The sequence below is a fragment of the Cibotium barometz genome, chromosome 40 (assembly GCF_041138505.1).
Source record: "Cibotium barometz isolate CiBa-2024 chromosome 40, ASM4113850v1, whole genome shotgun sequence".
Classification (NCBI taxonomy): domain Eukaryota; kingdom Viridiplantae; phylum Streptophyta; class Polypodiopsida; order Cyatheales; family Cibotiaceae; genus Cibotium; species Cibotium barometz.
The window spans coordinates 9,893,961-9,966,049 of record NC_141085.1 but is presented as its reverse complement, the minus strand read 5'-3'; the positions used below and the strand labels follow the sequence as shown (position 1 = coordinate 9,966,049).

At 40.6% G+C, this 72,089-nt stretch overlaps 3 protein-coding genes across 4 annotated transcripts; all 3 read right to left on the bottom strand.

The window, feature by feature from the left end:
- Nucleotides 1-16,262: 16,262 nt before the first annotated feature.
- LOC147615177 (uncharacterized) lies at nucleotides 16,263-26,174 on the bottom strand. The gene is made up of 8 exons (XM_086778885.1): nucleotides 26,025-26,174; nucleotides 25,693-25,768; nucleotides 24,913-25,142; nucleotides 18,580-20,523; nucleotides 18,402-18,489; nucleotides 17,658-18,307; nucleotides 17,353-17,451; nucleotides 16,263-17,187 (listed from the first exon to the last, which is right to left on the bottom strand). Exons 1-8 carry the CDS (start codon nucleotides 26,172-26,174, stop codon nucleotides 16,996-16,998), a joined length of 3,429 nt encoding a protein of 1,142 aa, XP_086635011.1. The 3' UTR covers nucleotides 16,263-16,995.
- A 7,734-nt stretch (nucleotides 26,175-33,908) lies between these two features.
- LOC147615176 (tetraspanin-8-like) lies at nucleotides 33,909-43,966 on the bottom strand. Its single transcript, XM_086778884.1, has 2 exons — nucleotides 42,974-43,966; nucleotides 33,909-34,415 (listed from the first exon to the last, which is right to left on the bottom strand). The coding sequence occupies exons 1-2, from the start codon at nucleotides 43,535-43,537 to the stop codon at nucleotides 33,909-33,911; spliced, it is 1,071 nt and encodes a 356-aa protein (XP_086635010.1). The 5' UTR covers nucleotides 43,538-43,966.
- Nucleotides 43,967-45,304: 1,338 nt separating this feature from the next.
- Nucleotides 45,305-56,179, bottom strand: LOC147615175 (receptor-like serine/threonine-protein kinase ALE2). 2 transcript variants are annotated; one of them, XR_015262761.1, is made up of 8 exons: nucleotides 55,519-56,179; nucleotides 49,340-50,116; nucleotides 48,827-49,198; nucleotides 48,244-48,510; nucleotides 47,651-48,040; nucleotides 46,938-47,181; nucleotides 45,731-46,820; nucleotides 45,305-45,650 (listed from the first exon to the last, which is right to left on the bottom strand). XR_015262761.1 is itself a non-coding variant. In XM_086779192.1 (7 exons), exons 1-7 carry the CDS (start codon nucleotides 55,598-55,600, stop codon nucleotides 46,316-46,318), a joined length of 2,637 nt encoding a protein of 878 aa, XP_086635318.1. In that variant the 5' UTR covers nucleotides 55,601-56,179; the 3' UTR covers nucleotides 45,305-46,315. The 2 variants fall into 2 exon arrangements, 1 of the variants encoding a protein (XP_086635318.1); XM_086779192.1 differs by having other exon boundaries at nucleotides 45,305-46,820.
- Between the last annotated feature and the right edge of the window lie 15,910 nt (nucleotides 56,180-72,089).

Below are 72,089 nucleotides of genomic sequence, written 5' to 3'. Positions count from 1 at the left end.
CCCCAGGCGGGTCATCAGTGTCCACCGCCTCACTAGATGAGCTCAATATCTCAACACTCCCCCTCGAGCTTAACTCCATCTCATGTACACCAAGCGAAGCCCTAAATCTGCGCGGAGCTTCTCTGTACCCAACGCTTTGGTGAAGATGTCAGCGACCTGATCCTGTGTGCTGACATAAACAAGGTCAATGTCTCCTGCCAAACCTTCTCTCTAACAAAATGGTAATGGACCTCTATATGCTTCGTGTGCGAGCATGAAAAATTGAGTTCCTGGCCAATTGTATACTGCTAATGTTGTCACAGAAAATGACAACTTGTCTATCCCACTGATAGACCCAAATCTGCAAGTAGCTTTCTCAACCAAGCTACCTCACACGCTGCCATAGCAACACCTCTGTACTCGGCCTCTGTACTGGATAGAGCAACCGTAGGCTGCTTCTTGCTACTCCAAGTCACAGCAGCACTCCCCAAAGAAAACATGAAGCCACTAGTAGATCTTCTATCTGAGATACTACCAGCCCAATCAGCATCTGTGTACCCATGTACACATATCTCTGTCCCAATTTCATATAAAATAGTCCACAATGCAAAGAAGACCTCACATACCTCAGTATGCGTCTCAATGCATCCAAATGCGGCTTTCGAGGAACCTGCATGTAATCAATATTAACATATTGGCATGAGATCAACATAGATACATAGAGTATGTTTCAACTAAACCTTATTGAGAATCTTAATGTTATATTTAGTTAGATCAAGCTTCCTACTATGCGCCTATACATAGTAGGGTCCTCCAAATTCTCTCCTGAATCTGCACTCAACTTGTCATACCATACAATGGCACTGAGATAGGCTTACAACCTGTCATACCATACTTGGACAACATGTCCAAGCCATACTGTCTCTGCAGCAGTAATCCAATACCATGTGGTGACCTAAGCACCTCAATGCCCAAGAAATATCTGAGCTCCCCCAGATCCTTCATCTCAAACTTCTGTCTAAGCAAGATCTTTACATCAAAGATCTCTGCATCATGGTCCCCCATAATGATCAGGTCATCTACATAGATGACAACAAGCACAACCCCTCTATCACTGTGTCTCACATACAGCGAGAAATCTGCATTGGCTACATGAAAGCCAATAGTGACAAGATATTCAGAAATCTTGTCAGACCATGCTCTTGGTGCTTGTTTTAAGCCATACAAGGCTTTCTTCAACTTGCAAACATGCTCGGGGTGACTCACATCCTCATAACCAGGTGGCTGCAACATATACACCTCTTTCTGTAAATCCCCATGCAAGAATGCATTCTTTACATCCATCTGATGTAAAGACCATTGCTTTGACGCAGCCACTACTATCACAACTCTCACTGTTGCCATTTTGGCAAAACTGGGCTGAAAGTTTTCTCATAATCAATGCCATATGTCTGCGCATATCCTTTGGCTACCAATCTAGCCTTGTACCTGCTTATGCTTCCATCACTGTTATGTTTTACTTTGTACACCCACTTTTGTACACCCACTTGCATCCAATCGCTTTCTTGCCTTCAGGCAATTGCACTAAATCCCAAGTCTCATTTCCATATAGTGCATCCATCTCCTCATCCATAGCTTTCTCCCAACACACATTTCCAACAGCCTCATCAATGCATGTGGGCTCTACAATGTGGGCTCTACAACCTGCACAACTTTTTCCATGTATGCATAGTGATATGCCACATAACCATCATAGGTGAACCTCTGCACAGGATTCTTCACTCTCCCAGATCTTTGCAGCTTTGCATTCATGGCTTCCATAGCCTTCTTTACACTAGGTGTTCTCATAGCCTCCAATATCCTCATCAATTCTCATCTCTGAGCCACTAGACTCTCCATCAACATGAGAATGCCCTGCAGAAATGTCAGGCATACTAAGGGGCTCAATCACTTTCTCTTTGCCTTTATGTGATGTACTAATCACATTCGCAGGACTGGTATTATGACGCAGCTTGCCACTCCATGGTCTATGAACTAGACCACAAGATGAGGACTCTCTTGGTCCACTCAAAGACTATGATTGCTGACTTGCATTCTGTGCAACCACATTTCCACTCACATCAGCCCCAATAGCTTCTTTTTTAACAGCATACCAGTTGCTCATCTCATTAAAAAAACATCCCTACTTACCCTCAACTCACGTGTAGCAGGGTTATAACACTTGTATCCCTTTTGCTCAAGGGAATATCCAATAAACACACATTTTTTAGCTTTTGGATCCAGCTTAGTTCTCAGCTCATCTGGCACATGCACATATGCAATGCATCCAAAGACTTTCAGATGAGACAAATCAGGTTTTCTGCCAGTAAACCTCTCCTCTGGAGTTACATCATGTATGGCTGCAGTTGGAGTCCTATTCATGATGTAAAAAGCTGTAGAAACAGCCTCAGCCCAATTGCTATGCGGCATATTCTTCTCTCCCATCAATGCTCGCGCAATCTTAGCAATGTGCCTATTTTTTCGCTCAATAACTCCATTTTGCTGCAGAGTGTATCTATATGTAAACTGTCTCCGAATACCATTCTTCTTCAAAAATTGAGAGAACTCATTGGAGAAGTACTCTCCCCCTCCATCTGACCTTAGGCACTTTACATATTTCCATGTTTGCTTTTTAACCATAACTCTGAAATTCTAAAAATGAGTAACACCTCACCCTTCTCCTTCATCAAGTATACCCACACTTTCCTTGTGTGGTCAATCAATAAATGTCACATAATACCTGCATCCACCTATAGACATGGTCTTCGTAGGACCCCATACATCTGAATGCACAACATCTAGTGCATTTCTGCTCACATTTCTGTCACGTGGAAATACATGCTTTGTTTGCTTTCCAAATTGGCATGCTTCACATATTTTCTGCATACCTTTAACTTTAAACTTTGGCAGCCCTGTCACAATTCCTTTAGTCTGCATAGACTTCATTCTCTACACATTCACATGTCCAATTCTTTTATACCAAATGTCTATGTCTGCAACAATTCCTGAACCATTTGCAAATATCGCAGCACTCACTTCATGCATGTTTACATTCAATGTAAACATTCTGCCCACTCTGTTGCCTTTTGCAACCAACCTGCACTTGTCTTTAAAGTCTTTAACATAATAACCAATCAGGGTTAAACCGAACCTGCAAACCCTGCTCAATCATCTGGCCAACTAAAGCCAGATTCTTTGTTATGTTCGGAACATGAAGTACATCTACAAGGTACTTCACTTTGCCATCCTGCATAGACAATGGCACATCTCCAACATGGGCAATTGGATGAGCAGTGTCATCCCTTGTTTCCACAAAACCTCGTCTTTCAAGGTTTTTCATCTCCTTGAACCACTCCCCATGACTTGTCATGTGGTTCGAAGCACCTGAATCAACGTACCATACATCATCTTTATGTGCTGCTTTAACATTTTCAGACATGGCATTAAAGACATGCTGCATAACAAACAACCTTTCATTATCCTCATTGTTTCTGCTCGAGGATGTATAGTTGTTTTATTGCAATTTTCCATTTTGCATATCAGCCTACTTCTTATAACAATCTGCCTACACATGTCAAGGCTTACCATAATAAAAGCATCCACGTGTATCATTATACTGCCTTTGTCGATTTCCATGACCTCTTTGACTCCCCCTGCCTCTGAATTGGCCTCTTCCACCTGCGTGTTGTTGTTGTTGTGAATTCTGGGACTGTTGTTGTTGCTGCTACTGGCCATAATTCTGATTACCTATTCGGCCACCTCCTTGGCCGCGTCCACGGCCTCCTCTACCTCGTCCTCTTCCTGAACTTGTGTAGAAGGCCTCTTGCTCTAAATTGTTTTTGTTTTGTGAAGGCTGTTGGTCTTCACCCAAGCTCTTCTCTTCTATAATCAACATAGACACCAAATCTGTGAAATTGGGAATGTTTTCTCGATTCTGAATAGACATCTTGAACGCCTTGTATTGTGGTCCGAGACCACGTAGACAGACTTCCACCTTATCATCATCATCTACTGAAACGCCAATAGATGCAAGGGATTCCACAATACCCTTGATCTTCAATGCATAGTCATTCACAGACATACTCTTTTTCTCCACAGTATGAAGTTCATTCTTCAACTGTATCTTTCGTGCCTTGGTATTCGTTTCATAGAGTTTTACCAAGGTGTCCCACGCTTCCTTGGGGGACTTGGCATCCTGTATGTGCCCAAGCATAGTGTCTTGTATACTGATAGAGAGCCAATACATAACTTTTCTGGCTCCTTGGTTCCAATCCTTGAAGTCTTTCACATCTGCAGCAGTCGGATTGATCTTCGGTATCTCCGGTGCCTCTTCATGCTCACCTTCTATGTAGTCCCAATAACCCTTTCCCATCAGGAAATTCGTCAACCTGAACCTCCAAGCATGGAAGTTGTTCTTATCAAGCTTCTCAGCAACAATCTGGTTTATGCCATCATTTGACATCTTGCTAAGACACACAAATTTATCAGAAACAGCACTTTGGTTTGTCCTGCACAAACTGCTATATTTTTTGTAGCGGTACCGTACTACACTCAAATGTTACAAACGAGTGACCTCAATGTGCATACATACACCCAATGGTAACTGCTGTTGACCTCCTTGCAGCACACACAATGTCTACACAACCAATCTGTCTTCCTGTAGTTCTTAAAACAGAGTTCTGCACTCAAATGTCACAAACGAGTGACCTCAATGTGCATACATACACCCAATGGCAACTGCTGTTGACCTCCTTGTCTGCACAACCAATCTGTCTTTCTGTAGTTCTTAAAACAGAGTTCTGCAGAGAATCGATGACTTACCCTGCAGTGCTCGAAATCGCCTGCTTTCTGAAAAACGGAGGTCCTAACGTGCCCGAAATGCATTTTCGACCTGAAAAATTGAGTCCAATAGGACAATATAGTTGCCCTATAGCTTTACTCTCGCGAAGAAAGCTCCTCAATCAGAGATCGTTTGCCAGTGCCTCCCGTAGACTCTACTGAAAGGGTGTAGTCGCCAACACAAATAGGGAAGAGTAGTTGAAGCTCTTACCCTCGTACCGCTTCCTATGCTTCTCTTGCTTGTTACAGCTCAGCCCTTAGCATGAACCAGGCTCTAATATCATGAAAAGATGCAGGGGAGAAGAGAGCTTGAGCTCTTGCAAGCCCACATACACTCACAAAACCCTAAAAGAGAACACACAAGGTGAGAGGCTGAAAATCTTCTTCTTCTTCACTCAACACGATATACAAAGATAAGAGTACACACAATATGAAAAGGTACTCAACCTTCTTCTTCAACACTCAACACACGATATACAAAGATAAGAGTACACACAATATGAAAAGGTACTCAACCAAATATATACTAGGGTTCTCTATAGTGTGAACCCAACTAAATGAGCTGGCGCTATAACTATGCCAGTCTCTAGAATGGCTGTCACACACAGCCTGTCATCCCACTGGCCGCATATCACCCATGATCTCACCAACCATGCCAGTGGTGTAAGTGTGGGGCCTATCCCCCAGGCAGGTCATCAGTGTCCACCGCCTCACTAGATGAGCTCGATATCTCAACACAACACCCCTCAGTAGCTCTAAGAGCTACAGATCTTCGATTGAGGAGCTTCGCAGGCTTCGAGGTACATATGTGGTTGAGAACTGTCTCCTGGTTATTATTGTGCAACAATGCATTTTGGTAGTGCAGACAGTGTTTGCACATGTATTGTTGACATAGGGTGTATGTACATGTACTTTGGTCAGATCTGGTGACCTACTGGTTGTGCTAAAGTACCGCTATAGTAGTCACAGAAGATACTGCTCTGTACAGATTGCATATAGAAATTGTCTGTTGTAGTTTTTTTATTATTGCAGAAAAACATGTTTGATGGAATTAATCAGATTGTCAGTGAAAAGCTAGACAAGAACAACTTTCCTTCCTGGAAGTTCAGAATGACCAATTTCCTTATAGAAGTTTATAGGCATAAGACCAGATGTGTCTCACTTTAAAGTGTTTGGGTGTATTTCATATGTGAATGTTCCTGATAAAGTGAGAACAAAGTTGGATCCAAAGGTAGAGAAATGCATCTTTATTGGTTATGCTATGGAGCATAAAGGTTATAGATGTTATATCCCTACCACTCGTGAGATGCGAGTAAGAAAAGATGTTGTCTTTGATGAGATTAGTAGCTGGTATGCACCAGCAACAGTGAAAGCAACACAAGATGCAAATGTAAGAAGTGTTGATGCTGCACCACATGTAGAGCAGCAATCACAGGTGCTTAGTGGACCTGGAGAGTCCTCTAGCAATGGATCCAATGTTAGCCCATGGTCAGGCAGGTTGATGACAAATGTAGGTACACATGTATCATGCAAAGGGAAGGAAAAGATAGATCAACCTTTTGTTCGTGATCTGTTATTAGTAGCAGGTCACTCATATGTGGATGGTGACTCTAGCGGCTCTGAGCAGAGCCTTGATGAGAGCTTGGCATTCCATCTATGGTTAGGGCTTGGTGTAAGGAGAACGAGGGCTATTTTAAGGACACCTACTAGCAGTGATCCAAGTGTATGTAGGTCTACGAGGGTTAGGTACCCTGTTGTGAGAGGTTGAGATATGATGGATATATAGCCCATCATTATGCTTACATGGTTAAAGCAATACAGGAATTAGAGCCCACTTGTTTTGAGAAGGCACTTGGAAATAAGAAATGGGAATATGCCATGAATGAGGAGATGGCAGCATTGGATACAAATGCAACATGGGAGTTAGTGCCTTTGCCTAAGGAAAAGAAGGCAATTGGATGTAAGTGGGTGCATAAATTCAAGCATAGCGTTGATGGTTCAGTGAGCAAGTATAAGGCAAGATTGGTGGCCAAAGGCTATGCGCAAACTTATGGCATTGACTATGAAGAGACATTTAGCCCCGTTGAATGGCAACCGTGAGAGCTGTCATTGCTATGGCTGCAGCAAAGGGTTGGTCTTTACATCAGCTAGATCTAAAGAATGCCTTCTTGCATGGTGATTTGCAAGAAGAAGTTTACGTGATGCAACCACCAGGTTATGAGAGTGATGCACACCCAGATTTTGTGTGCAGGTTATGCAAAGCCTTGTATGGCTTGAAGCAAGCACCCAGATCATGGTCAAACAAGATCAGGGAGTATCTTGTTACCATTGGATTTCAAATATCCAATGTAGATTTTTCACTTTATGTGAGAAAGACAAATAGAGGGATCATGCTATTAGTCATCTATGCGGATGACTTGATTATCGGGTGATAGTGATCTTGACATACATGATGTCGGGAAGCTTTTGAAGCAAAAGTTTGAGATGCTTTAAAAGGAAAAACTACTTTAATATTTCTTGACAAACTTGAGAGTTAACTCCAAAAATAAGATATGGTAAATATAGCTTTTATGGTACGCCTATAGGAAAGGGGATTAGTTGATTAAAGGGTGGTAAACTCCATCTCTCTCTGAAATAAATAAATGCCCCACTCTTCATCCGAGACACTAATTACGTATATCTCCAAGCCTTCGTGGACAACTCTCACCATAAAGGTATCACTGTCAGATCAAAGTATAACAAATAGATTATATAATTATTTATACATATTTATACCATGTCTCTCTGATCTAATAATTACATTTATACTTACCCATCCCTATATACATCAATCATAATCCCTCCTACGTGACGCACAGTAACAGGAGCTGACCATAGAGGTGTCTCTGTACAGACAGACATCAGTATAGAATGTCATGTTTCATACTTTATAATCAAGAAAATTTATGCAATAGAGAATAACTAATCTTCTATCCTTGATAAAGGCATGTCTAATGTAAAGATAACCTTAGACATGTCTGTTAAAACATGAATAAAAAAGATAAGTACTTTTACCATGGGCAAATATGTATAAGAAAGAAATCACAACAAAATTAATCAAAATGCAAAACTTAAATAAGAAAATTGACTTGTCACTCTGAAGTCGTCACGGTCTCCTTATAAACAATGTTTTTTATCGTAGGTGTATAACTTTGGAGGTCATCAAATGAAGACTCTACATTAGCATTATCCTCAAGCAACACCTTCACACCATGAGGAGACCGTGCTCGTGACAACGCAACGTATAATTGCCCATGACTAAACACTGGAGTCACCAAATACAACCTTAAGACATTTAGGGTTTTGCCTTGTGATTTGTTTACTGACATACCAAATGCCAGTCGCATTGGAAATTGTCTCTGTCTCATGGTGAATGGTAGTTGGGCCTCCATGCATATAAAGGTAATCTCTGTGGAAGAAATGCTCTTTCACCAACTTTAGTACCAGTGTGATGATTTTAGTCTCCAAGAATTTAGATTAAAAGGCCTTACATATCATATGTGTACTGTTTTACAGAGTCCATGTCTTGGACCAATTTATGAAGCAAAATAACATGAGCTTTTAACTTTGAAACCAAGCAGTGAGGTGGATATCCACCACGAAGGTTGAATTTCGTGACATATAGGAATGAATTTTCACTACTTCCAAGAATTGAATCTGCACTGAAATATTTCTTAGGCTCACCAGGCATTGCATCCAAAGTTGTCTTATTCACAATATCCACTTGACTATTTATCGGAAGATGAATGGCACGCTCACTAAAGTATGAAGCATCTATCATAGTGATTGCAAATTCAGAGTATACCCAATGTACCAAGTTGCTAAGGGTCAATCTTTGCAAGACCATATTACTTGGTAGTGCCACCATCGGATTCTCATTCACTACAATCCACTCCATTTTCAATATTCATGACCCGTTGTTTAAACTCATTGCATCCATTAGTATTGCTTGATTGAATATGCATATTTTCAGTCAACTTTAGAACTTTGATAGATTTCCATAAAAAGGAACAACACAATGCTATATTAATAACATCCTCACGTCTCCCCTTCATAATAATAGGCAAGATTTGCCTAAAATCTCCCCCCAATAAAACAAACTTTCCACCAAATGGCTTATCTGAGAACAATACATCTTGTAAGGTCCTATCCAATGCTTCAAAAGCATAAAGATGAAATATTGGAGCCTCGTCCAAAATAATGAGCTTAGAAACTCTCAAAACCCTACAAGTTGTCCATGTACAGGGATTTTGTAAGTTGAAGAATTGTTTAGCTCCAGAGGTATCTTGAATCTAGAATGTGCAATACGTTCTTTGACAATGTAGTGGCCATAGCAACATGCCCTTCTCCACATAATCACGTAAGCAAGCAATTATACAAATATATCTTGCCCGATCCCCTCACATCATCTAGAAAAAAAATGTCACCTGCGTCTATGGCAACTACATGCATTACAACTTCGAAAGTAATACGTCGACTATCTGTTAATGTTGACTCCATAGCACTTGACAGGTTAAATTGTTTGACAATATCAACCTGTCTCTCTTTCAAAAGCAATCTATTTCCACCCAAGACTTCCAAATCAGTTCTATTTAGTTCAGGCATTCCTTCAAAATCTGCTAATGCCCGTCTCTGAGCACAAAGAATTTCTTCTAAATGCAACAACGCATGAGTTTCAGTCGACTGTTCAATACCGGTAAACTGACCCCTACTTCTTAATAATTGGTATAGAAAATCTTCTACCATTGCTTCTCGAAATCTCTCCCACAATATTCCTCAACAAGAAGACTCACAAAACAACAATATAATACCAAAAGACATCTCAACTGCAAGGCATTTTGCATCAATGATGCTTCCTCCATACATGCAACCCATTTAGAATCATATTCCAGTATCCCTCTGGCAATGCAAGCTGCCTTGAAGGAAGGATAGACGTAACCATTAAGGAACGCAAATCTTCGAATGACTTAGATCCTTTGCATATTGTACGAAGTAGGCAAATATAGTATGTCTCACCTGCCTCAAGGAGCCACAAAGTACATGCGCCCTATAGTATTTCCAACCTTTCTTTTGGTCCATTTCTTCAATACAGAGTTCCAAACCCATTGTTGAGGGAAATCAATATACAATGTATCATTTGCTTCAAGATGTTGAATGCAAGTAAACCATTTAGTCAAAGTAGTCTTGCCTACATTTTTCCTCTGAAAAGCATATGTAATATTAGCATCATCTCTGAACATTACAGTATAACCACCATCTAAGTGTACCTGCAACTCTTGCACATCAAGCTTCTCATTGTGCAAATCATACTCAAATAGTCTGCAGAGACATAATGTGCATCTAGATATCTCTCAATGTCATCGACTACACAAGCAGCATTAACATCACCACCTTGTATAGTGCTAAATCTTATTGTTGCTCTGTCATGCCCCTTGTATATGTACTTGTAAAGATATTTCACTGTTGCTATTGTCGAGCATATTTTCACATTTATATGAGCATTATATGTGACTGAAAGATAAGGGTTATATGTCACAACCCATCTGTTATCAACATTACACGTTTTCACTGCCACAGTTCTTCCATCATTATGACGCATGTACATAGGGTAACCACTCTCATCCACAATAGTCTCTTGTACAAAAGCATGTGGATAGTCCCTTGTGCATTTCCCTTTATCCATACAAACTGCATTTGGATTGAATGGCCCACAAGGCCCATGGATATTGCAATGCAACACGACATCATGCAAAGCAGGAAACATGTGCTTGTCAGGCCATTTGGCACACACTATCCTGTCATAGTCTTGGACAATCTTAGGTTTATGGGCACTATCCAAGATCAATAACGTGTGTGAATGAGGCAGTCCTCTTTTTTGGAACTCAATGACACTCACATCTCCAATCACCTTACCAAAGAGCTCCTTCTTTATGATATTTTTCATCATATATGAATGTTTTTGGTGAAATACTCTAGTAGAGTCAAATCAGACTGGTCACATGCACTTTGCCCTGAAAGTAAAGCACTAATACCTCTAGCCACTTTGGATTACATGTGAAAGTAATGAATAAATTAGGCTTTCCCCTTTGAATGAACAATTGCCATGGCATCCTTATAAAGATGATACATTTGTCGTGGCCCACGAGTAAAATTGGAGGGTGACACTATTTTGCTTTCCACTATCCTTCCTGCAATACTACTTCTGCTTCCTTCTACATAAAGCATGTCTGCTAAACCACTATAAACCTCTAAACGCAAACTTTTCTGACTATGGCATAACCACGATAATCGTGATTCTTTAACACTGCAAATAGGCATCAACCATAAACTGTTGTAACAACCCTTCCACCACGTAGCAAGCATGCATTTGTAACTGGACGAATTTGCAACCGGTAAGCATAGTATTGTCGTTGAGTCACACATTGACCACTTCTCAATGCACTCACTAGTACATCAGCATAAGGGATTTTCAAGTGTCATACATCCTCCCCTCGTGGAAATAACAGAGCATACAAAAGAGGCATATAGTACCTATGCACATTAGAGATTGTTTGCATGTTCCTTTCTCGAGTATGCAACAAAATATCACAACGACCAAGATTATCATCATCACCTTGATCAATCATGATTCCAGTAATCTCGGAAGCTGTTGGCATCGAGTACTGTCTAGATGTGTACTTCGTCTCACATATAGTCGTTTTCAATTCCAAACCCAGATTGTCACTCAGCATTCTTTCGACAAAATGAAAAGCTTGTGCAAATGGATTAGAACTGTGCATCATGGATTGAAGTGCTTTCAAGGCTATGGATTCCAATCCATTCATGACACCTAGTCGATTTTCCAATTCATGCTCAGTATATCAAACACATACAACTATGCAAATCGTGGCTTAGGATTGTACATATCATTGGAGACCAAGAACCCAATCCGATGATATGCACTTCCATGCACATAGATACTACTATTGCGAAAGAGAGACTCATCTATTCGTGCACCCAATGATGCAAAAGCTAACACACTATTGTATGACTTAAGTCCAAATGTTTACTCGAAAATTTTTACTTGTAGTATCTCTACTAATCAAAAGAGACCTTAATGGCTCAGGTGGTTCAACAAATAAAGGAAGAGACACACGTCCATGTTTACAACAATATTTGCCAAGAACTGGTCCACGACTCATCTTCTTTGCACCTTCCCATAATTGTGCTCCACAAAACCCACACTCATGTGTTATCCCTCCTAAATGAGTGGCTTAAAGTGCATGAATACACCAAAGGCCAAGTAGCTACATGTATACCTTGTACTAGTGGGAGTTCATGGAGGATAGACAACATCCTTCCCTTTATTTTATCAAATACATAGGAGGGGATTTCTCTAACACTCTCCCTTCTTATTGTATTAGCAAATGACACTTCTCTCTCCTCATGGGTAGAAAAGGAAGACATTGTAATTGCATTATCCTTCTAGTCGCATTATAAGAGATCCTATTTCTAACAATGAAGCCACGGTACCTTCTTGTGAGTCTCAAACTATCACAGCCAATGACATTCCTAAATAAACTCCACTTGCCATTTCCCTTGTTATTTCTTTCAAAATAGTCCTATTCTAAGCAATCTCACGACATACACTTCTAGTAATCTTGGTAAATATCATTTGATCTTAACCCAGGGCAATTCGAGAGCTAAGATTGTCCTTTCTTATTGTATTAGCAAATGATACTTCTCTCTCTTCACGGAAAGAAAAGAAAGCCATTGTAGTTGCATCACCCTCATTTGCAAATTCTAATGCACTCTCATCCTCTACTACCACTGCTGTCTGACCGTCTACCAATACACTTTCAGCCTTTACCATTACTGTTTGACCATCTATTGCTACTCTTAGACAATCTACCACACCTCTCTCATCCAATATACTGGTATCTTTATTAGCTCCATTCTGTGGTGCAACTACTCTCTCACCACCTGCCAAAGAAGATAATATTCTTGGATCCCTCACTCCAACCCTTCTGACCACACCCTCATCACCTACATCAAGGCACACCACTACTGCCTCATTATTTGCCATAACACCCTGATTAGCCACCACTGCAGGACCCTTGTTAAAAGAAATTATGTTCATAGCCCATGTCGTGGATATTGCAAGACCCTCGTTAGCTCCATCAAATGTTACTCTTCTAATTGCATTATAAGAAACCTTATTTCTAGGGGATTTCCAGCAATGAACCGTCGATACCTTCTCTCGTAAGATTCAAACTTTTAGCCACCAATGACATCTCGAAATACAATCCATTTGTCATTTTCCTTATTATTTCTTTCAAACGAGTCCTATTTATAGAAATCTCTCAACAAACACTTCTAGCACTCTTGTTAGATATCCTTTCATCTCCACCCAGGACAATTCAAGACCTCTTAGTGCTAGATCGGGACAAATGTGTCAAAGTTGCTTTCGCTGCTTGTTTCTGTGCAAAAAAGGTATCATTTTCTGCAACAATCCTATGAGACTCTTACATCAATGCATCACCGACATTACACATAACACTATGCCTCCCTCCCCCTGCATCATAACAATGAGGTTGCATATCCCTTGACTCCTCTATGCTTGCTATTTTTTATTTCTTCTCCTTTTCCTTGGAGCATTCAAGGAAATGGTCTGAAGAGGACACCTCAAACTACATGCCTCTACCATTCTTGCCATAAACCTAATTCCATCAAGTACTCAATTAGAAAGAGTGGCACATTAAGTATAAACTCATTTTCTTTATTATAAAATAGTAAACAAAAACAACAATATTTTTTCTATGATATTTGTGTACACATAATATACAATCCCTTGTAAGATTTTCTCCAATCTTCACATACATACTAAAGGATTATAAAGCTCTCTCTCTCTCTCTATATATATACATATATATATATACATACATACATATTTATATACATACATACATACATATATATATATATATCTCCCTCACACTTAGTGTGTCGTCTTAAACTTAAAGCATAGATTATTGGATTACTAAAAATAACATGTATAACATAACATGTATCCACATACATATATACATAACTAGCATCGTATATCGGCACCTATTTTTATGAAGATTTTGCTTGTATGTAGGTAGGTATGTGTCATAAACCCATTTAATCTTTGGCGAAGTTTCAAACTATAACTAACTATTTGTATTTAAAAAATCATACGATCCAAAAGATAAAGCTCTTATCCTTGCATAAACATATAATTAAGAAGAAAAAACAATAATAAAGCAAAAGTTTTGGTAGCTTACCACAAAAGACCAAGGCAAACGCAAACTATGTGACAAATCAACAATATGCCAACCCTATGAAAAGTTAAAGTACCTACATTGATCCACAAATGAGAGCTCTTTGCACCCTCTCAACCTCATTTCACATTATTCCATTTGTCAAAATCTATGGTTCCTAATCCTTAAACCTTACATACATAACAACACACAAAACCTATAATCCTTAAACATACATATATATTTATATACATACATACATACATATATATATATCTCCCTCGCACTCACTGTGTCTTCAACTTAAAGCATAGATTATTGGATTACTAAAAATAACATGTATAACATAACATGCATCCACATATATATATACATAACTAGCATCGTATATTGGCACCTATTTTTACGGAGATTTTGCTTGTATGTAAGTAGGTATGTGTCATAAACCCATTTGATCTTTGCGAAGTTTCAAACTATAACTAACTATTTGTATTTAAAAAATCATAAGGTTCAAAAGATAAAGCTCTTATCCTTGCATAAACATATAATTAAGAAGGAAAAACAATAATTAAGCAAAAAGCAAAAGTTTTGGTAGCTTACCACAAAAGACCAAGGCAAACGCAAACTATGTGACAAATCAACAATATGCCAACCGTATGAAAAGCTAAAGTGCCTACATTGATCCACAAATTAGAATAGATGAGAGCTCTTTCCACCCTCTCAACCTCATTTCACATTATTCCATTTGTCAAAATCTATGGTTCCTAATCCTTAAACCTTACATACATAACAACACACAAAACCTATAATCCTTAAACATTACGTATATACTTATAAAAAGGTAATAGCAGTGTCACAAATACTACAAAAAGGTAATAGCAATGTCACAAATACTACAAAAAACATTATAAAACTAGCATCCAAGGGCTTGTTAATGTACATATACGACCAAACCAAGCCTAGAAATCTCTCTCTCTCTTTCTCTCTCTCTCTCTCTCTCTCTCTCCATGTACATATAAGAGACAACCATAAAAAGAGAAAATTTTCATTAAAAACCATTAAAAGAAGAATTCTTTATAGTCTCCATATATTTACTAAGAGATTATATCCACATATAAAAATCTCTCTCTCTCTCTCTCTCCACATACTATAGGTTCTTATCGATACATAAAAACTTAAATAAAAGCGTTAATAAACCCATGATAGTATACCTTCTATTCTATATATAAGTTTTTTTCAAATATGACAACACATAGACATATATGCATATACATATATAAGAATACATACATATATGCATACTTAACATATACATAGTTTTATAAATGCATAACGTATAAGAACACAGATATATATATAACATATATAAATACATAATCCATGTATATAAATATATACATTCATTACAGTTAACTTTTTTTCATATACAAAATAGAAGACTGCATACATACATCTCATTCTCTCCCTCTCTTTCTAAACAAACATACACTCACATCAAAAAACTATCTATCTCTTTGTTTACCCAAAACACCATCACAGCCACAATCTTAAGCCTCCATACTAAGAGAGAGAGAGAGAGAGAGAGAGAGAGAGAGAGAGAGACACACACACACACACACACTGAACCACTAAAGTTAACTTTTTTTCATATACAAAATAAAAGATTACATATATACATGTCATTCTTTCTATTTTTCTTTTAAAAAAACATAAATGAATCTTAAAAAAGTATCCACATAAATAGATATCGTTTTTTTTAATATAAAAATTTAAATAAAAACGCTTAAAAACCCGTGATATTATACATTCTATTCTATCTATTATATATATAACTTTTTTTCCAATATAACAACACATAGACATATATACATATACATATATAAGAAAACATATACATATGTGCATACATAACATATACATATTATACATTATATTCTATCTATTCTATATATAAGTTTTTTTCAAATATAACAACACATAAACATATATACATATACATATATAAGAATACATACATAACATAACGTATAAGAACACACGCAAATGCATAATCTATATATATTCGTTATAGTCTACCTAGTGTTGATAAAGTGGATTTCTCGATGACTCCCAAATAAAACGATTTTTTTTAATAAACAAGGATTTTTTCCAAATTATTATGTTACCGAAAATCTCTCTCTCTCTCTCTCTCTCTCTCTCTCACATCCACCCCTCTCTCTCTCTCTCTCTCAATGACCGCAGCTCAGGCAGTGATAGGCCCACCGATATGGGGAAGAGCAGCCAGAGACGCCAGCCATTCGGGGTGTGCGCTTGGTGACTTGATGGGGCGTGCAGAGCAGATGACAGAGCATACACAACGTAGATGACCGAGGCTCGCATCACCATCACCCTCCCCCTCTCGCAGTGAGATGATGTCCCTCTGCTCGATTTTGTTAGAAAAAACATGGGTTGATACAAGGTGAAGCAAACTCGCCTACCTGCAGAAGGAATCTTTCTTCCACACAAGCTTCCCTTCTCCAGCATCATTTTGGTTACAAAGCAACCCTGAAGCTGTGAAGTTATCTCCATGGCACCTGGAGTCCTCTTTCTTGCTGCTTGAAGCGCCCTTTGGACACGAGCTTCTCTTCTCCAACATCATTTTGGCTACGAAGCAACTCTGAAGCTGTGAAGCCAGAAGTACAAGTTCTATCTCCATGGCACCTGGGGTCCTCTTTCTTGCTGCTTGAAGCGCCCTTTGGACCAAGTTACGACGACTTTATGTAGGTGGTGCCCATATAGATACACAAGCTTCCAAACTAATTTAAGACCAGTACCTCAATTGTTCTCTCTTGTTTTCCTAAGCTACATCTGCTGCAGGCTCATCATTTGTGCGAGAATTGCAGCCCTCTACAGAGGCGGATCTTGGACACTCAACAACAGCAGCATTGGAAAGGGTGAGTTCTGGATGGGCCTGTGAATGGAACAATTTGACATGGCAGAGCTGGCCACCCAACTCATCTGCAAAGGTCAGCTTCCTCTCTTGCATGCGCTGCCAACATGAAATCAGCCAAAAATCAATTTAAAACCCAAAAACATGGCCCTCCAACATACTACCCAAACAGGAACAAATCAATGAAAAGCAAGTCACCCCATCAGCTCTTATACTTAATATGCAGGCTTGACGTGGACAAATAAGTACACTTTTGATGCATACCATGATTTTGCAGTACCGATTGCAATCGCGTGCCATTCTCACCAGCCATGATTTGGCCATTTTCTCAGTCTCAAGAGCATTATTGGCAGCTACTTTCACCTGCACATAAGAAAGCCAACATTCTAAGATGAAAAAGCCTAAGACATCATGACAGTCTAAAGAAGCCCAACTTAAATGCGAGTTTAAAATTTGAAGTTGCACATCTTATCTACAAGATCAATTTAGCATTCATAGCATCTGCAAAGTCACTTCCAGCATTTTAAAACTGTGAGAAGCAGCTACAAGATAAGCTGCTTGCATTTTACCTGGTATAAACTTAAGGCAGAGCGTGGGCTTTGCGATCTCGAAAAGCTCTGGATCAAATTTTCTTCCACAACGCTTCGCATTGTGTTCAATTCCTTCAAGAGTTTCACGGCAAGCCCTTCAATGTCATGCATCTGGCGTTGAGAGAACTCAGCAGCTCTTTCTGCACGGCACCGCAAAGACACACATTCCTCACACTTACATGCCCCTTGGCAGACTGGGGAAGTTGACCTTAGAATCCCTTTCGCAGGGATTGAAGGTGATGATTTCAGTGGTGACTTGGCATTGCTGAGCTTGGAAGTTTGCTGGGAAGGTGGAGAAGGTGAACTATTCAACATAAGAGATAGCCTTTGAGCATGTGATGATGATGATTGTGTTTGCGGAGTAGCGGCCACAGCTGCTGCCGCAACAGAGATCCCATATGAAGGGGATAAAGATGAAACCTTTGATAATAAAGACTTCGAAATAAAGGGCTTCTCCCGATTATGGCAAGGAGACCCAGGTAAAGCTTCTTCCTTCTGGCTGGATTTATCAGGTGGGCTGGATTCATGGATGATGCTGCCCTTAGTCCAGGCACATACATCAACCCATTCTTGGTTGAGGCTACCCCGGCCAATGTAGCACTTGAAAGCTCGTGGCAACTTTTTTGGACCTGCACAATAAACGCTAATATGTTCTTAGTCTCTCTAATGCAAGGATCCTTGCAAGACACTTCAAATGATCTTCAGTTGGGAATGTAACATTACCTCGGTTGTCCAAGTCATGGAAGCCCTGTTCACATTCCCCAAACTTGGACGCCTGTAGCAGCTTTTCTCGGGACAATGGAGAGATGGCCTGCAAAATGTTAAGTAGATTTAACAAAGAAAAAGGCTGGGATTGCACCCATGGATACATAGAAATCAAGCATCGAATAAGTCAACTTGCCTTCCTTTTACATGGGATCTTAGATGGTTTGAGCTGGTCCAACCCCTGCTCCTCTTCGGCATCAAGTCTCTCTGTAGTAAACAGGCTGACTGGCAGCTCAGAAGACTCCTCACTGTTCACCTGTCGGCAAACCATGCTCAGATTGTCTTTGCTGTGCCTTACAGTAACCAACACTCGTTGGTGTTCCTTGGAAAAGCCAATTCTGTCTCGAGAGTGATCATTTCTGGAGGACTCATATTTTGGGGAGATCTCGTTGCATTCATCATTCACAGGATCACTAAGACTCATTGAGCTGTTAGTAGATACTTCTAAGGCACCATCAGAGGGCTTGAAAACAGCAGCATCAATGTCAGTTTGGATAGATTTCATACTCCTAGCCTCTTCTGCTCTTAGTTTTCCTTCACTTTCAATCAATGTAGCATACTTTGGACTTTGATCAGTATTGGGTAAGATGCAGAATTTCATGGATTGCTGTTGTGGCATGGAAATGATCCCAAGCTCTGGTTGGACAGACTTGGTGCACAATCTGAGCACCCAAGGAGATGGGCCTATCAATGTGCCACTCTCTGATTCATCTTCTAGAGCCAACTTGACTGCTGTTGAACCAACAAGAGACCCTTCACACATCAATGAACTGTAATTGTGGCTTTCTCCATTACTTTCAACATCTTCATTGCCTTTAGCTTCGGTAGGCACCTCATCATGAAAACCACTCCCCTCATTTGGCTCACAATTGGTTATCAAATTACTGTGTGGCATTGAGCTGTCCTTCCAACTCAGATCTTCAGATAGAGCACAGCACAAAGAAGCAGCTGGAGATTCTAGCTGATAACTGTCTATATCTGGAGCTGAGTTGAGAGAACACGTTGAACTTGTGAGAACGTAATCATCGATGTCTGGGGCTGAGTTAAGAGAGCATGCTGCCAATGTATCAGCAGGCATCAAAGAAGGCTCACAAAAGCCATGTTTATCCATAGACTGAGCCTCTAAGACTGCATGGCTTTTGGGTTTTTTGCCACAGGATAGCTGCTTTTTGTAAGATTGCCACATCTCCAAGGTCCATTCATCATCCTCAGTGGTTACACTCTTTGTTGTCACCAAAGGATCAGCCACAACTTTTCTCTTCTTGGATGCCACTCCTTCACAATCAACCTCTGTGGCCACAATGTTGGCTTCATGTAGCACACGCTCTGACTTGTGGCATGAAGTTGCAACATCTAGGGAAGAGAAATCATCACTAGATTCTGCACTATTGGAAGTAGAGGAGTCCAAATGCAGCTCCAAGCCACCCATGAGCACAGCATTTTCCACAGTCAATGGCATGTCACGCGGAGGGGCACAGCTTCCTGAGTTCGGGTCGATATCTGAAGAGAGCAGTGAGGATGGGGCTAAAGAGCTTTGCCCTTTCAGTGGCTTTTGCACAGATTTCTTCAGAAACTGATGCATCTCCTTAAGGGTCATCTTTCCCATGCCATCATCCTCATCGTCAGATGCCTGACTCATGGCCTTTATTGAATGCCTTCCATCTCTAACAACACCATTACTAGTTGCAGTACCATCTAATACACTTGAATTACCCTTGTATGTATTAAAGGAAAAGGATCCACTTTCACCCCACACAGGCTGTGTGTAATCTAGTTTCCGGCCTGCTCCCTTGGAGTGCATCATAAGATCCTCCATTGATCTTATCTTGCAACACCGTCCATCTATGGAGTTTAGAACCTTTATTGCCCTGGATTTGAAGATCTTATTCATATACCAATCTAGTCCAAAATTATCGTCATCCTCCACAAGCTTGTCAGTAGAAATGTGCACCTGATTGCGCATCTTGCTGCTTAATGCATTAGAATCTTGAACATCTGCACATAAAAGACATGGATCGTGCAGCGTTAGGCTTTTTACATGAGTAAACACAATCCCTTCAACATAATAAGACAGCCATGTCTGTTACCGGAGACCAGATAAGACATTGCAAATAATATGAGTACCCATCCTATGTATAGCCTTCCATTTCCCCTTAGCGAGACAAGCCAGCAATGAGAGGCACTTCCTGTGCATCTCTTTAGCTACCTTCCCATATTGTCAGACCTCAAGACAGTGCAAAGATCGGTATAAACATCCTAAGACATCGGTGTGTTTATTGCTAGGATTGCTATGTATGATCCGCCATGCCCTCTTCAGGCAGTTGCTCTGTCAGCTTTCCCCGCAAAGGCACAGGATTCCCCTCTTGTCAATTTTCTGTGTAGATTACTTCTTACTACAATAAAAGTGCATGATTACACATAAGCATCATGTGAGTGACTTACTACACTTTCAAATATCAAAGGCTGAGAGAGAGAGAGCACTGACATAGCTTCTCTTGTGATATACTAAGTCCACAGCTTTCAAACAATTCCTGCAATGCGATATTGAGAGTAACTTAATTTGGCGGGAAACACAGTCAGCATATAGCCCTCTCACTTTTCTTCTCTTCTTGACACGTGTTGGCAATATGACTTTTTGTAAAATAATAGAAATAGATTACTTTTATATATATAAAAAATTAGATAGATAGTACTAGTTCTCAACCCTTGTTGGTGCAGTATGTAAAAGACATTAAGAAGCGAAAAGCAGGAATGGAAACCGGAATACAAAGGGTCAATCGAAGGGATTTTTTCCTCTTATTTTTTAGAAATCTAGGATTTCTTTTCTCTCTCCTCTCCTTGTGCCTTTGTTGTCCATGGTTAATATGTAATAGATATTTAGACACACTTTTTTACAAATTCTGACGTGGCCGTGGGTGTAAAGGGCATGGAGGTGTGGCAAGTCAAGGAAGCTGAGCACGAGGAGAGAATGATAATATATGTGTGTACGTGTGTGCATATACAAACTTGCAAATCTTGCATATGTTTCTGTAGGTGAGTGTGTGTATGCATGTGTGTACATGTGAGCGAGTGTGTGTACGTCCAAATGTGCATGCATATACTCTATGTGGTGTGCATGCCATGTGTATGTACGTGTGTTTATATGTGCAAGTGTATATGTGTGTGTCCATGTGTGTGCATGTATGTGTGTGTGTTCATGTGTGCATGTATGCATGTCTCTCTCTCTCTCTCTCTCTCTCTCACACACACACACACACTCAATCTCCCACGCACGCACACACAAACACCCTCTCTCTTCTCACGCACACACATACACGTGCACATGCACCCCCCTCTTTCTCTCTCTCACACCCCCCCTCTTTCTCTCTCTCACACACCCCCCCTCTCTCTCATGCCTACACATGCACATGCACTCTCTCTTCTCACACCCCCTTCACACACACAAAGAAACTCTCTCTCTCTCTCTCTCTCTCACACACACACACACACATACATGTGACTGCACACATGTGTGATTGTGTAATGTCGATTTCATGCATGCATCCATCGTGCAAGTGTCTTGTTTGTGCACATGTGCTAGTGTGTGTATGTGCACATGTTTGTGTATATGGTGTGAGTGTGTGTTGTGTTTATGCACGTGTGTCCAGTATGCGAGTGTGTGTGTATGTTTGTGTACGTGTATCATGTGTGTGTGTGCATGCACATACATGTGTGTGTCGTCATATATACATATCTATTTACATATACATACATACACACCTATAGATATACACATACATACATACAGAATATGTGTGTGTGTGTGTGTGTGTGTGTGTGTGTGTGTTTTATCCTTGTATGTATAGGTATGTATATTCTCTCTATGTATGTATGAATTTAGTGGGCGGAAAGGTGGGAAATTGTGGGGCTTTCAATTGATGGGCATGGAGAGTGTGGTCGTCCTAAGCAATATATACATATGGCTGTGCAGGGATGGGGAGAGTAATGCAATGCAAAATTGCAAGGAGGCTATGGGTGTGAAAATCCAAATGGCCGCTAGGAGCATGTCATTTGGATAGGTGGGGACAACACATTTATATATTAAGTAGATGTGTGTGTGTATGTGCGTGTGTGCATATACAAACATGCAACTCTATGCATATGTTTATGTAGGTGAGTGTGTGTGTGTACATGTGAGCGAGTGTGTATGTATATACATGTGTGTGCATGTGAGCGAGTGTGTGTGTATGTACTCTATGTGGTGTGCATGCCATGTGTATGTACACGTGTTTATATGTGCAAGTGTGTATGTGTGTGCATGTATGCGTGGTGTTCATGTGTGTGCATGTGTGTGTGTGTGTGTGTGTGTGTCCTCTCATAGAGACACACACTTAATCTTCCACACACGCACACACAAACACTCTCTCTCTCTTCTCACACATGCATACATACACGTGCACATGCACCCCCCTCTCTCTTTCTCTCTCACACACACACCCCTCTCTCTCACACACACACCCCTCTCTCTCACGTATACACATGCACACATTCTCTCCCTTCTCACACCCCCTCACACACGTATAGAAACTCTCTCTCTCTCTCTCTCTCTCTCACACACACACACACACACACACTTACACATGCATGTGTGTGACTGTGTGTGCACATACACACATATGTGTGATTGTGTAATGTCGACTTCATAGGGGCATGCATCATGCAAGTGTCTTTTGATTGTACACATATGCTAGTGTGTGTATGAGTGTGTGTGCGTCTGTATGTATTTATTTGGCTCCATGTGCGAGCGTGTGTGCATGTATGTGTGTGCGAGCATGTGATTGTGTCCGTGTGTGCATCTTTGTGTCTATGTGTGTGCACGCGCACGTGCATGTGTGTGTGAGTGTGCATATATATGTGCAAATGTGTATGAATGTGCATCTATGTAAACATATGTGCATGCATTTGTGTGCATGTGTACTTATGTATGTGTGTGTATATGTGTGTGCTTGTGTGTGTGCATATGCATGTATATATATGTACAAGCTTCAGTGCGTGTGTGCGTATAAGTGTGCATATCTGTGTGTGTGCATGTGTGTCCATGCATGCCAATGTGTGTACATGTGTGCGTGTGTGTGTGTGTGTGTGTGTGTGTGTGTGTGTTTGTATATGTGTGTGTGTTTGTGTTATGGGCTACCGCACCTCCCAAGAAGGAACTCCACACAAACACCAATGGGAGAAGCAATAGACACAACAATTGTTGGGTACTTACCAATGCTTCGAGCTCGTGTCCCTTGAGGCTCCCCAAGCTCGTTTTGGAAGCTCCACTCCTCTAAACACCACCTCCACTGCGAAGTCGCTCACACCACATATGCAAGGCAACCAACCTCTCACTCTCTCATACAAATACATGCATGCAAGAGGCACATGTATTAGAGCACACTCTCAACTCTCTCTCAAGACAAAGTACAAGAGCTCTCATAGCACAAAGGGGGATTGTGTCTTTCCATTATGAGAAATTACCTTATATACAACTAGCCCTTATTCACACTTGGGCGCCCAAAACTTACTAACTAAGGCATTAGGTGGCCAGTATCTCATAATGTACAACTTTTATAGTGCCTTTGCATAACACTTATTAATGTCCTCAAATGGAGGAACATATTTGTTAATGCAAAATGGGATTAACATCTCCTCCTACCTGATGTAGGTTCTGTCCTCAGAACCTGTTATCGAGGTCTAAAGACCTGGTCGTCGAACTCATGTTTGTAGAAGTTGCGACGTGATTGAAGCTTTTTTAGGGTTCTTCTAAAGGCTGCGTGTGACGTCTAGAACTCGGTGTCGACCATATTTTCAAATATAATGTGCATGTAACCTGGAAGACACCTTAGGTGATGATAGTATAGCATCATGCCCCTTTCATCAGGACCTATGTTCATGTCGAATCAGAGCTGTTCAACTGTAAATTCATCATATCATTCCTTAGGTTGATTTATTAGGACCACTATCAGCTTTAGAAATCTGACTGTTGCCACCACGATATCTAGATCTGGAGCACGGTTCCAAACTCGTATCCAGGTGAGCATTTGCTGCCTTTGACTAGCAATATTCGAAAATGTTGATGGTGCAAATAGCGAAAAATTATAGCAAACATGAGAATCCTAGCACTTGGCATCATGGAATTATAACGGGGTTAACCTTCACTTGATAGGCATGTATAGTGGATCAACCCTTTGGGTTGGCGGCGGGGAGCACTGGCACTACTAACTATATTCACGAATTGTTAGATATTCCTTACGCCATTTTGGTTGTGTACCGAAATCCTCAATGTGTGGGGATTTGTGTCATCTGTTATGATGGCCGTGTAACCCCCCCTTGTGTGAACGGGATTTGCTTTGCGCCACCTATGGAAATAGTAACTAATCATGAATGTAACAATTCAGATCTCGAGCAGGTCCGCTAAGTGGGGGTTTGTCAGCTTTGTATGCTTTACCACATTTGCCCATAATGTTCCTTCACCTGCAATTGGTAACAGCTCCTCCAAATCGGGCATTGGTGCACGGAGAGGATAGGGCACATAAGGTTGCCAACTTGATGTCATTGCAGAATAAGCATTTGGCTGTATTCTTCGGCTTGGTTCAAACGGTGTGATTTGCATCAATACCTTGAACATTAACTTTGGCTTCAATAAGGGGTTGCCTGCTTTGATAAACCCTTCATAATCTGCACATGACAAGGACTCAAGGATATTGATGTCAGTGAAAGGTTTAATTTCATCTTGTGGTTGAATAGGACGTACCTCATGAAATGGCCATGGTGGAGACAAATTGGTTGTGCCGGCATCTCCTTGGGGGCAAGAGTGTCAGTGGGAAAATCAAGAGGGATAGAATGTATGCGAGATAAAATACAGTCTGCCTTAGTTTTGTCAGTAGGAGTCGCACTCGGGAAGGGGTTTAGTAACTTACTTGCAATAGAAGAGAACACTGGATAGGTAGTTGGAATGGATGAGCCATGTGTTTCTTCCTGACCCTCACCTGAATTTGGGGGTGGATGGGTAGGCTTGTTAATTTTCATGAATTCTTGGAGGTCAGTGAGATCTTCTGTAGTTATGTTAGGATATTTAATATGTGTTTTATCAAAGTTATAAACCACATTAGTCATCATTGACTCCAAATGTCTATGGATATTGCAGTAAACCTTAATAATACCAAACGGATGATAAAGAGTGGACTCTGAAAGATTTAGATGTTGGTGCGTATTATAAACTTCTAACCATCCGTGTGGCTGATGATCCATTGATAGCTGCATGCAACCACCTCATAGTTTGGCCGGTGTTGTGGGTGTATCATCTGGCATAAACAGGTTGAGTTTATCGACACTGTTATCCAACATGTCAGAATTTTGTAGCCCCTGACACCAACTACGGAGGTTAAGCACGATGGCATGTAAGGGGTAAAAAAAGATATCAGCTGGATTAGTTAGTACTAAATCCCCCCGAAAGATACCCATAATAATAGTGGGATCGGAAGGAGAGAGGGCTAGTGTAGATAGAAACAAAGTTAGTGTTTGTGGAGGGGCCCGAGGAGTTACTGGCAACGAACCTACCTCTGAGGCGGCTTGTTCGATGAATAGTCGTAATTCATCTAGTGGCTCCGTTCTCTTAGTCCTTTCCCTGATGGCCAGCTGGCGTTCCAATTCTTGAATCCTTGAGTCTTTGGTCGACAAAAGGTTAGAGATGGCAGCCTCACGTACCATTCTAGTAGCGTCCAACTCTTCATATCTTCTGGTAGCTGTTTCTTGTGCTCTTCTTGCAGATGCTTCCAGTGCATTAGCATCTTCAATCTTCTTTAGTTGCTCTTCTACTAATATTTGGCTGCTTCTCAGCTCTACTGATTGATATGGTCCATTTCCAAAGATCTTGTAGTGATTACCTCATTTAAAGCTTTAATCTTCTATGCATGGGCTTTGTTTAATTGTTCCCTTTCAGCTTGAAGGTTAATCACTTTTTGTTCAACGCTTCAATTAGGGTAGCGGTTTGCTTTGTAAACCCTTCTTCTTTGACTTGGAACGTTGCATGAGCTTCTTTAAGCTGCTGTGTATGTTGCCCTTCTTTTTCTCTAGCATTTGCCACCTGTTTTTGAAGCTGCTCCTTGGCTTGTTTGACTTGTGCCTTCAGCTCCGTGCTCTCTTTGATCCTTTGAACTACGGTTTTTCTTAGCATTTGTTTGTGCCCTTCTAACAATTGGTATCTTGCCTCTTGTTCTTCCACGACCTTCAAGCCTTTGAGGATGATGACTTCTTTGTGTATAGCATCGGTTATAGCCATTTTCTCCTTAAGCTTTTGCACTTGGTCTGTAGCTTCCTGTACTTGCTTCTATAGGGTGACATTCCTGTCCTGGATCATGTGAGTAGTAAGTAAGTGACAGTGCCATACCCTTTGCTCTTGTTCCTAGATAGAAGCGCTTGTGGAGGCCGCACCTTCTATTTCACTAAATGGTAATTGTAACAAGCTGTCGAGGCCCTCCCTTGTCTCCTGTAAAGAAGTGATAGGCCCTTAAGTTATGCAAGAAGGAATGGTCATCTAGTGGGCTTTCATCTTCCAGTCATTGTCACTTGCTTGGGCTTGTAGGTTCTTCTGTTCTCTTCCTTTTCTCAGCTTCTTGGCTTTTTGTTGTGGCCTCTGGATGTGTGGATGTAGCCTCTTCATTTCTTTTGCTAACATCTTTCTGTGGTACTACATCCTCTGAGGTCTTTTCTGCACCAATCTCTGTTGAAGTTGGCTGATCTAAGAGAATAGAGTCGTGGAGTGGTGAGAGGTTCTTGAATGCCATTTATGGTGAGCGTGCGAAGAGGTAACTTCAAAACTATGCTTACTGGTATATTGGGCAGTTTCATTCCCCATGCTTTGTGCTGCTCCAGCACCTGCTAATATGATGCAATATCTTGTGTTATTTCTGCATCCAAGTGTTGGGATTCCTCAGTAACTACTGGAATTATGCCCTCATCTTTTTGCCTTTCTTTGTCTGCTTCCCCTTCTTCAGCTCCTGCATTATTTCCTTTGTCTCCTTTAAGAGGGCTTGTCCTTCATGTAGCTCTTCTCAGTAATGATGGTTGGTGGCTCTAGAGACACTGTAGCTTGTGGTACCTATGCTTTCGGCATGCCTTCAAGAATTGGAAGGTTAGCTATGTGACTTAGAACCTTGGTAAGTGCACACCTTTTATTGGTGTGACTTCAGGTAATTCTCCATCTCTCTATGGATGTACCATGTGCACAGTCTTCCTCTTTTTCTTCATGTACCTTGGTTATACAGTTAAGTGGAACCCTATTATACCTGTCAATTGGCTTCACCTGCATCATCATAGACATTGCTCTACAAGCTTTCGCATTTACTTCATCACATATATTGTCATACTTTGCCCCATTGGAGTTATGGGAAATCCTCTTTAGCATATCTTCCATGGGCATCTTTTCAATATTGTGAATATGTGTCTGGATTGGTGGGGACAACTGCAGAGCATCGCATATCAATTCTTTTGAGAGGAGGACATGTTCTCTGGTGCCATGTGCCTTTTTTACAGTACCTCTCTTAGTGGCTTTATCATATGATTTGAGGTATTCCGCACATAAATCTATGTTGATGTTGTAGGGCTTTCGGCCATTCTGCTAAGACCCACTTTCTCGAGCTTACCCTTGACCTCTATATCCTCCAATATTTGTAGACACTCAGGACTGTGGTACTAGAGCATGATCTTCCCATGTAATGTCTATATGTCTTTGTTTGCTGATCGCAGATCCCTGGAACTTTTGTGCATATGGCCCCAGATAGTTGAGCTTGGTGCCACGTGGTGCTCTCTTTCTTCATTCCACGAGTGACCCTGTTGTACTGGTTTGGGTCAAGACCAGAGTCTCTTTGACTTCTAGTTCTGGTGTAATGGAGGAGGCCATCTGTAACATTGGAAAGAGCGTCAGTCATAATGACTAGTAGGAGCTTGTGGTCCTCCCCTTTTTTGGGTGTATGTGTGTGTGTGTGTGTGTATGTGATGCGTGATGAGAAGTATGTTAGTGGGGTGAGTAATAACAGAGTTTATGAGTGTTAGTCTTCGGGAAGCAGTATAGGTTGTCGCTTGCTTGGGCTTGTAGGTTCTTCTGTTCTCTTCCTTTTCTCAGCTTCTTGGCTTTTCATTGTGGCCTCTGGATGTGCGGATGTAGCCTCTTCATTTCTTTTACTAACATCTTTTTGTGGTGTACTACTTCCTCTGGGGCCTTTTCTGCACCAATCTCTGTTGAAAATGGTTGATCTGAGAGAATAAAGTCGCAGTGGTGAGAGGTTCTTGAATGCCATTTATGGCGGATTGGGAGGGGCCGTGTGAAGAGGTAACTCCGAAACTATCCTTACTGGTATATCGGGTAGTTTTATTCCCCATGCTTTGTGCTGCTCTAGCACCTGCTAATATGATGCAATATCTTGTGCTATTTCTGCATCCAAGTGCCAGGATTCCTCCAGTAACTGTTGGAATTATGCCCCTCATCTTTTTGCCTTTGTTTGTCTGCTTCCCCTTCTTTAGCTCCTGCATTATCTCCTTTGTCTCCTTTAAGAGGGCTTGTCCTTCCTGTAGCTCTTCAGTAATGATGGTTGGTGGCTCTAGAGACATTGTAGCTTGTGGTACCTGTGCTTTTGGCGTGCCTTCAGGAATTGGAAGGTTAGCTACGTGACTTAGAACCTTGGTAAGTAGATAGGTATTGCACACCTTTGATTGGTGTGACTTTAGGTAATTATTCATCTCTCTATGGATGTACCATGTGCATAGTCTTCCTCTTTTTCTTCATGTACCTTGGTGTACCTTGGTTATACTGTTAAGTGGAACCCTATTGTACGTGTCAACTAGCTTCACCTGCATCATCATAGACATTGCTCTGCAAGCTTTTGCATTTACTTCATCACATATATGGTCATACTCTGCCCCATTGGAGTTATGGGAAATCCTTTTTAGCATATCTTCCATGGGCATCTTTTCAATATTGTGAATATGTGTTTGGATTGGTGGGGGCAACTGCAAAGCATCGCGTATCAGTTCTTTTGAGAGGAGGACATGTTCTCCGGTGCCATGTGCCTTTGTTACAGTACCTCTCTTAGTGGATTTATCATATGATTTGAGGTATTCCACACATAAATCTATGTTGATGTTACGGGGAAGGCTTTCGGCCATTCTGCCAAGACCCACTTTCTCCAGCTTACCCTTGACCTCTGTATCCTCCAATATTTGTAGACACTCGGGACTGTGGTACTAGAGCGTGATCTTCCCATGTAATGTCTATATGTCTGCTGATCGCAGATCCCTGAAACTTTTGTGCATATGGCCCCAGATAGCTGAGCTTAGTGCCATGTGGTGCTCTCTTTCTTCGTTCCACGAGTGACCCTATGGTACTGGTTTGGGTCAAGACCGGAGTCTCTTTGACTTCTAGTTCTGGTGTAATGGAGGAGGTCATTTGTAACATTGGAAAGAGCGTCAGTCATAATGATTGGTAGGAGCTCGTGGTCCTCCTCTTTTTTTGGGTGTATTTGTGTGTGTGTGTATGTGATGCGTGATGAGAAGTATGTTAGTGGGGTGAGTAATAACAGAGTGTATGAGTGTTAGTCGAGAAGCAGTGTTAAGACGTGAAGTTGCAGATGTGAGAGCTTAAGTCGTGAAGGTGCAGGTGTGAAGGCTTAAGCCGTGAAGTGTTAGTTCATGAAGAGCTTAAGCCATGAAAGGCTTAGCCCGTGAAAGTGCAGGTTATAAATCTATGAAATAGCAGAGTTTTGTGTGATGTTTTGAGTTAAAATAAGTGTGAGTGTGTAGCTATAGCATACCCCAAACATCGGAATGCGATAAAATGCAGTGTTATTTCTACCGAAGGGTTGGTGTTGAATCCGTGAAATAATAGACTGCTATTTCACGGGTTAAGAAGGCTCTTGCCCTTGTGATGTGATTTAAGGGTGATGAGACATCTTTTCAGACCCATAGGGTAATTGGTCATAAATTGGGCAACTACTAGACTTGATTTCTAGAGGCAATGCTTTTTTCCTCATCCATGCAAGGCACAGCCGCCGCTGGCCTAGTCTTCTAGAATAGAGTTGCCCAAGAACCTATTTATATAGCATAGGGCTTATCTGTTGGAAAGCTACCCGACTAATCGGGTCCACCCGTTTGTAGGATGGTGCCGTCAGGGCATTCCATCCTCCCACTTTCCACCCTACTCACACGTCAATTTGTTGTCTAATTTATCCTACCACACTGTTTGACATAAATAAACATGTTCCTTAATTAAGGCCCTTTTCACAAGGTTTGTTAAAACAGTCTTTTTCCACAATACAATCATGCCAAAGACAAGATATATATATAAAAAGTTTATACATGAATCAATTCCATACAAGCCAAACCAGCTCTCTTATTCTTTTCCTTTTTACTATCGATGATCAAGAATTCGGCCTTCCAACCTCTACATGCTGGGCAAAACTCTATGGGACCATACACCTCATCGGGCCACTGGCGACTCAAGCCGGCCTGTCACCCTCTTAGGCTCCATCGCTCGATCCTCCCGCCCCTCAGAGGGATATCTGCACACTAGGGTGGGCTTATTTACCGCACTAGCATGGGCCCTCAGAACTAGGCAGCATCATAATCTCTCGCCTCAATTGGCGAACTTATTCTCCCAATGGTATCAGGGATACCTTGGGCCATTCCCAGGCTTTGCTAACGACGCCGCCCGGCTACACAAGCACGAAACAGAGTTAGTGTTGAAGCCAAGAAAAACTTGCACTCTTTAAAGATAACAATTTCAATGCAATTTATTGAATACAGCATCACACAATTCGTAACTTCACACAATTTATTGAATACAACATCACACAATTCGTAACTTCATACAATTTTATGTCATTATTTTAAAAGGAAAAGATACACATTTATTAACACTAATATAAAAAAAACTCTTCTTTAAAAGATAACCAAGCTAACCTGGCCACCATTTCCTTGAGGAGCTTGTAAAGGGAGGGTTGGAGCTGCATCGAGAGCATCTTCTCTAATCTTGTTGTTGCGCGCTCCTCCCGAGGAGGCAATATTATGACGTTTCCGAGAAGGGGCCATCTTGGACGTCGTCTTGTAAGGCTCGCGGTCGCGGTCGACGAAACGCTTCAGTCGGATCTCAATTTTGAGATCGTTTGCTCATCGTATGAGCAAAAGACTATAGCGCATGAACCCTCTCTTAAGGCAAAAACCTCTTACTAAAGTCCACGCAAATGGGGGGGATTGTGAGATATCCTTAACACAAAAACATTTTGCAAAAGGGGAGAAGGGCTGAGGGTTGCTGTAAGTCTCTTCACACGGGGGGGGAGAAGAGTTAAGGACATTGTCTCTCCTAGCAAGAGGGGGATAGAGAGGAAAATTGCCTTATCTGAAAAGAAGCAAATAAGGCGGTGTGGGGTGGCTGCAAGGGGCGGCTGTACTACAGCAAGTACGCTGCACGAGGATGGACGGCGGTACGGATGGCGGCACAACAGAGCATACGCTACGCAGAAATGCATGTTGCCCATGGAGCACCCCGGCGGGGTTTATATAGCTGTGGGGTACGGGTACGGGCGTTACGCAAAGCAAGGATGAAAGAACGGTGTATCAGCAAAGGCTGTGGATCAGTGGCCTGCATGGCTCTGGGGGAAAGGTACGGTGTCGATTAATAGGAAAAGGAGTGGTACGCATGTACCTTATGTGGTTAGGGGCAGCATGGCTTGAGATAAAGACAAAGATCCATAGAAGAAGGATGCCCTAATATTGACTAAAGACCTTGGCCACCAAGAGAACCACCGACCCTCCACTCCTAACACACAATTCGTTTCACAACCACCACACCCCATAGTTTATGACTCTCTTCTATTTCCTTTTATTCCCACTAACCCTCAGGGCACCTTGGAAAGCATCACTATTATCTTGCTTCTTAGGTTGAAGAAGGTGAATTCATATAAGCCTTCTCTCCAACAACAACAACAACTGCTACCTTCTTAGTAAATTCTACTATCAGCAAATATCTACCAGAAATCCCACCATCTAGGTTTTTAAGGGTGAAACCTACTTGAGGAAGAGGGGCATTTTGTACCCTTGTTTTATAACGTCTCATCATAATATTATTTTTATGTAATAACCCATGGGAAATTTTTTGAGAATCTAGTATGTAAGGCTAATGTTATAAAGCCAAATCTAAGGAAGCCTTTTTTAATGGATGTATGACCTGGTAGCTAGTAAGTTCCTCATGACAGTTTGCACCCCTAGGTTGGGGTGGGGAGTAACGTGCACCAAAGTATATAAAAATGTGAAACATAGAAGGCACACACATATACACAATATGTATTCTCAAATGCTTCAATAAGAAGACCCAAAGCTCTTTATAATTGAATTATCTACAAGTGGTTTGTGTTCTAGCCAAGACTTAAATATAATCCTTAGCCTCATGCTAGCTTAATCATTCATTATAATTCAAAGAATCTACGCTTCCTATTGGCCGTTGAGCTGAATTTGGTGGTATATTTATAGTGCAAGGTGTATTTTACAAGAGTTTTGAGGAGTATGTACAGCTTCATAGTCTATCCAAATAATGTAAGTTAGTGAAGTGGCATTTTAACCTGATTACCATGCACTCTTAGTCATGAGAGTGAAGAGGATTTTAAATTAATTCCTAACTTTGAACCATCGGCCCCTTGCCACTAATATCCTAATTCCAAACATTTAAAAAAAAACTCATAAAGAAGTGTTGAAAGATGATGAGAAAATGAAGATGGAGCCATGCGTTATTGAGGAAATTATTAAATGCCTCTTAAAATCTTTAATAACAAAAGAAGAATATCTAGGCTAGGCCCCCTTTAAACTGTAGAAATGAAGAGAAGGATATAATTCTTCTAAACAAAGATTAAGTCCCTTGTATTTCTATCTTACAACATGCAGTTCATTGGATACAACCATCATACAACTCAACTTATTATACTTATAGAATTGTGCTCACACCTTAAAAACTCTTTAGAACTGGTAAGTTTAGCACAAAGAGGCATGACATGTCACAAATAAAAATGTCATTTATGAAAGGACTGAAATAGTGAAACAGCATGTTAGCACGGGAGGTCACCTTTTATCTCAAAACTACTAAAGTTGTCCTAGTTTAGTTTAACTAACAATTAATGTCTAAAAATGTAGCGAATTAAATGTTGTGCTTTTTGTTTATGATTGGTTACTATCAAAAGTATCCTACTATTTAGGTAGCTTATTTAGGTAGCTTGGACAAAAGTCTTTAAAACTACAAGAAAATGTAGTTCTTATACTTCATACTATTTTATTAAAGTCGAATTTTCTTTGCACTCAATTAAAGTCGAATTTTCTTTGCACTCACAAATTTGAGTACCACAAGGGGATACAAACCTTGGCCATAAATATATTTAAAAAAATAATGGTTGGCCCAAATTATAACTATTGGCCTTCTTTAAAGGCATAGCAAGCAAAGAGTGCATATGTGATAATCATGGTCATAACCAAGACAACATAAAGCATTCCAGATTTTTTCCAATGATCCATGGAAGCTTGGATGATCGCTGCCCTACATGTGTCACAATCATAGCATAGCTGGCTAGGGATGCTACTCCAATACTTGCAATCATGAGTATATGCATGGATGGTCTCACTCATCATACTCTCATGATTAGTGCTTTGATTGGTGGTAATTGTGATAGTACTCAAGGTGGTTCTTGTTGTGGTAGTTTCCTCATAAATAGCCTCATGATCATTGTCTTGATTAGAAGTAATTGTGGTAGCATTAATGGTTGTCGTTGTTGTGGGTTCCACCTCATGATGAGTAGTGGCTTGGTTAGTAGTAATTGTGGTAGCATTGATGTTAGTTCTTTTTGTGGTTCCCTCCTTTTGATGTGATACTCCCAAATATGTAATGTTACAAGCACTAGGAGCTAGACAACATCCCCTCTGTATCACCAAAAGCACCATAATTTGTATCATTAGCTCAATCAAGAATAAATTTGCACAAAACAACAAAATCATTATTATCATCAAATTAATCAACATAATCATTATTATCATTAAATTAAGCAAGGGAATTTGATTTTATTGATCACATTTAGTGCTTTATATGATCAAAACTCCCCATACACTCTGATTTAAAAGCATTATTAAAAGCTACCATAATTCCTTCTTATATGAAAGAAAATAGAGCTAGACTAAGGTGTAAGCAATTAATAGGAAACTTGAAAAGTAGAGTCAGACTACTATAGTCATTTAGATGGTAGCAAAGTGTGGACATAGGCTAATAATGGCCCAAGGCACTTTTTCCCTCCTTTGGAGGTTTTTTCCTGAGTGTGTGTACACACTCTTATGAGTGAGTGTGTAAGTGACCTTATCATGTCACTTCACTTATAATTCACTGATTCTCATCAATCCACTTTGAGTGTTGTTCTTCTCTCTATCTCTTCTTACTTGCTACATCTATGCATGTTGCTACTTTTGTCTTCACTCGAACAATTGGTATCGAAGCAAGTTATATTGGCCCTCACTCCCTCGTCATCACCTCCTCGAGTTGCTATTCGGATTGTCTCATATTGAGCTATCCTCTTAGGTGGAGAAGGTATGCGCTATGGAGAAGCTTAACGAAGTTTTTTGTGTCGTTTGGTGGGCTCTTTCTGGTTGTCTCATCATATTGAGCTATCCTCTTAGGCGGAGAAGGTATACCCTATACCCTATGGAGAAGGTTAACAAAGTTTTTACATCTTTTGGGTTGTTTCAGGACTCACTCACATGTTCTAAGGTTTTCACAGACATCTCAGGGTAGTGTCAATTTGGACTCTTTGTTCATCATGTATATAAGTCGAATATCAAGACTGTCTTCATGAATGGTGATTTGCATGAGGTGGTTTATGTATCTTAGCCTGGTGGTTTTGTTCAAAAGGTTAAGAAAAGCTTTATATGACCTTAAGCAAGCTCCCAAAGCATGGTATGAGAAGATAAATGCAAACTTGGTTGTGCAAATGCTTTTTGTAATAGTCAGGATCCTCTATGTAAAGAGGAGTAAAGATTGTTTATCAATATCGTTTTATACGTTGATGACATGTTGCTCACATGCCATAGTAAGGAGAAAATTTAGGCTGAATTACATGTCATTTGAGATGATAGATTTGGGTTCATTGCAATATTATTTGGACATATAGTTTATGCAGCGTGATGATGGTATTGTTATGTTATAGTCAAAGTACATACACAGACTACTTACACGGTTTGGTCTTGAAGATTGTTCCTATGCCAGTAGAGACAGGTGGTAAGCTCAGCCTCTAGGATGTAGGTGAACCATTTGATGCATAACCTTATCAGCATGATGTTGGGCGTGCCTCATCTATATATGAAATACAAGGCCTGACATTCACATTGGGATCTCCCAGTTGAGCAGGTTTATGCGTAGTCCTAGAAGTAAGCATTTGCATGATTCTAAGTGAGTATTTCCATACTTACAAGGCACCCAGTCCCTTACGCTATTCTATGCTAAGGGAGGTGATATTTAGCTACACGCTTTCAGTGATTCTGATCAGGCTGGATGTTATGACACGCGAGCACTAGTGGTGTCTTTTGCTTTTATCTTAGTGATTCATGTATGTCATGGCTTAACAAGAAGCAGCCACCGATGGTGGCCACTTCGAGTTGTGATGCTGAGTACAAGGAAGTTTTACAACCAATTGTGGAGCGTGTATGGCTCATATGCCTTTTGGTGGAAAATCTTGGTGTTGAACACCAACTTTTCACCTCCATCTTCATTGTGACAAATAGAGTAGTGCATTGGCCGTTATTGCGAGGAACCCACTGTTTTATGCTCGCACATAAAGCACATTGAGGTGCATTATCATTATGTTAGGGAGAGGTTCATTGCAGGAGAGATTAACCTAGCTTATGTCTCTATACACGACAATGTGGTAGATATGTTCATAAAGGCTCTCTCACGAGAGAAGTTCGCAGCTTTTCAAAGATTTGGGCTTATTGCCATTTGGGGATCGATTAGCCACATGATCCCCTGTACATGTTCACATCATCACTATATGGGGGATTTGCAGTCATTTATATAGTACGCTAATAATGGACTGGGACACTTTTTCCCTCCTTAGGAGGTTTTTTTTTCCCGAGCATGTGTACACACTCTTATGAGTGAGTGTGTGACCTTATCATGGCACTTCACTTTGTTAGAATTAGGGTTAGGGTTTCAACAATGCACACACACAAGATAGAGAAGCTTGAGAGCACACAAACTCACTAGAATAGAATGAACAAATGTGTGCCGAATACAAAAGAAAAGAGCACACCCCAAAATGAGTAGATAAGATGGTGTACATATGCACGAGGGAAAAAACCTCCTAGTGAGGGAAAAACTGCCCCGGCGGTCCTAAGTGTGTTCACACACATCACTACCATATAAAACAAATCCCCCCTGGAGTGATGATGTGAACATGTACAGGGTATGGCCGATCAATCCTGAAAAGGCAGTAAGCCCAAAGCTTTACGAAAAGCTTCAAACTTTTCACAAGGAAGATCCTTTGTGAATAAATCTACCATGTTGTCATGTGTAGGCACATAGATCAAGCTGATCTCTGCTGTGTCAGTCTTTCCCTGACATAGTGGTAATGCACCTCAATGTGCTTAATGCGAGCACGAAACACTGGGTTCCTCGTCGCAACTGCTAATGCGCTTTGGTTGTCAGTGAAAATGGTAGTGCTAGACGACTGTCCAACACCACCCAAATCAGCCACCATAAGACATCTGAGCCACAGACACTCAACTGTAGCTGAAAAAGCTATCCTGTACTCAGCTTCACTAGCTGGAAGTGGCCACTGTAGGCTGCTTCTTGATGAGCCATGATATACATGAATCACCAAGGCAAAAGCAAAACCCACTAGTGGACACTCGTGTGTCATAACATCCAGCCCAATCTGAATCACTAAAAGCATGCAGTTGTGACTCACCCCCCTTTGGATTAAAAAAATCCAAAATATTGAATGCCCTGCAAATAGCAAAAAACCCACTTGACAGCCTGCGAATGCTTCGTACCTGGGCTATGCATAAATCTGCTCAACTGTGAGACCACATACTGTATATCTGGCCTCGTGTTGCATACATAAAGAAGGGATCCAATAGCCTGCTGATACAAACTAGCATCAAAAAAGTCTCCTGTATCTTGAAGACTAAGTCGAGTACCTGTCTCCATAGGTGTAGCCATAGGTTTACAGTCTTCAAGATTAAGCCTCTCCAATAGCTTCTGTATATATTTAGATTGCAGTATAACAATGCCATCATTGCACTGCATAAAGTGAATCCACAAATAATAATACAATTATACGAGATGTGGGTGCAAAGGTCTCATCATAATCAATGCCCTTTTGCTGGGCATACCCCTTTGCAACAACAAGTCTTGCCTTGTAGTATAGCGATCAATGCTACCATCTGCTTTGCGTTTTAACTTGTAAACCCACTTAGTACCAATGGCCTTCTTGCCATGAGGTAGATCTGTCAAATACCAAGTGTCATTCTTGAGTATAGAGTTATACTCATCCTGCGTAGCATGCATCCAATGATCATCATCCTGTGCTTCCTCAAAGGAAATAGGTTCCTCCTCATTACATAAAGTAGAAATGAGAACATGATCCACATGAGAATAATCTTCATGATGAGAACTTGCACGAGTTTTGCTAGGTAAAGGAGCTGCCAACTTGCTATCCCTCAATGTCTGCATAAGCCATTTTGGCATACGCCTAGATTCTTCTATGGCTGCTCTCTCCTCATCCACTACATCCTCAATAAATGCCTCATCAAAAGACTAATTTTGCACCTGCAAAGGCTAAATTTCAGCACTTGGTTGAGCACTCAATTGCTCTACATATGGCTGCCCTCATTAAACAAAGGTACGAGCGAATCAAACATGTCCTGTGAGCATACATTCTGCTGTTTTTTGCATGAAAGCACGGGCTGAACTGAGTTTTCAACAAAAACAACATCTCTACTTACTAAAGTCTGCTTTGAGGCCGGATGGTAGAGTCTATATCCCTTGCTTTCTAAACTGTATCCCACAAATATGCATTTAACTGCCTTATCCATCAAGCTTACTGTGTGTTGCTCAGGCACAAGAGCATAAGCAAGAACATGCAAATGAGCCACAAAAAGCTTCCTGCCATGCCAAGCTTCATAAGGAGTTTTAGACTGCAAGGCCTTGGTGTAGGGAATTTGTTCAACACATAGTTTGTGCACATAGTTGCCTCTAACCAAAAACCATGAGGTAAATCTTGGGCTTTCACTATACACCGTGCCATCTCCATGAGAGACCTGTTCTTTCTCTTAGCCACACCATTTTGCTTAGGTGTGTATGGCACTATACATTGATGCCTTATGCCTTTTTCAGCCATATATGCATGAAATTCCTTGGACATATACTCCCCCCCTCGATTTGAACGAAGGGTGCCAACTTTACATTCACATGCATTTTTCAGCGATGGATACGAAGTGCTTAAAGCACATAAAAACCTCCGACTTCTGCTTTAAAGGATACACCCAGCTATATTTGGAGTAATCATCAATAAAAGTGACGAAGTAGAGATATCCCCCAATAGATGGTGTCCTCATAGGACCACCCAAAAAACTATGTATAAACTGTAATTTCTTAACAGCTCTCACAGATCCATCCTTTTTGGAAATGATGCCCGCTACATTTTACCAAGAATACACCCCTTATATACATGTCTAGTAGGGGTCTCAAGAGTTAGCAACTCAGACACCATATCATGCCTTTAAAGGCGTAACAAACTACCATAATTCAGATGGCCAAATCGTGCATGCCATAATTTTGCATCACTCATAGCACTAGTCGTAGAGACTGAGCAAGCATCATGCTGCAACTTCTCAAATACATCCATGTTATATAGTCCATGAAACAAGGTACCGGAGGCAATGATAGAATAACCATCATTTCTATCCTGAATTGTACATCTGTCATCCACAAATTTCACCATTAAGCCTGACAAGGCTAAGGCTGAAACTGATATAGCAAGTTCTTCTTAATGCCTGGCACATATAAAACTTTCGAAAGAGTAAATGCGTCCCCATTTGCAGCAGTGAGCACAACTCTACCAACTCCTTTGACAGGATATGAGGAACCATTTGCACATATGACGGTTCCTGCACTTGGGGACAGATTCCAGAGATGAGAACAAACCTTTTTTGTGTGAAGTAATGTGCTTACTAACACCCCTGTCAAAGTACCAAGCATCCGATTATGCCACTGATATGCATACATCATGAATAGAAGGGTCATAACTGCAATGTGCAGTCCATGCCCAATCATCTTGAGAAAAACTTGCAGATTCCTTCTTCTCTGCACCTGGTGCACATGCATTAGCCATGCCCGATTCTTTCTTTTTCTCTTTCTCTAGCCTTTTCTTGCACTCATGTATGTAGTGCCCTGGTTTCCTGCAATAGTGACACTTACCCTTCTTTTTAGGCTTATCACCTTCTTTTTTTCATCCTTACCGGAGGATTCTGATTTTGGCTTATAGCCACCATGCAAAGAAGCTTTACCTTTGCCTTTTTGATTGGCAACAAAAGCTTGGTCACCTTTGCCTTTCTGATTGGCAACAAAAGCTTGGTCACCATCTCACATATTAGATATGTTTTGCCTAGACTGCTCCTCTTGCAAGAGTATTGAAACCAGCTCATCAAATGTAAGGGCATTTGGATTTCGCTTTGTCATCATGAGTCTAAGGGTAGAGGCAAAAATCTGGTAATGCATTGAGAAATGTGGGCACCAATGTACTATTAGGATATATCTCATCCACACTAGCAACAAGCTGCTCCTTAAAATCTTTGATCTTGGTCAAGAAGCTATCCATTGAGTCTCCCTTATTCATGTGCTCAGACTCCAACTGTTTGTGCAGATATGCAACATGTGCTTCATTGCGCACCGGGTATAATGCAGCAAGTGCATCCCATTCCTGTTTTGAAGTCTTACATGACCGAATATGAGGAATAATGCTTCGCTTCACAGAAAGTGCAAGCAATGCATGTGCCTGTGCATCTCTTCCATCCCATCTCGTTTGAGAAGCAGTGGGAGGTACTGGTGGTGCATGTGGAGGAGCCACATCTATATCATATTCTACTTCAGATGTACCTGCAGCACCTGGTTGTACTGGTAGTTGTGAAACAGGACGAGTTTCACTACCACTGACCACATTCCAAAGGCCTTTAGTAACCAGTACATGCCTCATTATATAGGACCACAATGGGTAGTTAGTCCCATCAAGTCTTAGCAGACAACATGTTGAATACATCACTACTGCCAGCCATGACTTTCTACCAAATGCAAAATCTTTCAACACACTGTAAGTACTCAGTATTCACTGGATGCAACCCTGGATGGCTGCCAAACAACTGACTGAATCACTTGCAAAGTGTATGAAAAATAACATAGAGTAGAGAATAGAGTGTTAGTGGGGCGAAAGTATGATGGTGGTCGATGTTGTTGAAGACACTGTAGATGCTGCTGCACAACACCAAATCTTTACCGTTGCACAGCCCAAACAGCCAAAATCGAGCAGAACGAATCCAAAATGATGCCTCTCCAGAGCGTCTGCACAGAAACCTCGACAACGCACTACAGTATACACCTTCTTCTCCTAAGAGGGTATCGCAATCGGAGACATTAAATAGGGTCGTGAGAGTGAGGAGGGAGGCAGACTACTAGATCAAGTGTTAAGGAAGCTAGCTCTGATACCAATTGTTGGAATTAGAGTTAGGGTTTCAACAATACACACACACACAAGATAGAGAAGCTTGAGAGCACACAAACTCACTAGAATAGAATGAACAAATGTGTGCCAGATACAAAACATAAGTACACACCCCAAAATGAGTAGATAAGAGGGTGTACATACGCACGAGGGAAAAAACCTCCTAGTGAGGAAAAAAATGCCCCGGCGGTCCTAAGTGTGTTCACACACATCACTACCATATAATGCTACACACTTGTGCTTCACTACTTCTCATCAATCTACTTTGAGTCTTGTGCTTCTCTCTATCTCAGCTTGCTTGCTGCCTCTCTATCTCTGCTTTCTTGCTACATCTGTGTGTGTTTCTACCTTTGTCTCCAGTCCAACAACTACAGTGTACTAGCTAACTAGAATAAAAAGAAGCCAATAAATAAAACTAGCACTTTGAACAAAGGTACAAAAAGAGCTATGCATATCTTTAATAAGGGAGCCCAAAACAAATAAAATCATCGACCAATGATAAATTTAATTGAAATCAAAATTCAATTCGTTAGTTCAGGGGAAAGAGGAGAGTAACTGTGTAGATAAAGATTGCTAATGTGCATTGAGAAAAACCAAAAAGAAGGAAGAGGCAAATGATGAGAGGGGTTACATATTGAGAAGATCAACCCTAGATGCATCATGCAGCATATTGTAAGTCGTCCTTATCAAGCTTAATAAATCAATAGGAGAAGAAGAGATGTAGGCATATCTCCTCTCACTTATTTGATACTACACACTCTCTCTTTTAATGCAGCTGTAATTTTTATTACAAACTCTCTTTTAATGTAGCTGTAATTTTTTATACACACTTTCCCAAAACTTGTTTTCTGAAAGCATTGAGAACCCAAGGCATATGATGATGGGTTCTCCTATGTAGCATTCACTGGTGGTAATATTGATTTGTAATCAATAATATTTAGAGAAATTGGGAAAAAAAAACCCATGAAAGCTACTCTTAATCAAGAGGAATTAGAGTTAATTTTAGATCAAATCAAAATAAAAAATAAATAGAAAAAGGTCGGAATCACTATTAATCAAGATTTATCTGTAAATGAAAATCAAAGTCATGTAGATCAAGATCAAAATAAAATCAAATTCAAAATTCCCTAAAAATAAAAAATTGCCTAAAAATAAAAAATTACCTTAACTTTTGATCAAGAATGGCTTGTTGAATTGAAATGAAATTTGATAGTTGGACTTATATCACTAAACTCAAAATTATAACTTTCCAAAATTGGATGAAAACCAAAGTAAGATTAGGCTCTCGTTGATAATTGAAATGAAATAAAAGATTAGAATAATATCAAGAAAATCTCAAAATAAAACTTAAAAATGGGAACTAGATTAAGGTGAAAATCCTTAATTAGAGAAATGACAAAACAATGTTAAATTTTAAAAATGGGATTTAGAATAAGATCAAAATCACTAATTAGAGAAAAGACAAAACTGGATTAAAATTCAAAATCAGGAAAAAGACAAAGGTAGATTGAAATCACCAATTAAAGAAAAGGCAAAGGTAGATTAAATTTTACAAAAGGGAACTAGATTAAGATGAAAATCACTAAATTAGAGAAAAGACAGAGCTAGGATAAATTCAAAATCGATATAATTAAGACTTGATTAAAATTCAAACTGGGAAGTAGAGTAAGGTCAAAATTCCTAATTAGTGAAAAGGCAAAGCTAGATGAGAAAAATTACCTGGACAGGTGTGAGGTTGGAGATCTGGGTGTAGCTTAGATCACTTCCAAAAGCAGGGAGGACACCAGCACCACAGATGGTACTTCTGGATCTTTGAAGGCAGAGCTTAACTTTGCTCCAATAATTAGGGTTCTCCACTCTGTGCCTGGTCCACTTGGGGTATTCATATAGTCTGTACTCGTAATAGGTCTGCCCATATCCCTGCACACTGTGTGCTAACCCATTGTTTGTAATCTCCAGTGAAAAGATTGCAAAGCAGAAGAGCAAAATCACAAGACAAAACATTGTCAATAAGTGTAGGCATGGTAATGCTGCCATCTGCACTTTGCAATTCTCAATTATGGCTAAAATTAGGCCCCCTAATGACACTATTAGCAATAATCCACCTATTGCTATCACTGGCCTCTCCATGAATGTTGCACAATCTGTCCTGTGCTTGTTTGCTAGATAGATCCCTGTCACTAATACTGGCACTGATAGCAATGCCCCTATCACATTTTGCAGTATTAAAAACCATGATCGGAACTTTAACATGGGAGTCTCCTTCTTTCCACCGATTTGCATGAGTTGATTATCGTTTGTGATTAAATCAATCACAATTAAGGCTTAATCAGAGCCCCAACTTAATCCTCTCCCTTAGCCATATCTAATGAAGATGGCTCAATGGAATGGAGTGATTCACTCAATCACAGCAGGGCTTCAGTAGCTCAATTGAGCTCAATCTGGAGGGTTGCAACTTCAATTAGTGGGCAACAGATAAATCACAAACAGGCTTCATTTGGGTGATTAGCCCCACAATCAGATCAAGCTACAGGGCCACAATAGTGGATTATGAGGAGATATTCAAAGGATAAACACACCAAGGCTTAGTTATGAATTTGGGTGATTAAGCAAGGCTTAATTGAGTAATAACCCACAATTATCTCAAGCTAAGGAGAGATTGTGTACCCACAATGTCAAGATTAAGGGCTTAAATGGAACTGGGCGAATGCAATTTCCAGCTCAGAGGGTCGAATGATGCGATGGATTATTGAAACAAGGACTAATTAAAGATTCAAGCAAGCAAGAGAGATTCGTTACTTGCCGCACTTGCTTAATCCTGTTGCTTATAACGAGAGAATTATTTGTATAATCTTTGCGCCTTTATTCCCATTAAATCCGAAACTTTTTTTAAAAATTTTATTTTTGTGTAGCAAATAAGCATCTTCACACACCCATAGAATTTTCACCGCTCGAATTGTTTTATAAAAAAAACCGTCCTTTTAGAGTAATTTTCAACGCTCAAATTGTTTTATAAAAAAAACGGTTCTAATCTTGAATTTAAAGATTCATTTTTTTAATGTTTTAATTATAAAACAGGTTAACCTATTTATTTTTCCAATAAAAACCGTTCTAAATTTGCCTAGCCTTGGAATTTTTTGAAATTTTAGTTATAAAATAGGTTAACTTATAAATTTTTTCAATAAAAGTTCAAGGGCATCCTTTTTTCTCACTCATTAACAAAAAAGTTACTCATTAACTTAGATTGATTGATTTTTTCACACTCTTAACTTACATTGATTGTTTGATTGAGAGAGAAAAAAAATGAACCAAATAGATACTTTGAAACCCAAATTGTGTGTGTGTGTGTGTGTGTGTGTGTGTGTGTGTGTAACCATTGATTAAACCTCCATTCTAGCTCCCCCACTTGTCTGTTAATCCCTCTTTCTTTAGTATATAACCATTTAAACCTCCATTTTAGTTGTCTGTTAATCTCTCTTTCTTTAGGTTTTGGATGCAGGCTACCCCACTTGCCTGTTAATTAATCCCTCTTTCTTTAGTATATAAACCTCCATTCTAGCTCCCCTCCTCCATGTCACACTCCCTATCAATTAGATTATCCTCTCTCTATGGTTTGGGCCTATGTGAGAATGTCAATCACCCAAAAAAAACCAGGGATTAAAACTCACCACCTCTCCAAGGATATACAACTGATTCATGTTTTTGCATTCTTGTGTCTTTGCTGCAGATGCACAATGCACTTAGAAATTGTCTAAAAGGATCTTTAATTGGACGGGGGATCCTCGCCCATGAGGGATGGGCACGTGAGATCTTGCCTTTTCACTGGCAGGGGTTTGTATATGTAAAGACCCTAAGTAAGCAGAGGCATTCTTAGAAGATCCTCGAGAGTTGTCGGTGGGCCGCCCTTGCCTGAGTGACTACCACATCACACTATCTGAAAGGGGGCATGAGTTTGAACCCTGACACCCCAATATTTAAGAATATGCAACTTAAAAATAAGTTGAGATAGCATGGATGGTTTACAAGAGGAAAAATATGAAGAGACAATGCTGAAAACAGAAGCCGTTGGATCTTATCCTTAACAAGATGAGCCATTTCAAGACCCCTATGAGGCTTTATCATACAGATCTCAAATAATTTATCATACCCCTATGAGGCTTTATCATACAGATCTCAAGTACTTTGTGAGATCTGTAAAAAACTTTTAAAAAAATTTAGGGCTTCAGTTCACTGGTCTCGTGAATGCCTTACAAATTAGTATGCACTTGGCCCATGACTAATGAATTCAAAAAATCAGCTCACAAAGTTTAAGAAAATGTTATCAGTCCAGTCTTTGATAAATTGCTATCATGGGATAATGGCCACATTAGTCCATGCTCTTGAGGAGTTTGAGAACCTGAGTAGAATACAAAGCATCCAATCACGTTATCCACATTCATGTAAACGCTTGGTCCTGTAAATTCAGCTCATACTTACCTCAACGCAACGTCGGTAACTTGTTACAGCCAACTTTTTCCAAAACACGGCCAGTGTAAGGGATCCATAGCAGCTTTCTTTGATGCAGTTGACAGGAGATGTCTATGTATTGCATCTCCAATGAGGCTATGAAAAATCCCAAGAAAGATTCAATAAGAACTTCACATCGTCGTCACAGCTCATCCTGCATCATCACATCGTGATAAAATCTACTGAGTTTGTTGCATCCTCACATCAGGGTATGAAGCCGCCTCCATCATCACATCATGGCCAATTTCCTTACATCAGCACATCATAGTATGAATGGTCCTGCATCATCACATCTTGTTGAAATCCAATGAGTTTCCTTGCACCATCACATCATGGCATGATGCATCTCTGCCTAGCCCATTGGTCTAATGTCGGGCCAGAGTGGCATGTTCACTGATACTACCCTAAACATATGTTCATTTGTATGATGCTGGCTTTGCTTGGGCTGGTTCTTCAAGGGCCAGACAAGTTATGCCTCTTGAAAGAGCCAGCATGATATTGTGTGACCCTTGCAGAGTCATGGGGCAATGCTGATGCCGAAAAAGGTATCCCCTCCTATTCTTGGCTGGGGCTGGAGTCGTAGTCAATGGAGATGAATGATGTGCCATCTGGTGCATACTGAGTCTTCTGACCAAGCCAATGCTGCCCACCTCTCACATCACTATCAGACAAAGAACCACCTCCTTCACTGCACGTGCTAGAGCTAGTCCCATTGTTCACGATGGAGCCATTATACACGAGCTTCAATGCCTGCACCACCTCACCCATGAAAGGGCGATGTGAGACTTCAGGTTGGATACACATGGAAGCAATAGCTGCCACTCGAGCCAGATTTTCAAAGGAGAAATTGTTCTTTAGAGCAGGATCAACAAGCACTCTCAACCCTTCCCCACTTGTAAGGAGAGGCCGGGCCCATGTCACAAGGTTCTCCTGGCCAAGGGGTTGTGACATGTCCACAGGTTTCCGCCCAGATAGAAGCTCTAGCAACACAACCCCATAACTATAAACATCACTCTTCACCAATAAATGTCCTGTCATTGCGTACTCGGGGGCAACATATCTAAATCACGAAAAAAAACAACTTTAGCTTTATCAAACTGCAATCATTATAGCTATGTTTAACTACTAATTGAACCTCAAAGATGTTGCTAGCACAGATCCAAACTTAAGACTTTACCCAAAAGTCCCCATCACCCTCGTAGAAAGGTGTCCACTTCCTTCATCTGGAGCATCTTTTGCCAACCCAAAGTCTGAGACTTTTGGGGTGAAGTCATTCTCCAAAAGGATGTTGCCTGCCTTGAAATCACGATGGATTACACGAGGGTTCGAGTCCTCGTGAAGATAAGCCAATCCTCGGGCAGACCCTAGAGCTATCTTCATGCGTGTCTCCCAATCCAATGCAGAGACCTCTTTATCCACACCTGAAAGGTTATATATAGCAACTGTAAAAAACTGTGGAAGATCCAAAGAGAACAAGTAAAATGCATTTTTCCAACATGCTAGCACAAATCATAGTTGTCCCCACCGAAACATCCAAAACATTTTCAAAGCAACAGAAATCGAAAATGAAAGCAGATCCCAAACCCATATCATCATGCCACAGGCCACAACACCCAATCATTGTGTTTCGAACACATACATGCATGTACATATGCTGCAATGCAAGGAAAAGTTAATTGAAGGTGCACTACAATGGCAATGGAAAATCTGTGCTTAATGGCAACTGTTCATGATCTCTTCATTGACAACTACATAGGAGATTAACGTGCTGTGGCCTTTCCCAAGTTGGCAACCAATGCTTTTTAATGTGCCAAAAAATGAGACCAAAGAAACATTCCCATCATGCAAAAAAACCTTTTCCTAGAACCTCAAACCATACAAGAAACATACCATGAAGATGAGATTCCACGCTGCCATTGGGGATAAGCTCGTACACCAAGCAACGGCTGTGCTCTTCTGTACAAATACCTATCAGTTTCACCAGGTTGCGGTGATGGAGACGGCTTAACATCTCCACTTCAGCAATAAATTCTTTGCCTCCTTGTTGATCATCTCTAGTGAGCACTTTCACAGCCACCTTGGTTCCATCATCCAAAGTGCCACAATACACTCTACCAAAGCCACCCTCTCCTATTATGTTTTCTGGCTTGAAGTGATCAGTAGCCCTGTCCAGATCCAGAAAGGTGAATGTCTTTGCAGTGCTTGCATATGCTGCTATACTTGAGGTGAATGACAGAGTGGTTGAGCCACCACGATCACTGGATAAGAGGGAGAGGCCACCTGACCATTAGAGGCTTGAGTTATACTCTCTCTCTCTCTCTCTCTCTCTCTCTCTCTCTCTCTCTCATCAAAAGCCCTTCATGGATGGAGATGAGGGATACTTACATAGGTCATTTTGGCTTTCTTATACGTTAATCTACTCTCTCTCTCTCTCTCTCTCTCTCTCTCTCTCTCTCTCTCTCAGCGTGGCATATGATAAATACCTGATCTTTTGGTTCTAGCAGGTGGTAACCCAAGCTCAAAAGCCGGAGGGGGCACAGCATGATGGGTGCATTTCAGGAACACGAGCCAAACAGCCCCAAGACAGATTACCAGTGTGATGACAAAGGATAGTGCAATAGCTGCAATAGTGCCAATCCCAAGTTTTTGGTGACTATTTTTACTCACATCAACTCCAAAAGGCTGCTGGATTCCAGCTGTTCCGGTCAGCTGTCCACTCTCCGTCTCGCTTGGGGGTGAAGGTGGAAGACCTGACATCAAGGTTTTCACAAATTAGACTCTGAGAGCTTCCAAAAGCAAGTATTTAGCCAATGGGCATGTAGCCCAACGGTGAAGGCTTGTGACTCGGTGAGGGGAGATCCCATGTTCAATTCCCTTGCCGTCCTGATGGTATTGAGGCCACTTTGAGTCCACAAGTTGTAACACCTTCAAGCGGGAAGACTAAACCAACTCGGGGCAGGTACCAAATTGCGACTACAGAAGGGATCGCGGGGGGGGGGGGGGGGGGGGGGGGGGGGGGGGGGTTGAGAAAGTGTTTTACACAAGTTAAAATGACCAACAAAGTACCTGGATAGTGCACATAGACCACACTGTAGTTGCCAAAAAGGGTTGTATTTATAACCACTTCATGGTTCCAAAGTTTTTGGAAAATGGTAAGTGCGGTTATATAGTCAAACTCTTTATCCAAAGGCAGCAGATTTGTATTTACAATAGAGAATTCTTGGTTTTGATTGGAAGCATAGGCTCCAATGATTTCAACCTGACTTGGTGAGAGTACTGTATCCTCCGCAAGCTCCACTGCAAGCATGGATATCAAAGGGAAAAGAGCATAGAATGGCACACTCAGCTCAATCTCAACTTGAATTGGCAGTACACAACCACATGGTGACAGGACAGGAGCATTGGTAAGCGGAGGTAAACAGACAACAGCGCTATAGTCTGCATGACATGGTAAAAAGATTCACATCAGAAGGCATGCCACTCATCAACATTATAAAGACTGTTTAACAAGAAAAAGAAAACATTCTCGGTAAAAGACAGTGACCATATCAAAAGAGAGAAGAGATAAACCAAACTCACCAGGGGGCAGGCTGATTGAAGTGCTGGGATGTCCATGTGCAGGGGAATTAGCTGCTTTCGGCCCTGGCACTGGTGGTAAGGAACCCTTCGGTGGAGCATGATGATGTCGGTAGTAATGCCTTCTCTGTGATGCATGGGAAATATGTCCCAGAGACGGGGATGGCATAGCAGTGGTGGGAACAATGTGAGGTGCACTAGCTGAAGGAGGCAGCACCTTGCCATAACCTCGAGCAGTAGTGGGCACAATGTGAGGTGCACTAGCTGGAGGAGGCACATAACCTTGAGCAGTCGGCGGAGACGCGTGTGATGATGATGTGGGAGAATAAGAAAGGCTATAATGAGACATCATATTGTTAGAAGGGCTTGGAGCTTTTATGAAAGAATGACTGGTGGATTCTCGTTGTTGTGAATCCGATGCTTTCATGGCAGACAAGCCTGTGAGTGACCTGCATATGGGATATGAGAGAGAGGGTGGAAGGTCAGTACATGACCCTCTAAATAAAGATGGAATGCCTGGAAAAGCTAAGGGAGACTTGTGTGGATGAAGAAAAGGCATGAAAGATGAAAGAGATTGTTTCTGCGACTGGGTTTCATGACCACGTGAACAAACACTGCATTTTGGTGCACCCAGTAGCATGTGTCTTTCATCAATGTATGTAGTTACAGTTCCCTTCAGAGCACTTGGCACATCAGTATATGCTTTCACATTTTCATTTTTCAGGCATTGACAACCATGAGTTCTGGATTCACTTTCCTCCAACATTTCTTGCCCCCCATCTGCACGTGACAATCAGCAAACTTAAGAAGCCTGCCGTAATGACAGTGACAATGCCAAATGAAGCAAAAAAGCAGCTGTTTAGCTTTGAAAATAGGTAAAGTTCATCTATATGCTACAAACCCCACCAGATTTACTTTCTCATCTCACTAAAGAGGGTCTGATTTTGACAGAAAACAAGAGAACACACCTAATTACATTCATGACACAGATATGCCACCTTCAGCCAGATCTGCTCGTACTGTAAGCTTGCACATTCATTAACTTGATCCTGCTCACCCAAGTGTGCCTTGTCTGTGGAAGGCAATGACCTTAAAACATGGAATTATGACAGTGTGTTGGGATCTCTCTTCATTTTCATTTTCTCCCATTTCAGAATGCATTTTCTGTCATTTTCAAAATGTTTTGGGGGTTAACATTTTCATTCCATTGGGATGTTTTCACGACTATGGGAACACACCATTGAGACCTAATGGGTGTCTTGTGTACTCTTCTCTATCAACCCTTCTCTCTCATCCATAAGCTGAATACTACTGTCTACAGTTGTTGATGTCATATATGAACCTTCATAAGATTGGAATATATCTGTTAGCATTCATCTCCTGTCTGTACAGTGAGGGCCTTTGTTGTGGGTGTGCCCGCCCAGGAGCCTTTCTCATTTTTCCCCATTTTTTCCAGTTTTTCCTATTTTTTTCTGTAGTTGTGTGCTGGCCGACTCCTACTGTACTGGCCGACTAGTGATCTTCATCTGGCCGACTAGTGATCTTCATCTGGCCGTCTGATGATATGTTCTGACCGACTGGCTATTATTGCTGGCCGTGGACATACAGTCTGCCATCGGCTGCTTTTAGGCTGGCCGACCAGCTCTACAGGGTGGTATAAATACCACCCTTGGTCCCCACTTCCCATTGTATCGGATCTTCGTGTATATAGCAGAATTTATACAGCTTCTCTCTCTCTATACTTCTGCGTTTTGTTCTCCACAGCACTTATCCCATTTTCCATTGTGCATTCCGATTCAAAGCCCCAAGTGGCTTGAAGCTTGGAGACAGTGGGAGCTTGAGGGTTTGCTGATTTTTTGGTGCTGATTGGAGATTTCTTGGGCTGTTCGGGACTTGGAGATCGGATAGAAGGCGGCCATCACTGTTGGACAGCCACCTTGCATATTATTTGCAACCTCTTCTTCATTTTTTTTCCCACCCACCTTCCCTTCACAAGACCTTGTGAACCCTTGAGATGGCAGATTTGCTTGAGATGGTTGAGAAACACGTGAAGATCCCTACTCTCCCCACATTCCCAGTGGATTGACACTCGGACGGGACCAACCACGGCATCTGGAAGGTAATGATAGAGTCTGTCTTGGAGTCTTATGACTTGGCTGATTTCATTGTGGTTGGTGTTCCACGGCCGGAGTTGGAGGACGGGGAGCTTTTACCCTCTAGTCGGAAAGAACGGGAGGCTCAGGCACAGTTGTCGGATCGTGTCAATGCCCGTGTGCATTCTTTCGTCTTCCTTAATTACACACCACAGGTGATTAATCATATCAAACATATGACGCTCGCCAGAGGGATTTGGCAGCATTTGGCTTCTCTGTATAACAAGGTATCACCCATGAAGCGGATTTCCTTGGAAGTGCAAATCGGGTGATGAATCCTGCAAAGTCTTTGACGATGTGGGAGCACATCAACAAGTTGCCGGCTCTTCAGCAAGAGGTTCTTCAAGCTCGGAAGGAGATATCTTCAGAGGACATGGCCATCACGTTGTTGTCTCATCTGACCTCTCAGTATTCAGTTTTCTACTCCTCTCTAATCACCAGTGGAAGGTTCAGCACCATCACATGGGAGGAGCTTGTGCCTATGGTCTTGGACCAAGAAGAGTGTTTTACGAACACTCCACAGGGTGAAGGTTCTGAGGCCTTGACTAGCCAACGGTCAAAAGGACGTAGTAAGGGCAAAGGGAAGTCTTCACAGGAGAAGTCTTCTGAGTAGAAGCCCGACTTGGATCATGACGCCTTGAAGGCAGAGAGGACCTTAACAATTGTGGCAAGAAAGGACACTATTGGAGGAAATGTCCTAAGCGGAGCACCGAGAAGGGTACAGATTCCTCGACAGTAATCGTGAAGACTCCAGCTTTTGTGCACTTGGAGATTATGGACACAAATGCTTCATCTTCTTCGAGCAAGGAGGTGGTCGGACTCACCGCTAGGGACACTCGGGAGGACTAGTTTCTCGACAGTGGTGCTTCCAGGCACATGACTCCTTCCCGAGAGATATTACAGGATCTTAGAAGGCACGCAGGTCACATCCTGATTGGTGACAAGTCCACTATCTCTATTCACAGTGAAAGCAAGATGGAGATTATTCCCAAAGGCAAAGGGGGGAAGCATTCCTCTCGTGTTCTTTACATCCCAGCACTTGGTTTTCATCTTTTGTCAATGCATGAGGTTTGCAAGACAGGCTTCAGGGTGGAGTTTGATGAGCATTTTGTTGCTCTACGAGACAAAGTAGCAGGCCAGATTGTATGGGAAGGTGGAGTGGAGAATGGGATCTACAAACTCTCAGCACTCTCTCTTACAGGTTCTCTGTTAGGTGATTTGTGGCGGTTTCATCATGACCACTTGAATGTGGATACGCTACGGAAAGCTTTCCAGGACCAGATGGTGAATGGCTTAAAAAATGTTGCCATCAGTAGGCAAAAGAACATTCCAATTCTTGCGTTCGTCAGTCAGAGGAACCTTTACACGTGAACTATGCTTTGATGTCTCGTATCATTCAGGACAAAGAGCCTACTGCAATTGAGGAAGCTCTTTTTGAGGGGACTTGTAGTAAAGCCATGCAAGTGGCAGATGATGACTTGCGGGAGGAGGTGTCTGATGAGCAGCCTCTAGGCTTTGAGGTTCCGGGTTCAGAGGGGGTGGTTTACACGTTTCGGAAGGCCTTGTATGGTCTTCAGCAGGTTCCAGGACTTGGCATACCAAAGTTACAGTTGATGATCCTTGTGAGCAGGTTGATGCCTTCTTGTATCGGAAGCGGTTTGGTTCATTGATTTGATTGCTAAACACTAGATTGGACTTGAGCTTTCTTGTGGGGCTGTTGAGCTCATTCATGCAAACGCCTTTGAAGACTCATTGGGACGCAGGATTGCGGATCTTGCGGTATCTGCACGGTATGAAGGATCTTGGACTCTTCTATGACACTAGAGGGGGAACGAAGGATGGAGTAAGACTCCAAGGTTGGAGTGACTCGGATTGGGGAGGAGACCCAGACACGAGGAGATCTACATCAGGCTACCTTGGCTCAGGAGCTATTTCATGGAGCGGCAAGAGACAGCCAACTATTGCCTTGTCGTCTACAAAGGCAGAGTACTGGGCTGTTTGAGGTGCTGCTTGTGAGGTGGTGAGGTTGCAGAGGTTACTTGGCGAGATTGGGTTTCCACTAGCGGAACCTACAGTCATCCAGAGTCACTTTGTTCGTGAGAAGATTTTGGATGGTGACATCTTGCTTGTTTATTGTTCGACGGAGGACAATGCGGCGGACGTCTTCACGAAGTCTCTACCTCAGGCAATGCTCCGGCAACACTCTAGCTCATTGGGGTTGGTTCCACATCCAGGAGCTGAGAGGGGGTGTTCGCAGTCATCTTGTCTGTACAGTGAGGGCCTTTGTTGTGGGTGTGCCCACCCAGGAGCCTTCTTTCTCATTTTTCCCCATTTTTTCCAGTTTTTCCCTATTTTTTTCTGGTCGTGGGGCAGTTGTGTGCTGGCCGACTCCTACTGTACTGACCGACTACTGGCCGACTGGTTTTTGCTGGCCGACTGGTTATTTTTGCTGGTCATGGACATACAGTCTGCTGTCGGCTGCTTTTAGGCTGGCCGACCAGCACTAGAGGGTGGTATAATACCACCCTTGGTCCCCCACTTCCCATTGTATCGGATCTTCGTGTATATAGCAGAGTTTATACAGCTTCTCTCTCTCTACACTTCTGCATTTTGTTCTCCACAGCACTTGTCTCATTTTCCCGCTGTGCATTATTCCAATATATCTAGCCTTACAAATTGAGAGAATAATTGCACACAAACCAAACACAAACACAAACAAGGACTCACCAGAGCATGTTTTGCTAAGAATACAGGGACAAAAAATTGGCCCTCGAACACCAAAAAAGGGACAAGCTTCTGCAAGTGGCCACAGGAACTTAGCTACAGCCTACAGGCCTAAGAAGCACAAGCAGAAGATAAACACCAGGCCTTTTCAGCATGAGTGAGGAGGCAAATCAACTTAGTTCACATCTTTGGTGGACAAAAGCACAAACAGGCCCCAAGTCATGGACTCTGTTTTCTTATCAGGAGACAGGGCAGGTTATAAAGGTCACACAGGAACACTGAGAGATACGGAGATGTAGAGGAAGTGGCTTTTGCAAGTGGGGGAGACAGAAGAGTACATCATACTACCGCGCTCAGCTTCAGTATACAATCAAATGCAGATTCCATTGCTCAAGGGACTTGGTCCTCTTCAAGAGGTCATTGAGTTGAAGATTAGAGATGTGTAGCCCTCTACCAACATGAGTACTGAGAGGCAGAAAGACTCGTGCTGAGAGACCAGGACTTTTAGAGCCAATACTCACGTCCTTCTTCTGCACAGAGCTAAAGAGACCAATGATAAGGGTGCATCACATAGACAACAAACCGGACCACTGCTCAAGAAGCCCCCATCCAAAACCCTGATCAAGACACCCAGGCAACTTGCCAGCATTACCAGCCAAAATGCTAGCACTCTAGTCAAGAAGATCACACCTTGCTAAACAGCGGCTGTGCAGCAGCTATCCAAGGCACACATGATCACAGATATGGTACCCTTTAGGGTTTCAAGTTTATCAGATAACATGTCTTTTTCAATCTAGTAGCATGAAATGCCTCTGTTGCATAACATATCAAGTCTCCACCCCTCCCCATCTCTAAACCCACTGCCAAAAGTTTCCACCCACCCCACCCTTCTTGGCATCGGTCCCGCTTCAGAAATGCCGTTCTGTTTTTTTCTCACTTACCTGGTATGTTGTGTTTTTGAACCACTTTGCCATAAACGGCCAAGTCCAGGGCAAAACTTGGGGGACATCTATGAACTAATCTGAATGAGTTCGATCCCAAACTTCTTTGTTTTACCTTTAAGGCTACTTGTTGTCCAAGATTATTAGGCTTTGCATATGTGGTTGTTATGTGGAAGGAAAGCAAGCAAAAGGGTTTGGAAAAGCAATGCACAAAGAATCAAATGAATATGTGCATATAATGCAAACACAGTGGAACTTTCTATCACTTCATTGCTAATTAAACAAGATTAGCTTTGCTGATTTCTGGTTAGACAAGATCAATTTTTGTGGCACCTATTGGGGGTTTTACAGTAGAGGAATGTACCGTTGCCGTACACATGTAAGCTCATCACCAGCACCTGTAAGCTCACCACAAGCAGTAGTACTACATGGATCAAGCGAACCATCCTCAAGAATTTGGCATGTGAAGAACATGGCAAGTTAACAGACCCCCATCATTTGCTTCTGCAATACCATTCTTATATCTCGGAGAAGGTCCCTGTTTCTGCCCTTTGATGGTGGCCATTCATGCAGACAGAGTAATGTCAGAGCATGAAAACCATGTTGTGCCCATTTGCTAACTCTGCATTGGGGGCTACAAGACTGCTTTTCTGGGCGAAAAGGGAGAGCTTTTCTGCGGAAAAACTTGCTTTTCTTAGCATAAACTCTGCTCTTCTGAGCCAAAACTCTGCATCTCTGACCAAAAACATAGCTTTCCTGAGTAAACCCAGAAAAAGCTCAGCTTGCCTGATCTACTTCTGCTTCAGCTGAAAGAAGGGTGAAGCGCACAAATTTGATCAGCGCCATAACTTAGGTTGGAATCCGCAGAGCAAGGAGAAATGGCAAGCGCTAGAAAATGCAGGGAATTTAAGGGGGTGGAGGTGGGAAAGGTTACAGAGAGAGCTGAGGAACACAAGCTATGGTGACAAATAAGCGCCGCGCTGATGGGCGATTGGTGCAAAAATGGTTGGTGTCCCAAACGTGGTGGGACTTAATGATGTTGATGGGCTGCGAGATTTCTCAAAAAATTGGAAAACCTTCATATATATATATATATATATATATATATATATATATATATATATAATTAAGAAATTATCAATGAAAAGTTTTTCTAATTTTTGAAAATATTTGTACTATATTCCTTCAAATTTTACAAGTATTGGCACCTTTAAGCTATAAATTTGCAGGTATTTTTTAAAATTTAAAGGTGATATTACACTAAACCCGGTTTTGTTTCGAGCATTGCATGTACACTTTGGAGGCTTTTTGGCTTTTTTGCTTTTCAAAAGCAATCGTTAGTTGTGACTCATAAAAAGACAAAAAAGAAAGAATGCCACACCCAGTTGTTACACTTAACCATTCGTGTGTGTGCGCCCATGTGCTTACATGCATGTGTGTGTTTCAGAGTTGCTGAGATGAGTCTTTTCACATCATAGCTAAGCCAATGGACAACTTATCACCTAGAAAAAGGAATGGGAGAGAGAGAGAGAGAGAGAGAGAGAGAGAGAGAGAGAGAGAGAGAGAGGAGCTTGCAAGGCACTATCATGTAACCTTTTGATGCCGTGGATGAGTCACCAACTTCTCATTAGTCAAAAGCAACTCATGCAATAGAAAACTTGAGAAGGGAAGAAAGTGAGGGAGAAAGGGAAGAAAATGGGGGAAGAAAATGAGGGAGGAGGCGGTGTCATCAGCTTCTAATTAGTCAAAAGCAACTCGAGGGTGTGAACACAATCTATAATAGACATTAATAGATACTCCTTTTGAAAGTGGGAAGATCTCTCTAAGATTATAATATGGGCGTGCTTCACAAAGAAGGTAGGCAGCAAAAACATTATTTGTCCTCACCCCAAAAAAGCCAGCAGGTAACGAGAGACATGTGATAACTAAGGGTAAGGATAATGCAAGAAGACTCCATGGAGAAAAAGATGAGAAGAGAAAAGATGGTGCTCTTCTTCCAAGGTGATTCAAACTTGCAAACTCCATGTTTGGAGATTTTTGCTTTACACATATATGTCCCCACTTGTTAATCAAGCTTCGAGTTCATGTTGCCTCATTGAATGGATGTGTGGCCTTGTTGAGCCATGACACTACTCAGTGAATAGGCTTACACAAATGTGTAAAAACAATTTGCCTAGTAGTATCTCTCTTAGAGTTCTACGTCAAGTGAGGTATAGGAGGCTAATGCCACTTGTAAAGATTACTCCTACATTAGATAAGGCGGTTAGATGTTGAAATAGGAGTAGCCAACTTAAAGCTAGGCACTTGGATGTAAAGTATCATGGGTTATGATTTGAAGTGCCCTTTGAAAACATCATGGGTTTTTTTCAAATGATTTGAAGGGCCTTCGTACAAGAAAAAGAGGACAGTTTGTTTAAAAGGAGAGAAGAAGATGTTATTATGTCTCTTTCTATTCCCCCTCAATAAATAGTAAAAAGCTTCATCTACTATCAAGTTATTTTCCCTCTCCAGCATTCTCTTTTCTCTACCATCTTGTATGTCATTTTGATTAATTGGAACACCCCTTTCACATTTCAAAAATGATGTGCTTCTTTGCGTCTCATTTATGTGAACAACACCAACATCTCAAAATTCTCTAATAGATCAATATCTTCAATGAGTGTTGATATCTTGTCATGTTGAGAACGCACACTCTAGATGATAAAGTTGTATCGGATTCATTAAACTTAGATGATAAAATTGCATCACATTCATTAAACTTAGACATTTGATTACCACTCAACAAAGCTACCAATTCAACATGATTAGTAAGTGAAATTTGACATAAAATATAAACATTAGTGTATCACATTACTTCCTTAAACTTATTACCACTCAACAAAACTACCTACAACATGATTAGCAAGTGAAATTTGACATTAAAAAATAAACATTAGTGTGCACATTTCCAACCTCATGTAAACTACTCACTTTTGACCTTGTAGTGTCCCCTCCATACAAACCAACAACCTAGATAATGAAGTATGAAGGCCAATCTACTTTGGCATCCCACTTATGATTTTTTTAAACAAGGGTTGTTAGTGTGAGTACTTCATTACTGCTTGAATGGCTCTATCTTTGTGGTCTCACCTTAGCATTTTTATATCACAAATATGGAGAGTTGAAGCTAAGAAGTTATACATGCTCGTACACTCTACCACAAAATTCAAGAGCTCTCCTCATGCACACTTATCATAATATTTGAGATTTAGCCAAAACAAATGTAGCACTTTGTGCTATTAAAATTGTTAACTCCTAAAACATGGAACCTACTCATACTATAATTCCTTTGAAGGATACATTTGAACACCACCTTTTTGCACTGAAGTCATATCCTAGCACACAGTCGGGCCCTTCAAAACTGTGGGTATGTTTATTTTGACAAACAATAGCTCTTCTTCTAGGTTACTTTACTCTAAACCATGTACATTTTTTTACGCTCAACTTTGAAAGAACATATCCTTTTTGCACATCTTATCACATGTTTATTGATTTGTGTGACCCATCCATCATTGCTTTGCTTGAAAATAATGTTCTTCATCAATATCAATTGTTTCAATGTCTACTTTAGTTCCTCAAAAGATACTTTCGTATCAAGCCTATAATGCTTTAGAAAGTTGGTACCAGGGTTTCCTTTTGATGAGCACCCTTGTTTGTCAAATTTGACGAGAAAAGGATGAGACTAGCAAGTTTTTCATTGTTTACATGTAACTTTGACGGTTGGGAAATATTTTCACATGTTTTCTACATCCAAAATAGCTAAAAACGTCCACGACGCCTATCCAAAATCAAGCCGGTTGGTATAAAGCGAGAAATTTACTTTTCTTATTTAAAAAAACATCCTCCGATAATGTCAAAATGACATGAAAAGATCCTCCATATTGACACCCTCCAATGTCAAAATCATAACATGAAAACTTATGTCACTTTTTGTGCCACCCATCTGTATTTATAGAAATTCTATCTACCTATTGTGTCACAATGTGTGCGACCTTGCAAGCATGGGTCTTTATTAATAAATTAATTGGATTTTGCATGTGTGTACAATATAACACTAGTATGAAACTTGTAACACTACTATGCTAGTGCTATAGGTTTCATATAACACTAGTATGAAACCTATGGTGATGACACATCATGAATTCACATTCATAATTTACTCACAGAGATGTGACAAAGAAAATATATATCCCAACAACACCTAGCACAAATTTTGATTTGTAAAAACAATAGTATTACCCACATCAAATGACCTATGTATCATGGGAGATGAAACATAAATTTTGCAAAAAGAGGTTAAAGGCCTTGTCCGTATTACCCATGATAGGTTAAACTTAAAATAAAAATCTTTCTTATTACATTAAGGAATCAATTCAAAAGTAAGGCTTCCCCTCTCATGCACAACATGTAGAGAACAACCAATTTGATTCACTATGTTAGAGAGAGAACAATGCCTTAGAGTGGCCTTGAAGATGTATCACAATATGGAACTTGTGAAGCCTCTAGAAGGAATTATATTAGAAAAGAGAGCATGCCCTTGGAGTGTCCTTAAGGGCTCATGCACCTTTTACCTCTTTTCTCCACACCTTTAATCAACGAAAAAACTTCATTAAGTATTTTCTCTCTCTCTCTCTCTCTCTCTCTCTCTCTCTCTCTCTCTCTCTCTCTCTCTCTCTCTCTCTCTCTCTCTCTCTCTCAAGCGCATAAAATCACATAGGAGAAACCTTAAAATTAGCAAGAGAATCTCTCTTTTTTGTTATTTTGATCGTTTGACTCCTCAAGCTCTCTTTGTTTATGTATGTATAAAAATATCGTGAGTGGATTTGGAAAGGAGGAATACTTAGATGCCCTTGATAGTACCAATCTAAACAATCCGGGTCTAGGATAGAGTCACTCGTCAGCACGAAAAGTCCATTTTCAAGGCATGTAGTAACAATAGAGTCGTACTTTCACTCTCTTATTTTGGTAAGTGCTCTTTCTCATATTCTTTTTTTAATTGTTATTATTAGTCAGGTTTTTAGTATGTGTACAGGTGCTATATTGTTGTACATCTTGGTGCAAGCTATATTGTCATGGGTTAGCTTTTTCCAACAAGCTCCCTCCTGATATAGATATGAAATTTGTCAAGGAGAAAAACGTGAGGGTACAAGTGATGATATTAGCATAAGTCCCCCCTTCCTGCTTCCTATCACACCTTTACTTCACGGAAGGTATTGTAAGTTTTTTGTAACCATCCCTTCCAACTTTGCTCCATCAGTGTTTATTGGCTAGGAGCACCCTTTGTTACTTGTTGTGGCATATCAATCTCTAGTTTTAAGGGCGGTAAGGAGATTTCATAAGACCGGATGGAGCTCATGGGTTCCCCCTTATAGATGAGTAATAGAGTCGACACTTGCAGCAAGGCAATTTGTACTTGCATAGTGAGTCACTCTAGGGAAACCAATGGGATTGGGTCTTGGATAGCTAACAATGGTTTGGCAACATTTTGTGATGTAGAAGCTTCCCCATCAATCACCCTGCCTTTTGTTAAAGAGTTTCTCTTTGAGATCCAAACTTGTTTGGGTGTTGGCGATGAAGGTTCTTCTACAATCATCTTCCCCATCAATCATCCTACCTTTTGCGATAGAGTTTCTCTTTAGGATGTTAGTGGTGAAGGTTCTCCTACAATCATCTTCCCTTTGTTTGAATTTGATCTATTGAAGCCTTTGTCCATCATTGAGGAGACTTGGGAATTTTTAAGTGATAGCAGTGAGGCTAGTGGTATAGATTTATGTTTTGGTATCCAAATACAATGGTTACTCTCATAGTAGCCTTAAGCTTTCAATAAGCATTTTGGGTATCCATTTTAGGGTAGCTTGTAATTTGGACTTCCTACACCGATTATTACGTTGAAGCCTTCTTTGCTTTGTTGGTTGAGGTGATACAAATGGAGAAATCTTGGGAACCCATTTCAAGGTAGATTTGGGTTACCACTTTTTATCTTGTCATATATGTCGTCATTCTGACACGGAGGTGTTTGGCATGTGAAGGTAAAAGACTCAAGAGTTTCTTGAATAGTGGAGGGGGTTTCCTTAGATTTTATGGATGTTGAAGCCTCCTCCTTGTTGTTTGCAACTCTCGACATAAGAGAGAGGTTGCAAGGGGTTAGTAGAATGTTTAACCATGGCTTCACCCATAAAGACAGGCCCCGTTGAGACCAATCAATCATACATTCAGCAAATGTACAGCCAAGTATTAGTGATTTAGGTAATGTTCTTGCAAGCATAACCAAAAAGTCTCCCACTAGGTGCTTGTTGATATCACAATATGTTTCTATTTATAGTAGGCCAAGTACCTTGGTATTCCTACCATAAATACCTTTCGCCTTTAAAGAGGTGTACGAGTTGAGGTTTTCCCAACTGGTTCCATACATTGGTTCCATACATTGAAGGAAATTAAATTGTGACTAGCCCTCGTGTCAAGCAATGCATTGTAGAGCACTTTATGATTAGGGCTAGCCAATCGAATGGACGTTTGTTGAAGTGCTAGGTGCTTTTCTGTGTCTCCTTCAACTTCTCCCACAAAGCCTTGTGTGGATCCAAGGATAGTTTCTCGTTGTTGGATTGCTGCTGTTGGATTTGACTTTCTTTATCCTCTTGTGGAGCTTGAGCTTTCTTTAGTTCCAATTTCTTCTTGGCTGCCTTCTTATCATGTGCGACCACAAGGCTTCCTTGATAAGAGGATTATAATACTTTTTGAATTTGCAACCATTAAGGAAGCCTATGGTTTTAACCTCGTCAAGGGTTTCAACACGCATGGTACCTTAAGGTGTTATTTTATAGACTCAAAATGGTCCTTTGCTTTAGTTTCTTTTTTTCGTGCGAACGTTGTACATAAGTACAAGGTCTCCCTCATTGATTTCCTTATTCTTGACATTATTATCAAACCATTTTTTTCCTTGATCTTTTTCTATTAACATGTTATGTGCATCAATTTACCTTTCTTCCTCCAATTATTCAAAGAATGAACAGTCGATCGGCCAATATGTTACCCTCAAGTCTCTAAGTCACTGTTACCCTTAAGTTAGGTATCATGAATTCCCAAGGCATTACTGCCTGAATCCCGTATACCATTTTAAATAGTGTGCAACCAATTGTAACTTTGTAAGAGGTTTGGTAAGCCATAGATCTGCTGTGAGCTTGAATTCCCAATTATTACATCGAGCTTTAGTAGTTTTTGTTAATATGGAAATGAGAACTTTATTGGTGCTCTCAGCTTGACCATTTTCTTACAGGTCGTATATGAAGTAGACTTGAATCACGTATACCATTTTAAATAGTGTGCAACCCATTGTAACTTTGTAAGAGGTTTGGTATACGGGATTCAGGCAGGGATTCAGGCATTACTGCCTGAATCCCGTATACCATTTTAAATAGTGTGCAACCAATTGTAACTTTGTAAGAGGTTTGGTGAGCCATAGATCTGCTATGAGCTTGAATTCCCAATCATTACATCGAGCTTTAGTAGTTTTTGTTAATATGGAAATGAGAACTTTATTGGTGCTCTCAGGTTGACCATTTGCTTACAAGTCGTATATGAAGTAGACTTGCATTGTGAGATCATAAACGTTGTGGTGAGATGTTGGATTACATCATTTAAAAAATATTTCCCTTGGTCACTCACTAGCTGAAAAGGACAACCAAAGCAAGTAATGATATTATCATAAAGAAATTTAGGTGTTACCACAACATCTGCTTTTCTTGAAGCTCTTTCTTTGGCTCATTTCATGACATAATCCATAGCTATTAAAATGTACCTTGCTTGGGTGCTACATACATCCGGACTAATGGATCCCATAAAATCAATGCCCATTACATAAAGGGTTCTAGAAATTTAATAGAGTGCAAGGGCATCATGTCCCTCAATCTTCTTTTGTGGTTCAGCACATCGTTGGCACTCGTCACATCCTTTGACAAATAGTGCATAGTCTTTGAAGAACGTGGGCCACCAATACCTCAATTGGAGTATTAATCTTGTAGTAATATCTGTTGGAAAGTACCCACCAGCTACCCCTTAGTATGCTTATTTGATGATGTATACGTATTCATCCTCCCTGGGGCAGTGTCTCAATATGTCATCCTTACCTCTTCTATAAAGAGTTCCAGCAACCAATTGGTAAGGTTCTACTTCTTTAAGTAACTCCCTTGCTAGATCTTTCCTTAGCTTCTTTACCTCTGGAGAACCATTAGCTAGAAAGTTAATGATTTTCTCACTCCACTCCGGTATAGCCTCAACTTTAAACAGTGTAGCATCAGGTAGCTCATCATCTATTCCAGTTGGTGCTCCACCATTAGGTACACGAGATAGATGATCAACCATGACATGTTTCTTGCCAGGTCGTACCACCACTATGAGATCAAACTCAAGAAGAATCAATAGCCACCTAGTGATTCTTCCTGTGGAGCAAGGTTTATTAATAAGGTATAGCAAGGCTTGATGATCCACGTAGAAAATAAATTTATTAGCTAGAAGGTAATGTCAAAATTTCTTCACGGCATATACCATTCCTATACCTTCACGCTCCTTGGTGGTATAATTCATCTCAGCCTCACATAGCTGTCGTCGAGACTGGCAAAAATTATAAGGTAGTCCAATTTATGTTCACCTCGCTGGGCTAGGACGCATCCAATTGCAAAGTTAGAAGCATCAAGATCCACATGGAAGATAACATCCTAGTTTGGCACTCGTAGTATGGGAGCACTAGCCAAAGCTTGCTTTAACGTGTCATAGCCTTGTTGGCATTCTTTTGTCCACTCGAATATAATGAGGAGCTTGTACAAGGGACATGCAATCTTGGCATAGAAGATAATGAAACGCCTATAGTAGCCTACATGTCCCATAAACCTTTGGACTCCCTTGTAGTTTGTTGGTGGGGATAATTCCAAGATAATTTTGATTTTACTTTCATCTATGGAAATCCCATTTTGGACACTATACATGTCCTAAGATGACTCTATGTTTCATCCAGAATTGGCATTTGAATGGGTTAAGAGATATGCGATAAAGTTTGTCTCGTTCAAATACCTTTCATAAACACGATAAGTGCTCCTTCTATGACAAATGAATACACAAATCATCTAAGAAAGCTTCAAGAAATGTCCTTAGAAAATCTGATTGTGTGCTGCACAACCTTAGCAAGTACTTCCTTCATATCATGGTAAGTCCATGTAAAGAAATTCTTGTATTCCTTGAGGCGATCAATAAGTTCAGCTTTTTGATTTGAAGTGAGGTCTTTTGCTATAAAGACTAGCTTAGGGTCTTTCCCAGGATTCAAGTATACTTCTTTTACTTCAGTAGGACCATCATAAACTCCTTCTGCCTCACTTGTTAGTTTTGTGTGGCATTATCAAACACCAACTTGCAATCCCCAATTGTAAAAGATTTATAATGCTCTGGGGTAGGGTGTAGGTTAGGTGTTAGCTCCTGATTTTCTTCAGCTACCTTAGCTACAGCTTCCGCATCCCTCTCTTTCTTGGTCAACTCTTTGTTCTTCTTCTACCTCACGGAATGCCTAAGCTTTGGTTCATCCACGACATCGATTTTGGCTATCAACTAAGTGGGAGGAGGGTTGCAATATATAACTTTTTGTAATTCCTCTCCCCAGTTGTCAATAAACTTGTAATGTGCATCAAATGCACCAACATATTGCAACCACCATTGGGTGGTAGTTGTCCTCTCTTGTAGCCTTCTATGATGTTTAGCTGCATAGTGTTTACGTCTGCCATTTTCGGAGATGCTCCTTGGAATTTTGAAGAACTTCATCCCTTTCTTCAAATTGAGAATCCACATAAGATCCAGAGCTACTCCCTATAGTGTCCATTTCACTTTCCACTGTTTCTCTTGATATTGTCAAATCTATTTTGCTCATAGTAACTGAGAAGTTGGTGTCACTTCCAGTCTCTATTTTAGACTCCTCACCATCATTGGTGCTTGTGCTTGAGTCATCCCATGTGGACTTAAGTTCACTATAACCAATCCCCTCGGCATTTGAAAGTAGAGCATGAATCATTCGGAATGGCACAACCTCGAGGAGCTCCTCACCATCAGGTTAACCCATGTAGATCCTCTGGTTCCCTAGCTATCTATTGTAGCCATCATATGTTTCCAGTTTAGATCATCTTCAAGCTCAATAGCTTGTTTGTCAACATCCTTTGTAGGGTGGGTCTTTCCCTACATTGGTCTCTTCTCTGTAAGTATAGTATTATTGTGCGATGGGGCTGAATGAGTGGTGTTGTCTGAACGATTTTCAAAAAGTCCTCCACTACCCATAGAATGTACAAAGACAGTCATCACGAGGTCAACCTTGATGATGATGGAATCATCAAATTGAAGGTAGACATGGTTCTTAAACCAGCCATGCACCATCTTTGCCTCTCTCATGAAGGGGCTCTTTAAATCTCGTAGCATCCCGATAGTTTTAGCGACGACAGTCCCGTCAGCCATCTTAACAATGATGTTTGGGACTTCCAAACGCGGATTAGACATCTTCTCCTAGAATTTCTTGGTGATTATGCTCACTCCCGCACCACTATCTAGGACTCCCATTACTGTGATTCCCTTGGTGGTGACAAGTAGTAATGCGTTAGACTCATCACCTTCAAAGTATTGTCAATATCTTCCATGATGACACTTAGCACATCTAAAGGTTTGTGAATCTCATTAGTAGACATTAAGGTACTATGGTGTACACTATATGAGACTCTCACTTGGTTGGGCGATCCTCTTGCGTTTTGGCAACTAAATCACTAAATTATTGGACTTGCTCAATCTCCTTCTGAGGATAAAGATAAGAGCCAAGTTTTGTCATGTGTGATTTAATTTCAGGTATTACAAGCTCCCTTGGGGTCTCCTTTACCATGCTCTTGGTTTTGGGTGGTATTTCCCTACCAAGTTTAGAATTGGGCCTTGTGTCCAAGGAGTCTGAGTCCTCATCCAGGACTCGAATGAAGACTAGCTCTTGAGGCATTCCTAGATTTGTCTTTTGGGCCTCCTTCGTTTTCACATTCTTAATTGACTTTTTTCTCCGATGACCCTTCTTCTTCTTAGACTCTTCTACCGAGGCCACATATCGTTGTTTGAGAACATATTGGTTATGGGCTTATATCCAGGTGATAGCATTCTCAAAGGTGTGGGATCTAGACTCTTCAAGATCTACCTTTGGGTTTGGTTACTCACCCCAATCATGTTTAGGGGTTTGATGATGGGTCCCGTCTGTGGTCTTGTCTCACTACAATTTTGTTGGGGCAATCCTTAATCCAATGATCTATGCCACAAAAGTTACAAGTAGCCAATGACATGTTTGAGGGAAGCTTTATAGGACATTCCAAAACTTGATGGGGCCTTGATAGTAGTAACATTGAAGAGGCATTCTCCTTCCTGTTGCATTAATATCATGGCCCCTTCCCATAGAAAGTTGGTAAACTGGCTTGACTCCCCCTTCCCACACAAAGTTGGTAAACTAGCTTAACTCCCCCTCTCCCATCCACTACATAATAGTCATGATGAAGTTCCATGGGGTCCTCAAAGAGGTGTGGGGTGGGTTCATCCACCTCGTATTCTTGGTAATCAGTAGGCTCCTTGAAGCTTACTTGATTAAGAAGTAATATTTTGTAGAAGAAATCCCCGTCAAGATTATTTTTGTCCACTTTCTGAAATTTTGGTTTTCATAAAGCTCACTCTCTTTCTTTTCGTTTTGTAAGCTATGAAGGCTTGAGGGAAAATAGAAGCTTTTGTGGGCTGTAAGCTTTTAAAAGCTTATAATTATAACAAGATTTTAAAGCTTTTCAAATATTTAAAGCCTATGCTTCTAAAAGTAATAATCAAATGTTTTCTTCCACGACTGAAAATATGTGCACAGTGCGACTATGGGAAACAACGAGAGAGAAAGAAGCGCATTCGTTGTTGTCATCATCACTGTTGCCAAGTGGATGGAGAGAGGAAAGAAAAGCCAATTTCCAACTTTAGTTATCTCCTATGACCTTGATATTGCCCTTGATTTAATTCCAAGTTAGTCTACTATAAAAGCCAATAAGCGCTTTTTTCTTCAATTTAATTTATGGGCAACTCTCCACCTTCTATTATAGATTTTGAGCATAAACAATGCTTAGAAATTGTGAGAATAGGCTCTTGATCTCCTCAATGTGCTGATTGCATCCATATGGTTGGATTATAATGAGGATTAAGATTCATGAAAGTGGTTTTAGGAAGAAGAAGAGTGGTTTTCTGCATAAAGGTGGCTTAAAACCTCATCCATTGATCCAAATCATGATCCAAGTACTTTAACCACTTCAAGATTCAAAATCTGTATATATTGGTATTGTAATGGTATTCATTCCTCTAATTTACAAGCTATTTCATAATACTTGCTCTTTCACTTCTCTTGTCCTCGTTCCTACACTCATCATTCAAATGGAGAGCTCTATATTTTGCATTCATCTAGGTGGATTAGAAGAGGTGGATTAGAAGGTGATCCTATTGTTAAAATTGTTCAAGATACATTATATATTACCAAACCTTTGGATTTCAATTTTTGCTCCACAAGCAATTTGAAAGTATTTACAATTAAGTAGAAGACAACGAACGACGATGTTACTGATCTGATACCTCTTAACTTTGCAAGACCTAATGGTGAGGAACCCAATTTCATTCTTAATAAAGACATCTCATTGAAACATCTTGTCTTTTAAGTAGGAGGTGAAACAAGGAGCAACACACCATGCACAACAACAAAAGGACCATTTGTTGACCTCACAGTAGAGGACACTCCTCCTTGTAATAAAAAATCATTCAAGTATATTGTCAACAGATGAAGTCAAGTGATAGTAGTCTTTGCAAAAGTGTGGTGCAATACATATTGGCAACAAAATCACATGCTGGTGTTTTTTGTAAAATGTTGCTAGCTTGCACATGCATTGAAGAAGTTGAACAAATTCAAGAGGTTTATGATGGAAATGTCACATTCAAGTTACCACCACGGTTACTTGATACTTTGTTTTCACCAAGGCTACTTGATACTCCATTGTCACCAAGGTTACATGGTCACGATTACTTGATACTCTGTGTTGCCACCAAGGTTACTTGATACTTTGTTGTCACCAATGCAAGGAATGTAACAAATACATGATGGACATTACTCGATTAAGCCAACCTCGAGTCATGTGAAGTTTTTGGGGATTGTACAAAAGAGTACCTGTGGAGGTGTTTTTGAGTGCACCTTTGCCTTATGTGGAAGTAGGACCATAAATGATACACCAAACCTTAGGATTCCAATTTTATCTCCACAAGCAATTTGAAAGGATTTACTATCAAGTAGAAGATAATGGATGACGATGTTACTGATCTGATACCTCTTAACTTTGCAAGACCTAATGGTGGTGAGGAACCCAATTTCATTCTTAATAAAGACATCACCTTGAAACATCTTGTCTTTCAAGTAGGACGTGAAATAAGGAGCAGCACACCATGCACACCAAAAGGACCATTTGTTGACCTCACAGAGGAGGACACTCCTCCTTGTAATCAAAAATCATTTAAGTATATTGTCAACAAATCAACTCAAGTGATAGTAGTCTTTGCAAAAGTGTGGTGCAATACATATTGGCAATAGAATCACATGCTCGTGTTCTTTGTAAAATGTTGCTATCTTGCACATGCATTGAAGAAGTTGAAGAAATTCAAGAGGTTTATGATGGAAATGTCACATTCAAGTTACCACCCACGATTACTCGATACTCAGTTTTCACCAAGGCTACTTGATACTCCGTCGTCACCAAGGTTACTTGGTGACGATTACTTGATACTATGTTGCCACCAAGGTTACTTGATACTTTGTTGTCACCAATGCAAGGAATGTAACAAATACATGATGGACATTGTTGGATTAAGCCAACCTTGAGTCATGTGAAGTTTTTGGGGATTGTACTAAAGAGAACATGTGGATGTGTTTTTTAGTGCACCTTTGCCTTATGTGGAAGCAGGACCATAAACAATACACCAAACCACACCTCATGGATAAGTTAGTAAGTGGTCTAATGCATTAATCCGAACTGTTTAAACATTGTTTATGCATTAGGTTTAGTTCCAAATATATGATGGACATTGTTGGATTAAGCCAACCTTGAGTCATGTGAAGTTTTTGGGGATTGTACTAAAGAGAACATGTGGATGTGTTTCTTAGTGCACCTTTGCCTTATGTGGAAGCAGGACCATAAACGATACACCAAACCACACCTCATGGATAAGTTAGTAAGTGGCCTAATGCATTAATCCGAACTGTTTAAACATTGTTTATGCATTAGGTTTAGTTCCAAAATTTTAAACGCCAATTGATTGTTTACTTCATTTATTTGCACTGTAGGAAAGCTCACACAAAAGGTTTCTTCTACTGGTATAACAACAAAGTGATAGAGCATGGTAGCTTGCTCCTACTAAAAGACTAAGCATGTATGCAAAGGTGTTTGTGATGCTTTTGTTTATTGTTGTATGTCTGATGAAAAGGTCCCTCAATGAAGCTCCCTCCTTGATGTTCTCCATGTTAGAGGTAAACATATGTTGAGCCATCTCATTAACAAATTAACAAATGTTGGAGGTAATTAGCTTAGGGAAATTAAAGGTGAGCCAAAGCGATTATAATGTATCCCCATGCATCCTTTGGGTTATCATATTCGTGTATGTTGAGCCATCTCATTAACAAATTAACAAATGTTGGAGGTTATTAGATTAGGGAAATTAAAGGTGAACCAAAGCAATTGTAATGTATCCCCATGCATCCTTTGGGTTATCATATTCGTGTATGTTTCTAATCATTCATCAATATGATACAAGAATGCATAGATAATGCACAATTATACTTGCTCTTTTCTTATTAGCATTGAATAATACATTTGCATCATATCCTTTAGGCAACTTTTCATCTCAAGTTGCCATACCCGTGTGGTAGCTCTTTTCCTTGAAGAAAGCTCTTGACTCTAAACATCTAGGCAATATGTTTGTCTAACTTGCCTCTAATCACCGCGGTTGTTGCCTCAACCATAACATGTAAACATAACTCCAAGAGTTCCCATATACTTACCAAATATACTCCACAAAGTACACAACTTAACTGGCTATCCCACTTTCTAATAGCTCGTAGTTTTGCTTCTTTGAAATTTTAAACTAGCTTCATTTATCATAATGCGGTTATGAAGAGGTTATGCATGTAAAGGACACCACTCTCATTAATTTAAACTAGCTTCATTTATCATAATGCGGTTATGAAGAGGTTATGCATGTAAAGGACACCACTCTCATTAATTTAAATTTAAAAATTGCACATGGTTTCTTGCCCTAAAAATCAAGGCCTATCTTGTTTTGTTGATTTTCCAATTTACATGTTTTGGGCTTTTTGACCAAATTTGAGCTTCAAAACTTGTATCACCTTTATTGATGTGTAGAACACTTGTGAATCAAGCTATTAGCTACCTTGTTTTTGGTGTAGAACATGACAATTTTCTTGTGGCACTGATATAAGTCCCAACATTGTTGGTCGACCTATTTATCATTGTTAGGACTTGCTATATGTCAAGCGGCTTCTTGCCAAGTGGTCTTGGCATCGCTTGGCCAAATCACTTATCCTAGTTGTACTATAGGTGAGTGTCTAATCCTTATGATTAGCTTCCAGTTAGCCAAATAGATGCTCACTTCAAGGGAAATATTCTTTTCATGCCCCTTTCCTTTTTTTTGGGAAAATATTTATAATATTAAAGCTGGAAGTCAAGTTTTACAACATTTATTTGACTTACAAGAGTTCAACAAAAAGAACTCGTACCCCAAGCCTATTCTAACTCATACTTCTTATAATTAAGCAGCTTGCAAAGCAAATACCATCTTTCATCCTCCCAAACAAATGAAGATTTTCTCCATGACACATGGTAGCCCAACTGCATGTAAGCTATCATCATGGGTTCAGTGGTAAATCCTTTTAGGGAAAGCCTTTCCAATACATACTTGCCTGTCCTAACCTTACCACAGGTCTAGTTCCCAAGGTATTTTTAACAAAGGACACAAATGTATATATGGGGTGCTTTTCCTTAAGGTATCATCTTTTGGTCTTGGGTCCAAATTTGGGGAGCTTGGTCTTCACATCTTCACTTAGGCAAACCTGTCCAAGCAACCATGGGTTAGGAATTCCTAGTATGTACTAAAGTCTATCACTCTGCAGATCAACTGATCCCATTTTGTAGTGATTGTATTGCCTAAAGTATTTTAGCATCATTAAGTTTATTAATATAATATACAGATCTGCACATGTGAATACATTTATACATTACTTCATTTATAAATGTGAATACATGTATAAATGTGAATACATTTATACATTACTTCAGTCACATTTAGACTAGTTTACCCCCCCTCTTTGGAACACCAAACTATTCCTCGATATCTATATCTCCCATAAACAGCCATACCTAATAATGCTAAACAACAAGTTAGTAACTTCTTCTGATTCCACCCCCCTTCCCAAGACCCAATCCCCCCATAGGCCCTGCACTCCCAAGAACCTGGCCACCCATTTCCCAATCCTGGTCCAGAATCCCTTGATAGCAGGACACTCCCGGAAAGTATGCTTCCCATTTTCCAAGGCTGATCTGCATCTTGGGCAACAACCTGAAGTAAAGTTTCTTTGAAGAAGTTTGGTTCCAAGTGGTAGAGCTAACAAGCATTCTCTCCATAAAAATACTTGAAATTTCAAAGGCATGTTAGATTCCCAAATGAGTTTCCATCTCTTCCTCCAAGTTCCAGCTCTCCAATTCACTTTCCAAGTTTTATTGCAATATTCAACATTTAAATATGTTTTCTTCAACTCTAGATACAAGGCCC

Bases quoted from the DNA above. Each gene is read 5' to 3' on its own strand.
- LOC147615177 (XM_086778885.1), bottom strand. From the start codon at position 26,174: ATGGTACGTGAGGCTGCCATCTCTAACCTTTTGTCGACCAAAGACTCA. The intron at 25,143-25,692 runs GTTAGAAGTTTA...TGTCATGTGCAG, and splicing joins GATCATCAGCCACACGGATG to ATTATGAAGGGTTTATCAAA. The intron at 18,308-18,401 runs GTAATGTTACAT...TTTATTGTGCAG, and splicing joins CCATGACTTGGACAACCGAG to GTCCAAAAAAGTTGCCACGA.
- LOC147615176 (XM_086778884.1), bottom strand. From the start codon at position 43,537: ATGCAAATCGGTGGAAAGAAGGAGACTCCCATGTTAAAGTTCCGATCA. The intron at 34,416-42,973 runs GTAATTTTTCTC...TTGGTGATACAG, and splicing joins CCAACCTCACACCTGTCCAG to AGGGGATGTTGTCTAGCTCC.
- LOC147615175 (XM_086779192.1), bottom strand. From the start codon at position 55,600: ATGGTTCGCTTGATCCATGTAGTACTACTGCTTGTGGTGAGCTTACAG. The intron at 49,199-49,339 runs GTGAGTTTGGTT...CATGTCATGCAG, and splicing joins TTCAATCAGCCTGCCCCCTG to ACTATAGCGCTGTTGTCTGT. The intron at 47,182-47,650 runs GTATGTTTCTTG...ATAACCTTTCAG, and splicing joins CGTGGAATCTCATCTTCATG to GTGTGGATAAAGAGGTCTCT.